Source organism: Momordica charantia (genome assembly GCF_013281855.1).
Source record: "Momordica charantia cultivar OHB3-1 chromosome 11 unlocalized genomic scaffold, Mcharantia_2.0 BLBB01000011.1, whole genome shotgun sequence".
Taxonomy (NCBI): Eukaryota; Viridiplantae; Streptophyta; class Magnoliopsida; order Cucurbitales; family Cucurbitaceae; genus Momordica; species Momordica charantia.
In genome coordinates, this window is record NW_028275159.1 from 14,705,755 (window position 1) to 14,774,622 (window position 68,868).

Here is a 68,868-nt window from a genome sequence, read left to right on the forward strand (position 1 = left end):
AGAGTCATACTGCATACTTTCTAGGTCATGACCCATGCAGCACTCAACTCACAATAAAACCAGCGTGCTTCCAGAACAAAAAACCAGTAAGCTAAAAATGAAATGACATGTTCAACATGCATGTGCAACACAACAGATTTCTCCCACATTATTTCAGTATGCTTTTATAAACACAACCATACAACAATAAAACCATTCATAATCTATAATGCTTTCAGAAATACCACTAAGCATCCATTCCAACAACGCAAAGCAAATCAGTTATAAACAACCAGAACCAACATGATTTCATTCAAACTACTAATAATCATGAGCCAATATTCACAAAGACACAATCAACTTAGATATTAATAAATAATAAACACACCGAAAGCACTAACCAATTCATACATATTCAAACAACAAACATCCCCGAAGTAAGAACTACTTACCACACGGGTCCTAACATGCTGCCTAAATCTTGCCGACGGATTCCCTACTACCTCACAGTAAAATCTCTTGGGTTTGGAGTGGGTCGACGTCGAGGGGGTTCGGGCTACCAAATCTGTGTTCCAAGGGCCTTAAGCTTGTTGTTCCGTTGTCAACAAGCAATGGGTAATGCCGATTTGGGTCCCAATAAGAGTGGGTCAACGTTGAATCAATGCCGAATGGGGTGGGTAACTCAAATCAAGCTTCGTTTTGGTGTGGGCAAGCGTCGAAACTTGCCAAAATCCTACTGAAATGCTTCTGTCCGCTTCGGGAGGGGCGTTATTGTGAATCAAAGTGCCGGGGTCACTGAACTGCTGCGTTGTGGTTGTGGGTTGTCGCTGGTCGTCGAGCTTCTGCAGATCTGACCTTCGCGTGTTCGGATCGCCGGCGAAGGTCATGAAACGACGAGGGAGATGCACCTCCACAGTGGACCGTCGCGGCTGTCGGGATATCTGTCGCGTGGGTGTTGCCGACGATGGTGGAGAAGCGTCGACCGCTGCTGCTGCTGCTGACCGCTATTGTCTGAGGCGTCGTCGGAATACCCACGATTGTGGGTCGTCGAAGAAGCAGAAACGCCGAAACCGAACCACCAAAACCACCGCAATCTGTCGCTGCTGGTTCTGAGTCGTACAGCCGTCGGGTCGCCACTGGAATGAATAGCCACTACTACTCGGTTGAGAACCACCACTGGAAACACTACTGTCGTCGCCGCTACTTGAGTTGAGAAACACCACCGGAGATACGGTGGCCGATGACATAAATCGAGGGGGGGGGATCGACAGCTGGAACAAGAAGTGGGGAGAGGGGGAGAAAGAGATGGCTAGGATTTCACTTGTTTTTTTTATTATTATTATTATTTTATTTAATTCAAATTCTTCAATTTGCTTTAAAACTAAAGCCAACATTCCAATTTTAAAGAAAGTTCTTAATTTGTTTAGAAACTAAAAAGCCCAACTCCCAATTATTTTTTAATAGAAGGCTCATGGGTTACAAGAAACTAAAATTCTAATTTCAAACAAATCTAACGGCCAAAAATCCAAACTAAGGAAATGTCAATGAAAGAGGGAAAAATCTTAATCATTTTCAATAGAAGAAAACTCATTTTAACAAAAGTTGGAAAATTTATTATAAAGATTAACTAAAATTTATAACCGAAGGATAGAATTAAAAAAAAAAGGGAAAAAATCAAATTTCCAAAACTTTAAATTAAGATTTAAGTAAAATCTGTTTCAAAAGTTATAAAACTTAATTTATCCAAATCCAACAAAATAAACTTGATTCCGATTTACAAAAATTAAAACTCAAAAATGAGAATTTCCAAGAATTTCACGACGAAAATAAAGGAGGAATTCAAAGGCACAAATTAAATCTTAAAATAAAACTAACCCGAGAATGCGGGGCGTTACAGACTACCCACCTTAAAAAACTTCCGTCCTCGAAAGTTGACTTGTCGTAATACTCTAAACGCTGGGGCATTACATTCGAAAGTTGACTTGTCGTAATACTCTAAACACTGGGGCATTACACTAAGAGTCCGAATGTTCAAGCCTGGAGACCTCGTCTTTAAGAAGGTGATGCAACATGTTGGAGTTCTGGAACCGAATTGGGAACGCCCGTACAAGGTCCTAAGCCTGGAGCTTACCTACTGCGACCTCAACGGGAGACAGCTCCCCCATCCGTGGAACACTGAGTACTTACGGGTTTATAATCAATAGTAAAATAAATAAACAAATAAATAAATTTCTACTATGTAATCTGAGGTGTAAATTTCCATTTATTAATGAAAGCCGAACTCCGATAACTTGTAAAAAATTTGACGACTCTACTCGTTAATATCGTCTACTACTACCGAGCTACGTCAAATGGGGGCCAAGGAAGACTACTTGGTATGACCTAGGCTAATCCATAACGAGAAGGATCGTTGCATCTTTCAAACCTTAGAAGCACTAGTCAGCTTGTAAGAACCTAGCCATCCATTATGGTATGAGTCCACTGCTGAGCCGAGTTACCTCGGCTCGTAAGTCGTTGGGCGAAGAAGAGATTGTTTAGACTTGAGAACTTAAATAATGAAATTGAAATTCTCTAAGTATAAGACTTCGGAAAGAGTAACTGACGTCTAGACAATTCCGACACGTTGAAATTAAAGGTAACACGCGAAACCAAGTTCTCATCCCATTAAAGATAAATTTGTGTGCGAAAATAGAGCCAAGGTATATATGCCTCGGCTCGGTACAATGTTTCTTTTCTATCTCTCAAGAACAACAGAAGAAAGAAGGGAACGGACTACTCCTCGGGAGCATCATCTCCATTGGGCTTGTTGGCTCCTACGTCAGCATTCGTTGTCTCGGCTCCCTCACCAGCGTCAGCAGGACGATCAACCTAGATGGCCTTATACTCCTACTCAGCAGCGGCGATGGCTTCTTCCAAGCAAGTGGTCTCGAGTTTCCCAATGGCATAGTAGAAGCCCTTGTCTGCAAGGTCGCGCGCGAGGCCGTCAAGTTAGGGGAATTATTTCACCCTTTTCTCTATATAAGCCCAACTCGTCATGTTCTGCTCAGCTTCCCTCTAGCCTTTCTTCGTAGTCTCGGCTCGCCCCTTGGCATTCTGCAGGTCGGCACGGGCCTGAATGATCAAGGCTTGAGACCTATCGACCTCAGCTTCCTTCTCGGCTCATACTTGCCCCACCTCTGCTTCGAGCTCGGCAATCCGCCGTTTGTATGAGGCCCGAATCTCCTCTTCTTTAAGGTCTCGACCTTCGAGCTCGGAGCTCACCATGGAAGCATATAAGCAAGCGTGGTAGTGCAGCTACAAAGGTCTAATGTTAAAACAAAAAAAAAACACAAAACAAGAGAAGAGAAAAGCAAAGAAAAGAATAGACGAAGCTACCTCTGCAGCAAGAGCCACCGTCTTCCTCAACGCGTCCCCAGGATTTCCAGGCGTCTGGACGGCGCGCTCCACACAGCGAGAATTAGAAGATCTCACCTTCATCGCGACATCGCGGATGCTCGGATGAGAGAAAATGAGCTTGAATGGGAATCGAAACCCATCGCAGGATTGCCGCTCTAGGGTGGATCCTTCCTCTAAGTCGACCACGATGGTGGGTGGCTGAGATTTGGAGGTAAACTCCTCTGATCAGAGCGCATCCCTTTCTTGTTTCTTCCGCGACAAAGGGACTACCGACCCCTCACCTCCCGCGACCGTCTGCAGAGGCTGAGCTTGTAGGGCTGAACCTTGGCCAAGTTAGCAAGCCCGGGGGTCAAGACGTTGGCACTGCTCGTGCGCTAGCGAGCTTGGGGGGCCGCAGGTTGAGCAGCTGAGTTTGAAACACGTTGTTGTTTGCCGCTACTGAGGGCGAGGAACTTTGAAGCCATCCCTGGAAAGAAGTAAGAATTAGCGAGGTGAACTAAGGATTCAAGCAAACATTCAAAGTAGAGGTTACCTTCTGGAGCCTTGCGTTTCTCTGACCTACGTTGCCAAGGTTTGGGTAGCTTCTTGTGCTCGTCCGGCTAGTTGTACGAACTTAGACCGCTGGAAAAGAGGTGGGAGTTCGAAACAAGAGCCTCTCCCCACAAAGTGATAAGAAATCAATAGCCAATTGGATCTAAGAACCCTTATGGTTATGCAAACCCCTAGATCACAAATGCTAAAACTCCCAAATCGAGATGATGTCAACCCAAGGAAGAAGTTAGAACGGATTTACCTTGATGATCAATATCAAAAGTAGAGAAAACTTGTTTCTAAACTCATGATTCGAACCACTCCACAAGATAGCTTGATCAAGGCTACTTGAATGACTCTAGTATGCAAATCTAACACTCAAGAATTGCAAAGAAAAACAAGCTCTAGGCTTTTGAAGCAAAATAGCAACTTTCATTCAACATCCAAAATCTGTATTTCAAAGGAAACAAACTAGGCTATTTATAGCCTCCAAACAACACTAAAAGTAACCTAAAGGCATTTGAAAGGTTGTAACTCCCAATTACATGATTGCCATAACATCCACTAGCTAAAATGTAACTTAAAACACATAAATGAAATGTTTAAAACTGAAAATATAATAAAAAGAGGTTTAAATCCGAGAATTGAAGTCTTGGTCACCCTTCAAAGTCTTTGTAACCTCCCAATTATAAATGAAGCTTCACTTGAAGTAGTTTGAAATGTAGTTCCATTAATTGATGGATGACTTGCAATAAATGAAGCTTGAGATGCACTTAAATTCATTTAATGCAACTTGAGTTCCTTGAATTGAATTTGGCTTTATTGAATGCAACTTGAGTTAAACTCCACTTCAACTTCAGCTCCTTTAAATGAACTTAGAGTTCATTTAATGCAACGTCTCCCTTAAGCTCTACTTGGAAGATATTGACTTGAAAAGTTCCATCTCTCTCTTGATCATCCCTAGCCGAGCTCACCAAGTATTGAACATGAGAAAGTAAAGCTTGTTGTAGCTGCTTGGCTCTTGATCTCGTTAGGGGTCCTTGAGGCATGACAATGGTGCTTCCTTGGTTCACATCATCCTCCCTCTCTTGAGAAGGATTTGTCCTCGAATCATAGCCATCACCTACATCAAAAGGACTCAAATCAGCAACATTAAAGGTTGCACTAACACCATACTCACCTGGTAAATCAATTTTATAAGCATTGTCGTTGATGCGCTCGAGAACTTGAAATGGACCATCTCCTCTAGGATTGAGCTTAGAATGTCGTTGGACTGGAAATCTCTCCTTTCGAAAGTGCACCCACACCCAATCTCCCGGGTTGAATATGAGATGCCTTCGTCCCTTATTAATTCATGAAGCAATATTGGCATTTTGCTTCTCAATCCTCTCCTTGACCTCCTTGTGTAGCTTATGAACGTGTTCAACCTTAGCATTAGCATCAAAATTCACAAATTCAGTAGGTGGCATAGGTAGCAAATCAAGAGGTGTTATAGGATTAAAGCCATAAACAATTTCAAAAGGAGTGCACTTAGTAGTATACTATGGACAGCCCTATTGTAAGCAAATTCAACAAATGGCAAACAATCCTCCCAAGATTTGATATTTTTATCAATAACAGCCCTAAGCATAGTAATCAATGTCCTATTTACTACCTCAGTTTGACCATCCGTTTGAGGGTGACATGTAGTAGAATAGACTAGCTTAGTACCTAACTTTCCCCATAAGACACGCCAAAAATGACTCAAGAATTTTACATCCCGATCCCTAACAATGCTGTAAGGAATGCCATGCAATCGAACAATCTCTCTAAAGAACAAATCCGCAATGTATTTAGCATCATCAGTTTTGTGACATGGAATAAAATGAGTCATTTTACTAAATCTATCAACAACCACAAATATATTATCTCTACCTTTCCTAGTCCTTGGTAAACCTAAGACAAAGTCGATATATCCAACCAAGGAGCAATTGGAACGGGCAAAGGAGAATATAAGCCATGCGGTTTAAGTCTAGATTTAGCTTGCCTACATGAAATGCAATGCTCACAAACTTTATGAACGTCATGTCTCATCCTAGGCCAATAAAAATGTTCAGAAAGCATGTCACATGTTTTTGCTACTCCAAAATGCCCCATTAATCCTCCTCCATGAGCTTCTTTAACAAACAATTCACGAATAGAGCAATTTGGAATGCACAACTTACCTTTCCTAAAAAGAAATCCATCAAACAAGTTGTACACATCCAAAACAGTACCATTTTCAAGAGAATAAAAAATAGAACCAAAAGAAGGATCATCATGGTACAAGGTTTTAATATGCTCAAATCCAAGTAGTTTAGCATTCAATGTGTTAAAAAGAGCATACCTTCGAGACAAAGCATCAGCAACTACATTCTATTTACCTTGTTTATACTTAATGACATAAGGAAATGTCTAGATGAACTCCACCCACTTAGCATGGCGACGATTGAGCTTATCTTGACCTCTCAAGTGTTTTAAACTTTCATGATCAGTATGGATAACAAACTCTTTAGGCCAAAGATAATGTTGTCATGTTTGTAATGCACGAACCAAAGCATAAAGTTCTTTGTCATAAGTGGGATACTTCAAAGAAGCACCATTCAACTTCTTACTAAAGAACATTAAAGGTCTTTGATTTTGCATTAAAACAGCACCTATACCTACCCCACTAGCATCACATTCAATTTCAAAAGTTAAGTCAAAATTAGGCAATGCAAGTAGTGGAGCGGAACTCAATTTTTCTTTCAAAGTGGTAAAAGCACGTTCTTGGTCCTCTCCCCACACAAAAGTAACATGTTTCTTAACAAGTTCATTCAAAGGTGAAGCAATTGTACTAAAGTCTTTTATGAACCTACGATAGAAACCCGCAAGTCCATAAAACTTCTTACCTCACTTACACTTTTAGGTGTAGGCCAATCCCTTATAGCCTTTACCTTGTCCTCATCAACCTCAACACCTTTGGATGAAACTACAAAACCAAGAAAGTTAACTTTTTCCATACAAAAGCTACATTTCTTTAAGTTTGCATACAAACACTCTTTTTTTAAAGTATTCAAAACAGAACGTACATGCTCAACATGCTCATTTAATGACTTAGAGTAAACAAGAATATCATCAAAATATACAACCACAAACTTCCCTAAGTATTCACGCAAGACATGATTCATTAACCTCATGAATGTACTAGGTGCATTAGTCAGTCCAAAAGGCATAACTAACCATTCATAAAGACCATACTTAGTTTTGAAAGCAGTTTTCCATCCATCCCTAATATGCATGCGAATTTGATGATAACCCGATTTCAAATCAATCTTTGTAAAGAGACTACATCCATGCAACTCATCAAGAATATCATCTAATCTAGGAATTGGATGCCTATACTTAATAGTTATCTTGTTTATAGCCCTACAATCAACACACATACGCCATGACCCATCTTTCTTAGGTACAAGAATAACCGGAACAGAACATGGACTCAAACTCACGCATACATATCCTTTGGCAAGGAGGTCATTCACTTGCCTTTGTATCTCTTCGGCCTTGCTAGGATTAGTCCTATAAGCCGGACGGTTTGGAATGGTTGCTCCCGGAATGAAGTCAATCTTGTGCTCGATCCCCCTAAGTGGTGGCAATCCACTTGGCATCTCCTCGGGAAATAATTCCCCAAATTCCTGCAAAAGGGCAACAAAAACACTAGGCAAAGAAGGGTTAAGCTCGTTAGTAAGGAAACAAGATCCTTTGTACAGAAGTACAAGGATATTTCGTTTTGCAATCAAAGCATTCCTAACCTCACCCATTCTAGCACACAAGCTCACACATTTGGCTTTTCTCTCATTTTTCTCACTAGGTCGATTGCTACTCTCTTGCTTTTCACTCAAACTCTTTTCTTCTCTCAATTCTTTTTCTTTCATTTCTTTTGCTTTTGCATCAACCTCTTGCCTTTTTGTTTCAAGTTTACATTGGTCAACATATACATCTTTTGGAGACAAAGGTACAAGAGTAGTTTTCCTACCATTATGAGTAAAATGATAACGATTAGCATGTCCATCATACATTACCCGACAATCAAATTGCCATGGTCTCCCTAACAAAATATCTCCGGCATGCATTGAGACAACATCACACAAAACAAAGTCAGCATACTTTCCAATGGTAAAAGAAACAAGAACTTGCTTATTCACCCTTACCTCCCCACAATCACTCAACCATTGAAGCTTATACGGTCTAGGATGTGGTTCAATCTCTAAATTAAGTCTCTTGACCAGAATTGAACTCACAACATTGGTGCAACTACCGCTGTCGATCACCATACTACAAGGTACAGATTGAACAAGGCACCTAGTGTGAAATAAATTCTCTCTTTGGTCTAAGCTATCCTCCTTAACTTGGGTGCTTAAAGCTCTCCTAGTGACTAAGGACATATGTGTAGGGTCCTCTTCACTATACTCCTCACTATCACAATCATCATTTTCTTTCTCTATTACCTCATCTTCCTCCTCACCGTCCGTCACCAACTCTCCCTCCCTAAGGACCATAGTTCTCCTATTAGGGCAATCTCTACTATAGTGACCAACCCCTTGACATTTCCAACACTTAATGTCTCTATTTCTTTCCTTAGTCTCATCAACCTTTTCTTTCCCCTTATAAGAAGTTTCTCCCTTATCCTTAGGTTTCTCACTTAACTCTCGGGTCTTAGACTTATATTCAGCATGCTTACTAACCATTTTCCATGTAGAAGTACTTGAAGAAGGTTTAGTAGAATACCTTTGGGACTTTCGTTGGAGTTGCTTCTCGATCTTTATGGCAATATGCAACATCTCCTCTATGTTAAAGTAAGGTTGTAGATCAACCTTATCAGCAATCTCCTTGTTTAAGCCATTCAGAAATCGTGCCATGAGATTCTTCATATCCTCTTCAAGATCAAGTCGATCCATCAACAAATCCATCTCCTTGTAATAGTCCTCCACCGACTTGCTACCTTGTCTCAACACTTGTAGCTTTTGCGCCGTGTCCCGGGAAATGTCTAGGAACAAACCGCCTTCTCATTAACTCCTTGAATTCATACCATGAATCGATTGGCGCCTCAAGATTTCGTCTCCTACTTGACATCAATTTGTCCCACCATGTTATTGCATAATCTTTAAATTGAGCAATACATAGTTTTACCTTCTTTTCTTCGCTAAAATTGTGGCAGTCAAATACGTACTCCACTTGCTTCTCCTATTGAATGTAAGCCTCCGGATCAGTCTTACCATAGAACTTTGGAAGCTTCAATTTGATATTTCCCAAGTTTCGGTCAACTTGAGCATCCTCCCGTGGAGCTCTCCGTTGGAGATTATGGTAGCCTCTTCCTCGGCCTCGCCCTCGATCTAAGCCACGACCAATATGTCTCTTTCCCCGTCTTGGAGCCGCCAAGACTGTAACTTGATCGTCCTCTCAATGATCAGATCCATCACCTTCATAAATCATCCTCATCTACAACACGTGGTGGTGGAATTCTCTCCGGAGCTTGGTTTTGAGCCTCCAACCATCCTATCCGTTTTGTCAAAGCCTCCATGCCACGAATCAATCGTTCCATAGTTCCTTCTAGTGCCTCTCTCCTTCAGGCATCGGGAATGGTATTATCTTTAGGATTGGACATGCTGCAAAACAAGTTAAAGTAACAAGAAATGGACCTCACAAGCACTCCCTCACGTGTTTCCACTCGTTAATGAATTTCACTCGTGTTTAACACTCAAACAATGAATCACTCCCTCACAAACGCTCAATCTCACCCTCTCAGCAAAGTACACTCCAATATTGAAAAGTAAGCCGATGAGCAAGACTGCAACTCAAGTGATTAGATAAGACACACAAAGAAATCACTCAAATAACTTGATATAGGAGTAAATTCAAAACTCATATCAGAAACAAGCTTAAGAAAGAAAATGACCAGAATAATTAAGATGGAACAAGATGAAAATGTAACTCTTGAACAATTAAGGCTACTTTGTGATCTTATGGAGTTTAATTCAGCCTTTTATAACAGATATGAGTTACACAAGAAAAACATCATGAGCATTTGAACAACAAATTGCTGGAAATTAATTGAGACAATTGTAACCGCCAAGAATTTAATGAGTAACGGTTAGTTGTGGAAATAAATCAAAATATAACTGATATGATTTAATACCAACAGCCAGATTAACACAAATAGGCTATTTCAACAACACAAATCAGATCTAGCATGCTTTGCAAGTGAAAAAAATATAAAGAACAAAGAAGATCACATGCTCTCGGGTATAGCAGTTTTCCATAACAGAATGCCAATTTTCGAACTTTTCACCCAGAACAAAATTGAATCAGAAGATATGAAAGAAGACAAAGTTGTAGATAAGACAGAGATCTACAAACTCATAGAAGACAACAAGACGAAACAAATAATGGAAATGACACTTTTTTTGTATTTTAGATACGTGGACAGAATGTAACAAGATGAACAATAAGAACAAAAACTTCAAAACAAAGAACAAGAGCAATACGAAAACGGAAACATATATCCGATCTAGAGCCTAGTGCTATGATACCAAATGATAAGAAAACAATAGCCAATTGGATCTAAGAACCCTTATGGTTATGCAAACCCCTAGATCACAAATGCTAAAACCCCCAAATCGAGATGATGTCAACCCAAGGAAGAAGTTAGAACGGATTTACCTTGATGATCACTATCAAGAGTAGAGAAAACTTGTTTCTAAACTCAAGATTCGAACCACTCCACAAGATAGCTTGATCAAGGCTACTTGAATGACTCTAGCATGCAAATCTAACACTCAAGAATTGCAAAGAAAAACAAGCTCTAGGCTTTTGAAGCAAAATAGCAACTTTCATTCAACATCCAAAATCTGTATTTCAAAGGAAACAAACTAGGCTATTTATAGCCTCCAAACAACCCTAAAAGTAACCTAAAGGCATTTGAAAGGTTGTAACTCCCAATTACATGATTGCCATAACATCCACTAGCTAAAATGTAACTTAAAACACATAAATGAAATGTTTAAAACTGAAAATATAATAAAAAGAGGTTTAAATCCGAGAATTGAAGTCTTGGTCACCCTTCAAAGTCTTTGTAACCTCCCAATTATAAATGAAGCTTCACTTGAAGTAGTTTGAAGTGTAGTAACTTAAAACACATAAATGAAATGTTTAAAACTGAAAATATAATAAAAAGAGGTTTAAATCCGAGAATTGAAGTCTTGGTCACCCTTCAAAGTCTTTGTAACCTCCCAATTATAAATGAAGCTTCACTTGAAGTAGTTTGAAGTGTAGTTCCATTAATTGATGGATGACTTGCAATAAATGAAGCTTGAGATGCACTTAAGTTCATTTAATGCAACTTGAGTTCCTTGAATTGAGCTTGGCTTTATTGAATGCAACTTGAGTTAAACTCCACTTCAACTTCAGCTCATTTAAATGAACTTAGAGTTCATTTAATGCAACGCCTCCCTTAAGCTCTACTTGGAAGATATTGACTTGAAAATTTCAATCTCTCTCTTGATCATCCCTAGCCGAGCTCACCAAGTATTGAACATGAGAAAGTAAAGCTTGTTATAGCTTCTTGGCTCTTGATCTCGTTATGGGTCCTTGAGGCATGACAATGGTGCTTCGTTGATTCACATCACAAAGCGTATCCCAGGTTCCAACCTTAGGCACGTTTGACGATCTCCCACAATTTGTTGCTTATCCTCGGGATGGAAGACAACAGAGCTGCATCACAAAGTATCGTCAGAAAATGAAGCGCGAAAGCCTGAAAGGACCTAACTTGCCTAGGACACTTATCTACGTCCGAACTGTACTAGGACGTGGCAGATCGGCTCACCTCTTCATTTCTACGAGCCAATCACCGGAGGCAAGGAACCAACACTCCTTCCAGTTCTTATTAGAATAGGGTTTCCTAATGAGCTGACCTACATTCATACGAGCAGAGAGGTAATACCTACCATCTCCATTGTTGGAGGCTTTGATTGTGTGGGTGGCTAAGAGCTGATCTACGGTAAGTCGATCCTTCTTCTTGTCTCGGGTGACCCACCACAGCACGTAAGCCCCAAGCACGGTAGACCATCCGTTAGGAGAGAGTTGAGCTGGGGCGAGGTTGACCGCGCTAAGGAACCTTTGAATAAATGGATGAAGAGGAAGTCTAACCCCCCTATTGAACATCTGAGAGTAAAAACTGACGCAGCCAGGAAGGGGATCCTAGAGGTATTCTGATACGAATCAATTTGTGACCAATTACAAGAAGCAAAGCAAAGAAGATTCAAGAGTTTTTCATAATACATCTTCAAAGGCTAGCTAATGCACACAAGGAGACAGATTTCTGAGGCCAAAATTCTTTACAATGTTAATTTAATGAGTCAAGAAGAGAATGGAGCAAAGATGGCACGGGAAAAGTTGTCTATTTTGAGAGATGGCATGGAGGACAAAAAAAGTGTGCAGATTTGTGAACAGGTGCCTTTGCAGATTGCACCTCTTGGGAGTTTGTGATGTCAAAGCTTGTCAAATCTCATCCAAATGTGAAGCGCCTCCTACATGTGATTTCCAAGACAATTTAAAGCAATTCTACGTTTTTGGATTCACATTTAGTGATAAGAAAACAATAGCCAATTGGATCTAAGAACCCTTATGGTTATGCAAACCCCTAGATCACAAGTGCTAAAACCCCCAAATCAAGATGATGTCAACCCAAGGAAGAAGTTAGAACGGATTTACCTTGATGATCAATATCAAGAGTAGAGAAAACTTGTTTCTAAACTCAAGATTCGAACCACTCCACAAGATAGCTTGATCAAGGCTACATGAATGATTCTAGCATGCAATTCTAAAACCAAGAAATGCAAAGGAAAAGCTCATGGCTCAATAAGCTTAAATTTCATTATCTCAAAACTCAAATCTCAAATCTGTTTTTTTTTCCAAGGTTGAGCTAGGCTATTTATAGCCTCCAAAACAACCCTTCAAGTAACCTAAAAGAATTGTAAAGGTTGTAACTCCCTACTACATCAATACCATAACCACCACTAACACAAATAAAACTTAAAACACATAAATGCAAAGGTTTAAAACTGAAAATACAATTAAACATGCTTTAAATCCAAGAATGAAACTCCTCCACCATAAAACCAAGAGTTTGTAACCCTTCAAGAGTGAATGAATTGGAGTTTGAACTACTTTCAAGTACTTTGAAGTCTTGTTCATTTAATGCATCTTGAGTTCAACTTAGACTTCCATTAATGCAACTTGAGTTTGTAGTAAATGAAGTTGGACTTGTTCTTGACTTAATTCAATGCAACTTGAGGTTGCCATAAATGACACTAGAGTGCATTTAATGCAACTCCAATTTGTTGTCAACTTGGACATAGGATTCTCCAACAACTTGCTTTAACTCTTGAAGACTAAGACACTTTGGTTCATATCATTTAGTTGTCTTGTTTGATGTGCAATCATGTTTTAATTTGCATGTCTTATTTTCTACAATTTGCATTAAAAAGGATTTGAAAGACTTTTGGTGTTCCTCATGTTGAACGACCCTTTGGCCTATTTAAAGGCTTGTAATCACCTTGTTTTGGCAGATTAAAAACATATTGAAATTCAAGAACTTTTGTTCCTTAACACTTTTGGTGTTGCTTCTTTCAAATCTTGCTTTAGGTTTGATGTTAAACCGATTCATTGGATTAGTCTCGATCAAGCTAATTCTGGAGTGAGTCGTCTTAGGATCTAGGAGTGACCATCGTAGATTCTAAGTCCGATCTAAGAGTGATTCATCTTCTGACCTTACTCTTGGTTAGAATCAGTCGGTAAGTTAGTCGTTTTGGTGAATGTTTGCAAGAATCCTAGAAGGACCTCTAGCTTTGTAAACCCGAGCAACCTTGGCACTTATCATATTCGCCGACCTTAGGAACCCTAAGCTCTATGGAATCAGGGATGAGGTACGTTTTATGAAGCTCGGCCAGTTTACCTACCGAGTAGCTTGAGGGAGGAAGCTCAACTACCAGGTTAGCCATAGGATTTCCTGAGGTGGAAGCTAGGTTAAGGTTTCCTAAGGTGGAAGCTAAGTTTGGATTTCCCGAGGTGGAGGCCAGGTTCTGATCTCCTAAGACACTCTTTGTGCTCGAAGAGCTAGTCGATTTGGACGACGAATCACGCGACGAGCTACTCATGGTTAGAACAACCGAGACGCATAAAAGTTATGTAATGGAAGAGGGAGAGTGCCTGACTTAGACGACGGCCGAGGTATTCAAGAAACTTCGAAGTGAAAAGTGAGGCAAAAGAACTCCACTTTTTATAAAGTAGTCTGGAGGCACGAGGATCGTACGATCAAGAAGGAATCGATGACAAGATTTGTCCACGATGGGCACTCCTCGTGGCGACGTTTGAGTTCTCGAGACAGAAATTAGGGCCGACGACATTCGTGACATCACACATTGACACGTGGGTTTTACTTAGCTCCAGCTACCTCGGAGTACTTCGCTGCCGACCTTCGTCTCGCCGAAGTGGGGGCCAATGTTGGATGTAGATTTTCACCTGCCACGTGTCCACATCGTAAAGGCACCTGAACCGGAATCCATTTAAAGTATAACAAGTTGCTCGAGTCCACTGAGGTCGGGATTGATGGCATGACCTAAGTGAGACGAGTCGACCTAAATTTGCATACGTAACAGTGTTTCTTAAACCCGACAACACGCCATGTTTTTAGGCTATGTCAGAATTCCTGTCGGGTCCAGTTTCTATAAATAGTAACACTTGCCTTTAATGCAAGGTACGAAAATTCAGCTTTACTCGGCAAGTTAGATCGGATAAAAACTAACTTGCTCGTCGGAGTGCTAATCTTGTCTTGCAGGTACTCTCGGGGCAAGAGGAGGTTCTTCAAGACATAGAAGTCGTCTCATTCACTCCGACCTACGCGCCTTCCAAGCTTGTCCATTTCAGGACCAAACAATGGGCTTGGATTTTCAAAATTGAGATTACTTTTTCTTTTTATATATATAAATTGAGACTTAGAACCCCCAAACATAGCTTTTTGCTTGTCCTCAAGCAAACAAAACTAGTTATTGACAACTAAAACCCAAGCAGACAACCGACACCTATAACACGCTCATCTCGGAACATCTCGTAACTCAACATACTGACTCCCTTTCCTAAACCCTTTCAACCTTTTATGCTCCAAAAAAATATCGGTAAGTCAATCACACATTCTACGAGATCATTCCAGATGACAATTAAGAGATTAAGTGTAGTGAACAAAATATTTTGAAAAATAAAAAACTCAAGCATCTCATCAACTTCTTGAAATTAAAAGCAAAGACTCAACACTCTCACAGGATTTCACTCAAATCTCTCAACAAATTTTCAAGGTGTTTTAACTCTCAGAATTAGAACAAAGCACATTATTACCATAAGCTTGCAAGTGAATCAAATCTCCCCTCTCAAATATGAATTGAATGCACAAAATCAAAGGGACTTTGATAAAGGTTGTAACGAGGCTTAGCTAAAGGTGAGGTAATAGGAATTTAAGAGGCTCAAAATTAAGACAAAGGAGAAATTAGGTTGCATGCTAACTACATAATGTACTGAAGCCAATGAACAATGATTATAATGCACCATTGAACACTAACACTCTAGAGAAACACAATAATTTATTTCTCCTTGGAAGATAATTCTCCAAATGCTTTCTTTACATTACTAGCAAAGAAGAGAGAATACGCTTATATAACTCTTTTTTCTTTTTTTTTTTTCCTTTTCCAACCAAACTTCTTTTCTTTTGTGTTTTTTTTCATTTTCTTTTCAACCATACTTTTTTTGTGTAGCTTACAAAGTTGGCTTGAACCGAAGCAAACTAGATCATGCAACTTTTCCTCCCTTGTCTTGACACTGGTAAAGAAAGAAATAGGGAGGATAATATCCGAAACAGACCTCATGGCTAATAAACGTGTTCAATCCAAGAAAAAGAATGGAAAATTAGGCTCAAATATGGCTCTCTAAAGGGAAATATAACGAGGTAGGCTCTTTAGAAGTCTCAAATTGTGGGTAAACCTACATTTCCCTTATCATCTTAAGACACCAATTCAAACAAGTGGTCACAAAATGCATTCACCAGCAAGTTCTAGAAAAATATGTCAAATTTGATCAGACACAAGAATGAAAATCGAGCAAGATGTACTGGATTGCTCTAAGGCTCAAAAGTTCATTGGGTGTGTAAATAGTGTCAAGTCAATGGCAATTTTCATTCAATAATCCAATGAGAAACCATCATAAAATTTTCAAGAAGGAAAACAAAAACAGTCACACTTAACTCTTTCATGCATACAAAAGCCACTCAAAGATGCATTCATAACCCACCAAATATTCAAGGATATTTATCAGAATTCAAGGTTTCAAAAAGGAAATCAGCATATATGAATCACAGTAAACCTATCATCCAAAAATAATTATTATAGACGAGATTCCACTACCCACCAAATATTCAAGGATATTAATCAAAATTCAAGGTTTCAAAAAGGAAATCAGCATATATGAATCAGAGTAAACCTATCATCCAAAAATAATTATTACAGACCAGATTCCACTATCCCCAAACTTAGATGTTACATTGTTCCAATGTAAAGAAAAACAATGCAATCAAATTAAGAATTACAGTCAGAACAAAATATGAGAGAGTAGAAGGAAACTACCCTTAATGATGACGTAGAATCACTAGTCCTCGTCCTCAATGGATGAATCAAGAAATTGTGGAAGTGGAGAAAGAGACTGTGTTGATTGTTGAGCCTGAAAGCATTAAACAAGATAGTCAAATTGCAGCCTCTGGTTCACCTGAAAACGATGGAACTGGCGTGACAGATGGCGAACTTCCTCCTCAAGTGGTCAGGGAGTGGGACTGCTGTGGAGGTGGATCGACATGGACTTCCGGTTGTTCTTCCGCAGGGTCTTCAATCTCCATAAGGTGCTTCCACCCACGGATAGACAAAATGTAATTCTTGTCCATCACACTTTTGGGACCCATCAATGTCTTCGTGGGGTCGCAAACAACACCAACCTTCTTACAGAGGCCGATTATCAGCATGGGATGGGGAAGGCCATCGGTTGTGGTACCGCGTCTTGCATGCCTAATGCTCTGCTTGATAATTTGCCCAACATCGATAGACTTACCGATAACAATGGCGTATAGCAATATGACTCGTTCTTTGGTGACGTTGCTCATCTGGGTCATTGGAAGTTACTTTGAACAAATAAAATTATGCCATACCTTATTGTGAACACTCAGATTTGCAGATTTGAAGGTAATGGCTTCACCGTGCCACATTTTCCATTCAGCATTTGGGCGGCATAAACTACGGATGATCTGATCCATGTCAAGCTCCTCACTAGCATACCGATTATAGTCGTCCCGATCAAACATGGGGAGTTCATAAATTTTTTTGATAAAGATATTATCGAAAGCCACGCTTCTTCCCCGGACAAAAGAAATATATGACCCTTCCTGGATATTAGCATAAAATTCATGAACAAGGGGGACCACGGCGACATGAGGCTGCTGAACAAAACTAACCCACCTTCTAGAAACAATATTCTCATACATGCTCTGTTGGTGGACCTCATCAGGTAGTAGGCCCCGTTCCTGAATAAGACACTTATAGGCCGCTACAATAGAGAACCAAGTGGATGCCTCCTCATTAACAAATTTATTTCTATCATATGAACTAGAGGAGGAGGAGGCACCACGTGCTCATTTTGGAGCCATAACAGTACAAACACAACAAAACGACAAAAAATGCTCTAGAAAAGTACCGACACTTCAAAACGTTTCAAACCAAATGGGAGAATCTCAATACAGACAACAACAGCCAAATATCAGCGTATATATCGACCCAAAACAGCAAAATCTTACTTGGTTGTGAAGAATTTGTGAATTTGACAAAAACCTACAACTTGAAAGCCCAAAATCGCTCCAAAAGAACACGCAATCCTGAAATAGAGGGTAGAAACCGTGTATCGACGATGAAATCGGCCTAAGACGGAGGAAAATCGAAGAAAAATCGAGCAAAAATGGAGGGAGAGCAGCGAAGGAGCGCTGTGGCGCTTAGGGTTCGAAACATGTTGGAAACTGTCGGACGAAATCTGGGTTTAAAAACCTAGAAATCGCGAAAGTGCCATGGCACTATAAGTTAGTGCCATGGCGCTCTACTCTTGGGAAACTCTGTTGGGCCAAGCGCTACAGAGCGTTGTAGCGCCCTTGCATGCGCCACGGTGCTTCCACGCGTCCAGCATGTGCGAATTTTTTCTTTTTTTTTTTCCTACACAAAGAAAGAAGCAAAAAGAAAAATAAAATAAGTTAGTAAGAACCCAACAATAGAAAAAAAATAATAAACAAAATTAACAAAATTAAACTCAAAGGAAAGAAATATATGAGTTGCCTCCCAAAAAGCGCTTTATTTAACGTCTGTAGCTAGACGGGGTAACTGTCGATCAATTTGGCTCCTCCAAAAGAATTTTATCAAATCTTCTCTCTTCCCTGCAAAAGTAATGTTTGAGGCGTTGCCCATTGACTTTGAAAGATCTTCCATCTTGTAGTTCAATGGCGCCATGTGATAAGCGCCAAGGTTGCTCGTGTTTACAAAGCTAGAGGTCCTTCTAGGATCCTTGCAAACATTCACAAAAACGACTAACTTACCGAATGATTCCAACCAAGAGTACGGTTAGAAGATGAATCACTCTTAGATCGGACTTAGAATCTACGATGGTCACTCCTAGATCCTAAGACGACTCACTCCAGAATTAGCTTGATCGAGACTAATCCAATGAATCGGTTTAACATCAAACCTAAAGCAAGATTTGAAAGAAGCAACATCAAAAGTGTTAAGGAACAAAAGTTCTTGAATTTCAATATGTTTTAATCTTAAGTTATCCATAACAAGAGCATTACAAGCCTTTAAATAGGCCAAATGGTCGTTCAACATAAGAACACCAAAAGTTTTTCAAAATACTACTTAATGCAAATTGTAGAAAATAAGACATGCAAATTAAAACTTGATAGCACATCATTCTAGACACTTAAATGCGGATCAGAAAACGTAGTCATGCTTCAAATGGTCTTATCTATGTGCTGTAGGAGGCGCTTCACATTTGGATATGGTTTGACAACTTTTGACTTCACAAACTCCAAAGAGGTGCAATCTGCAAAGGCACCTGTTCACGAATCTGCACACTTTTTTCGTCCTCCGTGTCATCTCTCAAAATAGACAACTTTTCTCGTGCCATCTTTGCTCCATTCTCTTCTTGACTCATTGAAGTAACATTATGAATAAATTCGGGCTCAAAACTCTTTGTTGGTTCTTGTGCATTAACAAGCTTCTGAAGGTGCAGTGTGAAAGCCTCTTGAATCTTCCTTGCCTTTCTTGTAATAATTGCTCCTTTGATATATGTAATTGGTCACAAATGGATTCGTATCATCCCCCCTTTCTTTAAAAGGATTTGTCCTCAAATCAAGGTTTTCATTTCCTTCATCAAAACGAATCAAGTTAGTCCAATGATAAACCTTAACAACTTGTTCCTTACCTTGTGAGTTGTATATTGGAGCTTGAAGATTTATGATTTTCTTCGTTGGACATGTCACTTCTTTCTTCTTGAAAATTTCTATGGCCCTTTCTTGTTTGCCTTCTTTGAGTTAACACCACTTTTTGACTTCCTTGAAGTGCAATCTTGAAGTCTTCATGTAATATCATCCTTCTTAGTCTTCTTATGTTTGGACTTGGACAAATTCTTCGTTCCTTCCAAAAGTGCTTCCAAACCCAATCACTTGGTTTGTTGAAATTGTGCTCGGATTTATTTTTCCTCCACTTGGTACTTTGCATTTGCATTCTCCAACATAACATTCTGCTTTCTCGACCATGGAATTCTTTATACAAATTCTTGGATAAGTAGTTTTCCACAATGCCTTTCACCTTAGGTTTCTTATGTCCATGGTTACCTACACAATAAGGAAGCAAGTTAGTATCTTTAAAATCAAGATATATTTTATACTTACCTTGTAAGACAATCTCAAGATCATGAGAAGATGATAGGATAACTCTTCTTGGCTCCTTTATAGCTTCCTTTGTTTCTTGTATTCGATCATGCTTGAATTGAAAAGTTGGAACTTCCTGCAAAAATCTTAGAAAAGTAGAAAGACTAGGATAAAATATGTGAGCTTGATAGTAAGGGTCCTTATGCAACAATGCTATAAGATTTGACTTATATTGACAAATGGATTGGATCTTGCTATTTTCCTCTTCTTTCTCCTTTGAATTCCTTTCTCTTAACTCTTCTCTTTCTCTCTTTTCTTTGAACTCACTTTTATCAAAATCAGAATCTTTGCGATCTTGTTCAATAAATTCATCAACATGTGCTTTAGAATCTTCCTCAAATTTTGCATCATATTTCTCACAAGCATCATTTGAATCAACAACACCATTTCTTATCACCATGACTTCTTTATTGACACATTCTTTGCTCATGTGTCCAAACCCTTTGCACTTCCAACATGTAAGAGAATTAGTCTTCTCCCTTACCTCCTTTGGAACTTCATTGTTTTTGGCATTGGAGCTCTCGGCCTTCACTCTTTTGACAGCACCAAACTTCCCTTTTTGTTGCATGAATTCATTCCATTTGGAATGCTCCTCTTCTTTCCTCAATTGATCTTCAATTTTGATAGCATGGTGATACATATCTTCCAAGTAAGGTGGTGGATTTCTATCAATATGATGAACAATTTCCAGATTCAAACCTCGAAGGAATCTAGACATGGTTTCTTCCTCTTCTTCTCGAATGTGTGCTTTTTCCATTAAAATCACCATCTCTTGATAATACTCATCAACACTTTTTGTTCCCTGCCTCAAAGCTTGCAGTTTAGTTTTCAAATCATTTTTATAATGTTTGGGAGCATACCTCATTCTCATGGCTTCTTTGAGTTTTTCCCAAGTTTCTATTTGATCCTCATCTTTCCTTCTTTTCTCGGATTTGAGATGTTGATACCATTCATTAGCATGATTAATGAATTCGGCAATGACAAGTCTCATCTTCTTATTTTCACTATATGTAGAGCAATGAAATACACGTTCTATCTTCCTTTCCCATCGCAAGTAAGCATCGGGGTCCGCCGTTCCACTAAATGGTGGAATTTTGAGTTTAGCTCCACCATCTCTCTTTTCATTTACTCTTTCCCATCTCCTCGGTTGCATAATGTTGGCAAAGTTATTCCTTCCTCTACTCCCAACTTGTTCTTTTTGTACATCGAAGTCAAAAATACCTTCATCTTCCTGTAAGACTCGTTCTTCTCTTCGTTGTTGCACCCTTCTTTCCTGCCTATCTTCCCTCATCATTTCCACCATACCTTGAATTGATTGAAGAATGGCCATAGTAGGATCTTGCGGTACTCCCTGTGACATTTTGTTAGAAAAATAAAATAACAAAATAAGGACCTTTCCACTCCTCTCACTAGGATTTCACTCAAGGACACTCGTGTTTATCACTCGAGGGTAGGCTTTTGGTACTAGGTCAAAGATGTAAGGGTTGGCTTAAATTTTGGTGCAATCTTGCTTAAAGCTTGATATAACTAATTCAATGATCAACTCTCACAAACTAAGACTACAGCAACTCAATCTTAGGATAAAAAACTTGATAATTTAAACAAAACACAACATAATGAAAAGAACTTTTCATGTGCCTCGGATCTTCGAATGCTTTTTTTCTTGTGCTACTGTTTTCTTTCTTTTGCTACTGATTTTTGTTTCTTTTGCTTCTGTTTTTTTTTCTCTTTTGCTTCTATTTTTTTTTCTTTGCTAATAATCCGAGAGCAAAAATACAAGAATTTCAAGGCAAGTTGTAGTATGTCTTGTTACACTTTGTAAGAACTACTTTCGAAAAAAGAAAAAATGACAGAATATAAAATTAGACAAAGTAAAGATATTTCACCTCTAGAGCCGACCAAAGGATGTCGACCAATGCTCTGATACCAAATGATAAGCGCCAAGGTTGCTCGTGTTTACAAAGCTAGAGGTCCTTCTAGGATCCTTGCAAACATTCACAAAAACGACTAACTTACCGAATGATTCCAACCAAGAGTACGGTTAGAAGATGAATCACTCTTAGATCGGACTTAGAATCTACGATGGTCACTCCTAGATCCTAAGACGACTCACTCCAGAATTAGCTTGATCGAGACTAATCCAATGAATCGGTTTAACATCAAACCTAAAGCAAGATTTGAAAGAAGCAACACCAAAAGTGTTAAGGAACAAAAGTTCTTGAATTTCAATATGTTTTAATCTTAAGTTATCCATAACAAGAGCATTACAAGCCTTTAAATAGGCCAAATGGTCGTTCAACATAAGAACACCAAAAGTTTTTCAAAATATATAATGCAAATTGTAGAAAATAAGACATGCAAATTAAAACTTGATTGCACATCATTCTAGACACTTAAATGCGGATCAGAAAACGTAGTCATGCTTCAAATGGTCTTATCTATGTGCTGTAGGAGGCGCTTCACATTTGGATATGGTTTGACAACTTTTGACTTCACAAACTCCAAAGAGGTGCAATCTGCAAAGGCACCTGTTCACGAATCTGCACACTTTTTTTGTCCTCCGTGCCATCTCTCAAAATAGACAACTTTTCCCGTGCCATCTTTGCTCCATTCTCTTCTTGACTCATTGAAGTAACATTATGAATAAATTCGGGCTCAAAACTATTTGTTGGTTCTTGTGCATTAACAAGCTTCTGAAGGTGCAGTGTGAAAGCCTCTTGAATCTTCCTTGCCTTTCTTGTAATAATTGCTCCTTTGATATATGTAATTGGTCACAAATGGATTCGTATCACCATGTGGAAAAACAGACTTTATGGTAAAAGGACCTGACCATCGAGATTTTAGTTTGCTAGGAAATAAACGTAATCGAGAATTAAATAAAAGAACCGGTTGCCCGAGCTCAAAAGATCGATGTCGAATCATCTTATCATGCCACTTTGTTGTTCTTTCTTTGTAAAGCTTGGCATTTTCATAAGCCTGACAACGAAATTCTTCCATCTCATTATGTTGCGAAAGGCGTTGCTCCCCAGCTTTTTGAAGATCAAAATTTAATTTCTTGATGGCCCAATAAGCTTTGTGTTCCAATTCAACCGGAAGGTAACAAGCTTTCCCAAACACCAATCTATATGGCGACATACTAATCGGAGTTTTGAAAGCTGTTCTGTAGGCCCATAGTGCATCTTCCAACTTCAAAGCTCAATCCTTTCGGTTTGTTTTGACTGTTTTCTCTAAGTTCTACTTGATTTCCCTGTTAGACGTTTCAGCTTGACCATTAGTTTGAGGGTGATAAGCTAAAGAAATTTTATGTTTAACTTCATACCTGGTGAGCATCAAATTAAACAATTTATTACAGAAATGCGAGCCTTCATCACTAATAAAAGCGCGTGGAGTGTCAAATCTAGTAAACATATTCTTATGCACAAATTGTAACACTACACGTTCATCATTCTTTTTCGTGGCTACGGCTTCAACCCATTTAGAAACATATTCAATAGCCAATAAAATATAAAGATACCCATGAAATCAATACCCCAAACATCAAATAATTCTACCTCTAAAATAGCAGTTAAGGGCATTTCGTGACATCGAGAAATATTACCTGTTCTTTGGCACCTGTCACAAGTCTTTGCAAAAGTATAACAATCCTTAAAGATGGTGGGCCAATAAAAACCAGATTACAATACCTTAGCAGCAGTACGAGTAGGTCCAAAATGACCGCCATAAGGTGAGGAGTGACATTCATGCAAAATATTGTTGATTTCCTCAGTTGGTACACACCTTCGAATGATTTGGTCAGAACAAATTTTGAAAAGTAGAGTTCGTCCCACAGGTAATGTTTTACATCATGCAAGAATTTTTTTTCTTTGATGAGAGTTGAGATCTGATTGTAATACTCCTCCTGCAAGAAAATTAACAAAGTCAGCAAACCAAGGAATACTAGATTCTACCTGATACAATTTTTCATCAGGAAAATCTTATGTGATGGGGAATGTTTTGGGATTGTCCTGTTCAATCCTCGACAGGTGATCAGCTACCACATTTTCACAACCTCTCCTATCCTTAATCTCAAAATCAAGCTCCTGCAAAAGAAGAATCCATAGAACCAGGCGAGGTTTTGCATCCTTCTTATTAAATAAATATCGAAGAGCTGCATGGTCAGTTGCACAGTCACTTGAGTGCCTAACAAATATGGCCTAAATTTATCAAAAGCAAAAAACTATAGCAAGCATCTCCTTTTTTGTGGTAGTGTAATTTTGTTGTGCATTGTCAAGAGTCCTGCTTGCATAATAAATTGCTCTGAAAAATTTATCTCGTCTCTAGCCTAAAACTGCTCTTACTGCAAAGTCACTAGCATCACACATAATCTCAAAAGGTTGACTCCAATCAGGAACTACAATAATAGGTGCAGAAGTCAGTTTCTCTTTTAACATATTAAATGCTAGCAAAAAATCACCAGTAAAGAGAAAAAGAGCATCTTTTTCAAGAAGATTACATAAAGGTTTTACAACTTTTGAAAAATCTTTAATAAAGCGCCTGTAAAATCCTGCATGTCCTAAAAAACTCCTAACTCCTTTTACATTCATCGGGGGATGAAGTTGTTCAATCACTGAGATTTTAGCCCGGTCAACTTCCAATCCTTTTTCAAAAACCTTATGCCCAAAACTATCCCTTCTGTGACCATAAAATGACATTTTTCCCAATTCAGAACAAGGTTAGTTTCTTGACAACGGTGCAAAACACGAGAAAGATTATGGAGGCAAGTGTCAAATGAAGAACCAAAAACAGAAAAATCATCCATAAAACCTCCATGATGTCCTCAATCATATCAGCAAAAATAGCCATCATGCATCGCTAAAATGTAGCAAGGGCGTTACACAACCTAAATGGCATTCGCCTAAAGGCAAAGGTACCATAAGGACGTTTGAATGTCGTCTTCTCTTGGTCCTCAGGAGCAATTACGATCTGATTATAACCTGAATAACCATCAAGAAAACAATAGTAAGGATAACCTGCTAATCTATCAAGCGATGATCAATAAAAGGGAGAGGGAAGTGATATTTTCTGGTTGCCTTATTTAATTTTCTGTAGTCAATGCATACTCGCCACCCAGTTACCGTCCTTGTAGAGATGAATTCATTTTTGTCATTTTTTATTACCGTCATCCCTCCTTTCTTCGACACAACCTACACAAGACTCACCCAAGAACTATTAGATATAGCATAAATAATCCCTGCCTTAAGCAGTTTTAGAACTTCGGCTTTTACCACATCCTTCATAGCTGGGTTTAGTCTCCTCTGATGCTCAACTGATGGTTGAAAAGTATCCTCCATTAAAATTTTATGCATAACTATCGAAGGACTAATACCCTTTATATCAGAAATAGACCATCCTAAAGCAGATTTATGAGTGTGCAAAATTCTCAACAATTTTTCCTCTTCTACTTGGCTCAAAGAAGCAGATATAATAACATGAAGGCTCACTAAGAAAAGCATATCGAAGATGAGCAGGTAATTGTTTCAATTCAAGCGCAGAAGCTTTCACAGGTTCATCAATTTTTTTATTAAGCTCCATCAGATCAACTTTAACATTTTTATCATGAATAATTGGTAATTGATTAAGAGCATCATGATAAAAAGAAACCTCCTGATCTAATTCCCCTAATTCCTCAATATCAGAACCAAGCATGCATTTTTCAAGGGAATCAACAAATGAAACAAAAGATCTTATTTCAGCCACAGTGGCATCAACAACATCTATCCTATGACATGTACTTACCTCCTTGAGATATTTCATGGCACGAGATATGTCAAACACAACGGCCTGTTCATTAACTCTCAAAGTCAACTTACCCAATTGCACGTCTATCAGAGCACGTCCAGTAGCCAGGAAAGGTCGTCCCAAAATTATAGGAATCTCTGAATCTTCTTCCATGTCCAAGACCATAAAATCTGCAGGAAAAATTAATTTGTCAACTTTGACTAGAACATCTTCAATAACACCTCTGGGATAAGTGATAGATCAATCAGCTAGCTGCAAGGATATTGTGGTTGGTTGCACCTCTCCAAGACTAAGTTTCCTGAAAACAGACAAAGGCATCAAACTAATACTGGCACCAAGATCACATAAAGCCTTATTAAACGATGAACTACCAATAGTACAAGGATTAATGAAACTCCCTAGATCTTTTAATTTCTGTGGTAGTTTTCGCTGAATGATCGCACTGCACTCCTAAGTGAGATTCACCATTTCATAAGCTTCCAATTTTCTTTTCCCAGTCATAATGTCCTTCATAAACCTCACATAATTTGGCATTTATTCCAGTGCATCTACAAAATGAATATTAATGTCAAGTTTCTTAAAAATTTCAAAAAATTTAGCAAATTGAGCATTAATCTTTTTCTTTTGGAAACACTGAGGATAAGGTAAAGAGTTAGGAGGACTAGAAGTAATAGAATTAGTAGGCTTGTCAGCCTATAGAGCAGGAGTGGCCTCCTTTACAACTTCTTCCTTATTTTCCGGTTCCTCAGTTGTGATGATTGGTTCTTCCATTTTTTTTCTTGTCAGACTCCTGGAGTTCCTTTCCGCTTCTCAAAGTGATGACTTTGCAATGTTCTCGTGGGTTAACTTCAGTGTCACTTGGAAACTTCCCTTTCTACATAGTGTTCAAGGTGGATGCTATTTGCTCTATTTGAACCTCCATGTTCTTGATGGCAGTTGTATTTCCTTACAATTTAACTTCCATGCCTTCTACCTGATTTTCAATCCGACTAGCTCAACTTCTGGACTCATTGATGAAAGCCCCAAGTAGATCCTCAAGGGAAGATTTCTTTTCAGCTGGCTGAGATGTAAAACCTGGTGGAGGTTGCAAAACATTCCTGTTGTTAGCATAAGAAAAATTTTCATGATTCCTCAATGATAAGCGCCAAGGTTGCTCGGGTTTACAAAGCTAGAGGTCCTTCTAGGATCCTTGCAAACATTCACAAAAACGACTAACTTACCGAATGATTCCAACCAAGAGTAAGGTTAGAAGATGGATCAAAGGTTAGAAGATGGATCACTCTTAGATCGGACTTAGAATCTACGATGGTCACTCCTAGATCCTAAGACGACTTACTCCAGAATTAGCTTGATCGAGACTAATCCAATGAATCGGTTTAACATCAAACCTAAAGCAAGATTTGAAAGAAGCAACACCAAAAGTGTTAAGGAACAAAAGTTCTTGAATTTCAATATGTTTTTTTTTAATCCTCCAAAACAAGGTGATTACAAGCCTTTAAATAGGCCAAATGGTCGTTCAACATGAGGAACACCAAAAGTCTTTCAAATCCTATTTAATGCAAATTGTGGAAAATAAGACATGCAAATTAAAACATGATTGCACATCAAACTAGACAACTAAATGTGAGTCAAAAAATGTAAAATTGCTTTAAATTGTCTTGGAAATCACATGTAGGAGGCGCTTTACGTTTGGATGAGATTTGACAAGCTTTGACATCACAAACTCCCAAGAGGTGCAATCTGCAAAGGCACCTGTTCACCAATCTGCACACTTTTTTTGTCCTCCGTGCCATCTCTCAAAATAGACAACTTTTCCAGTGCCATCTTTGCTCCATTCTCTTCTTGACTCATTAAATTAACATTGTAAAGAATTTTTGCCTCAGAAATCTTTGTCTCCTCGTGTGCATTAGCTAGCCTTTGAAGATGTATTATGAAAACCTCTTGAATCTTCTTTGCTTTGCTTCTTGTAATTGGTCCCCCGGGTACAGTCAATGGATCCGTGGTTGGATTTGCATCATCCCCCCTTTCTTTAAAAGGATTTGTCCCCAAATCAAGGTCTTCATTTCCTACATCAAAAGGAGTCAAATCAGCCACATTAAAAGTAGAACTTACATTATACTCACCTCGAAGATCCAATTTGTACGCATTGTCATTGATCCGTTCAAGCACTTGAAAAGGACCATCTCCTCTTGGTTGAAGTTTTGACTTCCTCTGATCTGGAAACCGTTCCTTTCGTAGATGAACCCAAACCCAATCACCTGGGTTAAAAATAACTTTCTTTCTCCCTTGGTTCTTGCGACTTACTAGCTTTCGATTCTTGTTCTCAATCCGTTCCTTGATCTCTTTGTGTAATGTTTTGATGTATTCAGCTTTAGACAAAGCTGCATCACTTGTAAACATATTAGGTGGCAAAGGTGTTAAATCTAAAGGAGTTAGAGGATTAAAGCCATAAACAACCTCAAATGGTGAACAATGGGTGGTGCTATGTACAGCTCTATTATATGCAAACTCCACAAAAGGTAGAGTCTCTTCCCAAGACTTAAGATTTTTAGAAATGAGTGACCTAAGCAAGGCCCCTAATGTTCTATTAACCACCTCAGTTTGACCATCGGTTTGTGGGTGACAAGTTGTAGAAAACAAAAGCTTGGTACCCAATTTGCCCCATAAAACTTTCCAAAAATGACTTAAAAACTTAGCATCTCGATCACTAACAATGGTTTTAGGAACGCCATGTAGTCTAACCACTTCCCTAAAGAAAAGATTAGCTATATTAGTAGCATCATCTGTTTTGTTACATGGAATGAAATGTGCCATTTTACTAAACCTATCAACCACCACAAAAAATGCTATCATGATGTCTTCTAGTTTTTGGTAACCCCAAAACGAAATCCATACTAATGTCAACCCACGGTTCACTAGAAACTTCTAAAGGTGTGTAAAGACCATGTGGTTGAGTCTTAGACTTAGCCTCCTTACATTTGAAACATTGCTTGCACACTTTGTTCACATCTTTCCTCATTTGTAACCAATAAAAGTGTTCACACAACATGCTATATGTTTTAAATTCTCCAAAATGTCCCATAAGTCTTCCCCCATGAGCCTCCTTTACAAGCAACTCCCGAATGGAACACTTAGGAATACAAAGCTTACCTTTCCTAAAAAGCATACCGTCAAACACAAGATAATCATGTATATTTTTCCCTTCCAAACATTGCTCATACACATCATAAAATTCCGATTTCTCAACTTTTTACAACTCAATCATATGCTTAAAACCAAGAATTTTTGCACTAAGTGAAGAAAATAGAGCATACCTCCTTGATAATGCATCGGCCACTACATTGTCCTTACCTTTTTTGTAATGAATGACATAAGGAAATGTCTCGATGAACTCCACCCATTTAGCATGCCTCCGATTTAACTTTGTTTGGCTTTTGAGGTGCTTCAAACTTTCATGATCGGTATGGATAACAAACTCTTTTGGCCATAAGTAGTGTTGCCAAACTTGTAAAGCCCTCACAAGTGCATGGAGTTCCTTGTCATAAGTTGGGTAGTTAAGCTGTGCTCTATTTAGCTTTTCACTAAAGAACATGATCGGCCTTTTTTCTTGCATCAAAACAGCTCCTATACCTATCCCACTTGCATCACATTCAATCTCAAAAGATTTGTCAAAGTCAGGCAAAACAAGACAAGGTGCATTGCTCAATTTATCTTTCAATTCATTGAACGCATTTTCTTGCTTTTCTTTCCACTCAAATTTAGCATGCTTCTTAACAAGTTCATTTAATGGTGAGGCTATGCTACTGAAATCTTTAATAAACCTCCTATAAAAACTAGCCAACCCATGAAAAGACCTTACCTCGGTTGCATTGGTGGGTGTTGGCCACTCTCGAATAGCCTTTACCTTTTCCTCATCAACTTTCACCCCATCCTTTCCAACAATGAACCCTAAGAAGTTGACTTGGTCTTGACAAAAACTACACTTTTTGAAGTTGGCATAAAGCTTTTCTTCTCTAAGTTTTAGTAAAATTGTCTTGACATGCAAAATATGATCATTCAAGCTTTTTGAGTAAACAAGAATATCATCAAAGTATACAACAACAAATTTTCCAATGTATTCTCTCAAAACATGATTCATTAGCCTCATAAAAGTACTTGGTGCATTAGTAAGGCCAAATGGCATAACAATCCATTCATACAACCCAAACTTTGTTTTGAAAGCTGTTTTCCACTCATCTCCCACATGCATTCGAATTTGATGGTAACCACTTTTAAGATCTATTTTTGAAAACAGATTAGCACCATGTAATTCATCTAACATGTCATCCAATCTAGGAATAGGATGTCGATACTTTACCGTGATTTTGTTGATGGCTCGACAATCAACACACATCCTCCATGTGCCATCTTTCTTGGGTACCAAAATTACCGGAACCGAGCAAGGACTCATACTTTCTCTAACATAACCTTTCTCCATGAGTTCTTCCACTTGCCTTTGAATCTCCTTGGTTTCGGTGGGATTGGTCCTATAGGCAGCCATGTTTGGGAAAGTTGCACCTGGTATAAAGTCAATTTGATGTTCAATCCCTCTAAGAGGAGGTAAACCCGTAGGTGCATCTTCATGGGGAAACATGTCATTAAATTCCTGCAAAAGAGACTTAAATGCACTTGGCAAAACATCATGAGATTTTGTTTCAATTGCTAAACACATACCTTTGCACATAAGCACAAAATGTGGCTCTTGGGTTAACAACACATTTCTCAATTCACTCTTTCTTACAATCAAACTCACATTCTTTCTTTTCAACTCATCTTTTTTTTCTTCTTGATTTTTACTCTCATTTTGCCTTTCACTCTTCTCTTTTTTTTCACTAGTCTCACTTTTGCTCTCTTCTCTCCTCTCTTTTTCTTCAAATTCTTTTCTTTTCTTCTCTAATTTCAAGTGGTCACAATGTACTTCAAATGGAGACAACGGAAGTAAAGTAAATTTCTTTCCTTTCAAAGTAAAACTATACTTGTTCAACAGCCCATCATATGTGACCTCTCTATCATATTGCCATGGTCGGCCCAATAGTATATCCCCCGCATTCATAGGGACAACATCACAAAGGACTTCATCTTTGTATCTTCCCAATGTAAAAGGAATAAGAGCTTGGGAGTTTACCTTTAGTTCTCCTTTGTTTGTCAACCATTGAAGTTTGTATGGTTTTGGATGTGGACGTGTAGCAAGTTGAAGTCTCTTAACAAGAAAACTACTTACCACATTTGTGCAACTTCCACTATCAATCACCAAGCTACACGGATTTCCTTCAATTAAGCATCTTGTGTGAAACAAGTTTTCCCTTTGATCTTCAACTTTCTCTTCCTTGATTTGTACACTAAGTACCCTTCTTGTTATCAAGGATATGAAGTTACCTTCTTCAATATACTCTTCATCACGTTCTTCAAATTCTTCATCATGTTCCTCACAATCATCATCCGAGTCAACTACACCATTTCTTATCACCATAACTCTTTTATTGACACAATCTTTACTCATGTGTCCAAACCCTTTGCACTTCCAACATTGAATAGAACTAGTCTTTTCCCTTACCTCCTTTGGAGCTTCATTCTTTTTAGTATTGGAACTTTCTCCCTCCATTCTTTTGGCAGCTACGAACTTTCCTTTTGGTTGCAATGATTCATTCCTATTCACAAAACCAGCCTTGTTCCAAGCATTAGAATTGGAATATGTATTAGCTTTAGATGTGTACCTTTTTGAATACTCCTTTTCTTCCTTCAATTGATCTTCAATTTTGACAGCATAATGGTACATATCTTCTAGGTAAGGCGGTGGATTTCTATCAACAGCATGAGCAATTTCTCGATTCAAACCTCCAAGGAATCTAGACATGGTGTCTTCCTCTTCTTCTCGGATTTGGGTTTTTAGCATTAAGGTCTCCATCTCTTGATAATACTCAGCAACACTTTTCGTTCCCTGCCTCAAAGCTTGCAGTTTAGTTTTCAAATCTCTTTCATAGTGTTTTGGAACGTACCTCCTTCTCATGGCTTCTTTGAGTTCTTCCCAAGTGTCTAATGGATCCTCCTCCTTCCTTCTTCTTTCTAATTTGAGATTTTGATACCATTCACCGGCATGATTGGTGAATTCAGCAATGGCGAGTCTCATCTTCGTATTCTCACTATATGTATAGCAATCAAACACATGTTCTATCTTCCTTTCCCATTGCAAGTAAGCATCGGGGTCCGCCGTTCCACTAAAGGGTGGAATCTTGAGTTTAACTCCGCCATCCCTATTTTCATTTAATCTTTCCAATCTTCTAGGTTGCATGACGTTGGCAAAGTTATTTCGTCGTCTTCCTCTCCCATTTCTTCTTCCTCCAACTTGTCTTTCTTGTTCAGCAAGGTCAAACGCATCATCTTCTTGTAAGGCTCGTTCTTCTCTTTGTTGTTGCGCTCTCCTTTCTTGTCTATCTTCCATCATCATTTCCATCATTCCTTGAATTGCTTGAAGAATCACCATGTTAGGATCTTGCGGTACTTGTGGTACTCCATCCTGTGCCATTTTGTTAGAAACAATAATAATGATAATAAGGACCTTACCACTCTTCTCACCAAGATTTCACTCAAGGACACTCGTGTTTATCACTCAAGGGTAGGCTTTTGGTACTAGGTCAAAGATGTAAGGGTTGGCTTAAATTTTGGTGCAATCTTGCTTAAAGCTTGATATAACTAATTCAATGATCAACTCTCACAAACTAAGACTACAGAAACTCAATCTTAGGATAAACAACTTGATAATTTAAACAAAACACAACATAATGAAAAGAACCTTTCGTGTGCCTCGGATCTTCGAATGCTTTTTTTTTTCTACGGTTTTCTTTCTTTTTGCTACTGTTTTTGTTTCTTTTTGCTAATGTTTTTTCTTTCTTTTGCTTCTGTTTTTTTTTTCCTTTTTTTTTCTTTTGCTTCTAATTTTTTTTTCTTTGCTAATGATCCGAGAGCAAAATACAAGAATTTCAAGACAAGTTATGTCTTGTTACACTTTGTAAGAAACTACTTTCGAAAAAGGAAAATAACAGAAAAATAAAATTAAATAAAGTAAAGATATTTCACCTCTAGAACCGGCCAAAGGATGTCGACCAATGCTCTGATACCAAATGATAAGCGCCAAGGTTGCTCGGGTTTACAAAGCTAGAGGTCCTTCTAGGATCCTTGCAAACATTCACAAAAACGACTAACTTACCGAATGATTCCAACCAAGAGTAAGGTTAGAAGATGAATCACTCTTAGATCGGACTTAGAATCTACGATGGTCACTCCTAGATCCTAAGACGACTCACTCCAGAATTAGCTTGATCGAGACTAATCCAATGAATCGGTTTAACATCAAACCTAAAGCAAGATTTGAAAGAAGCAACACCAAAAGTGTTAAGGAACAAAAGTTCTTGAATTTCAATATGTTTTTTTTTAATCCTCCAAAACAAGGTGATTACAAGCCTTTAAATAGGCCAAATGGTCGTTCAACATGAGGAACACCAAAAGTCTTTCAAATCCTATTTAATGCAAATTGTGGAAAATAAGACATGCAAATTAAAACATGATTGCACATCAAACTAGACAACTAAATGTGAGTCCAAAAATGTAAAATTGCTTTAAATTGTCTTGGAAATCACATGTAGGAGGCGCTTTACGTTTGGATGAGATTTGACAAGCTTTGACATCACAAACTCCCAAGAGGTGCAATCTGCAAAGGCACCTGTTCACCAATCTGCACACTTTTTTTGTCCTCCGTGCCATCTCTCAAAATAGACAACTTTTCCAGTGCCATCTTTGCTCCATTCTCTTCTTGACTCATTAAATTAACATTGTAAAGAATTTTTGCCTCAGAAATCTTTGTCTCCTCGTGTGCATTGGCTAGCCTTTGAAGATGTATTATGAAAACCTCTTGAATCTTCTTTGCTTTGCTTCTTGTAATTGGTCCCCCGGGTACAGTCAATGGATCCGTGGTTAGATTTGCATCACTCAACCTTGGATGATAGTGTGTTAGCAGCGAGCTCTGTTGCTGATTTCCCTTGTAGCCAAAATTTCTATTATTGACATACTGAGCTTGCTCGATGGTTGGCTCATAGTAAGAATATGTATCTGCTGCTGCCACCAACTCATTTGAATGAGAAGTTCCTGGTCCTGAAAGTTTAGAAACAACATTAGTCAAAGCTTGAACTTGAGCTTTTAGGGAACTTACCTCATCGATTTCATACATTTCAGCAACTCTTTTGGCATTCGATCTCTCACTAGGCCATTGGAAACTATTGGCTGCCATGTCCTCCAATAAGATGTAAGCATTCTTAGGTGTTTTGGATAATAAAGTGCCTCCAGTTGCAGCATCCAGTATAGTCCTTGTTTGTCCATTCAGTCCATTGTAAAACATCTGAATCTGCAGCCACTCTGGATAACCATGCGGTGGACATTTCCTTAAAAGCTCCTTGTATCTCTCCCAAGCCTCAAACAATTGCTCATAATCATATTGCCCGAATGATCCGATCTCTATTCTAAGTTGAGTTATCTTGGCAGGTCGGAAAAATTTTGTGAGAAACGCCTGAACCATCTCTTGCCAAGAATTAACACTGCCTGGTTGCAAAGATTTCAACCAATCTCTTGCCTTATCCTGTAAAGAAAAAGGAAAAATGAGTAAGCGAATCGCATCATTAGTTACTCTGTTCATCTTCACATAACCACAAACATCTAAAAGCATTGTCAAATGATTATTTGGATCCTTTGTGGCATTGCCCCTAAATGTCTTTTCTCGAACCATCTGGATGAGGTCAGGTTTCAGCTCAAAATTGTTGGCATTAATAGGCAAATTGGTTATGCCAACATGATCAGGAAAGTTCGGTTGACAGTAATCTCTAATGGTCCTTTGGTTATTTTGTTCTAATTGGAGTCGTTCCACAGGTTGAACAATCGGTACAAGTGGTGGTGGATCCATCTCTGCATTCGTCTTCTTTTTCTCCTTTCGATTTCTTTTACAAGTTTTCTCAATTTCAAAATCAAAAGGGACTAAAATTGCGTCTTTCTCCTTGCGCATACAAATCAACTCCCTACAAAAAACAAGTAAAGACACAAAAATTAAAAACAACTCTATAGTAAGATCAAACAAATTCTCCACAGTATCAAGTGAAACTAAATAATTGTCAATCCCCACCAATGGCGCCAAAAACTTGTAGCAGAAATTGCTTACCGCAAGTATACGGGTCAAGTTTTAATAAAAGTGGTAAGTAATTACCGATATCATCCACTGGATTGAGCTTCTAGTCACTAAAGTACTACAGATATCATTGTTCAATTTTATCTAGAGAAACAATCAAGAATTTCTCTTGACACACAAAAATCAAATAACAAAGCGAATAAAAAAAATTCTAAAGAAAACTCTTATGGAGAACGGGTCATAGGGAAGTGATTTCACCAACTGAACCTACAAGCGGACAAATTAAACATGCCAAGATTGAATATGCAGTTAATCTATAAGTCAAGAAATCAAGAATCATAACTGTCTCTCCCGTGCATAATTAATTCTCAGACTTATTAAGAAACCAATATCCCTATCTGATTTCATTAACAAGTAGGGCTTTAAGGATTAGTCTTTTAACAACCTCTAAGATAATTCTAAATCTCCCGATCTTAGAACTACCCCAGTCATGCATTCAAGTTCCAATCTAAACCACCTCTCTCGAGCGTAAGATTCAGATTTAGCAACAATTAATCCGTGATCAAAAGATTAAAAGAATTAAGCGGATAAATGCACAAATAGATTAAAAACAAATTAATCAAGATAATTGTTAATAAATCCAACTCATAAATCCAGCGGCTACGTCAATCCATGGAACAAGAAGATTAGCTACTCATGTTTACGAAAATACAATAAAATGCCGCAAATAATTTCATAATAAATCTAGAAAAGATAAGGGAAAGGAGAGAAACTAAAGTCGTAGTGTCGATTGACCGTCCCCGACTCAATCTCCACGATCACGAGCCTTCGAAAATCGTCTCATCGCCCTTCTTGCTTCAAATCTCGAGCCAATCCTCTCCAAATTACAATTCTCCAATGTGAGAATCCCCAAAAGTCCCCAAAAATGGCGCACTCACACTTTACTTATGTGAGGCATCGCTACAGCGCCATAGCACCATTAGTGAGCACCATGGCGCTGTCCCAAAATTGTGATGGACGAACAAGTTCGTAGCGCCATGGCGCTACAAGACAGCACTGTGGCGCTGTCATCATGGAAAGAGGCCTAAGCTGTGTCTGCAGGCGCCATGGTGCTGTGGCACTGCTTCTTCGGGAATTTGCTCCCAATTCTGACCTGCAGGTGCCATGGCGCTACATGATGGCGCTGCGGCGCTGATGTGGCTGAATTAACCTCCTCTTTTCCGCTCTAGCTTTCCTCTAAATTGATCGCTTAAGCTCTAATTCTATCTAATGGCTTGATCCTATAAAAACATCAGTTATGCATGTAAATAAGCCATAAATGACTGAAAATTGTTAAATAATTTCCACCTGAATATCATGAAATGTGGTGTATAAAGTACACTATCAGTACATTAGATGTATATCGGAAGTATATCAGTATGTACATCAGATATAGATTTGACGTATATCAACGGATGTATATCATTTATAGATTGGATGTATATCAGATACATATATACATCAGATGTATATAAAATACAAGTATACATCATATACAAATTGCATTTATATAAGATATTATAAGGGTAAAATTGGAATAATAAAAATTTCGAAAATAAAAATTCAAATATTTTGCTATATTTGAAAATTTGAAAAACTGGTGACATTTTGTTAAATACATAAAATATTTTTGCTACCCACCTAGCTTTTTTCACGATGAAAATAAAATTGAGTTGGTGCAATAAAATATAAGACTATTTTTAGAAAACAAAATGAATTCAAAATGAATTCTTTTATTAAAGTACAAAAGAAAACAACTAAAGCATAAACAAATAAAACAAAAACGTAATTGGTAACTATATACGAAGAGATTAAAACAAAGCATTAACAAAACAAATAAACTAAACTATCCCCGGCTAAAATTCCATAAATTAAAGAAGAAATCTGTAGTAATGGCTCCAAATCTGTAATAATGGCACCGAAGAAGAAGAGAGAGAAACTAGTTGGACGAAGATGGAGGGAAGAAAATGGCATCAGCAGTCCTCTTGGAAGAGAAACGCTGTTGTAAATCAACGTCTACATTGAAAGCCGCCTGAATAATCTCCGGTGAGAGAGCCTTCCAGACGCCAATACTTCCGGCCAAATGCGTGAACACGGGATTGGGAGTGGTGATGATGGAGAACCACTCCATTCCCTCTGGATCTGCAATCTTCGACACCACGAAGAACCCGGGAACAATGAACAGATTCCCTCCCTTCACCGTCGTCTCCAAGACACCCGCCGCCCGTCCACGCCCACCACCTGAACCCGCCCGCTGCCTCTGACGATGTATGTGACTTGCAAAGCGGAGTCGCAAGAGAATCCCGGCGAGCACATCGCGCCTCCGTCCAGCCGAACCAGATCCGCCCCGAGCCCGACCTCCCCGACGAGCGGCAGATTTTTGGTGTTCAGGACCACCACTCGCCCGCCATTCTTGATGTCCACGTCCAGCGGTGCCTCCTCACAGTTCAGCGCCATCCCCTCTCTATGCTCCTTCTTCGGCTCCGGCACTTTCGTGCCCTCCTTCAGCTTCACGATTCCGATTCCTTTTTGGTTCGTGACCAGAGTTTTCATGGATGGCTCATCTAGATCCCAGGTTTGGCCGACGAACTCCGTGGAGAAGTCAGTGAAGATTCCGTTGGTGCCGGTTAGGAAGAAGTCGGTGAACTCACCGGATTTCTGAGCCATCGAAGTGTCGCCTAAAAACAGAACCACCAAATCGATGGCTTCTTTGTTGTACCACCATGTGACCACGTCGAATGGAAGAGCGATTGCATCGCCTTTCTTGATTGCGATCACCTTCTCCTCCGATTCTGGCAGGATAACTCCGGCAACTCCATTGCCTGTGGAAAAAACAGAACAAAGAAGGGAAAATTAGAACAACCCATACATACTGCAGCACATCTAATCTCTTTTTCATATGTAACAAGAATCGATCTGATTGGATGAAATTTAATTTACCTTGGAGAACGTAACCGACTTTGGAGGAATCGGAGTAGCGAGGGAGGGCAAAGCCATTGCTGTGTAGGGCCAGCTTGGAGGCGCCGATGTTTCCTTCGCGCAGAGCATTGGAAGCTCGGCCGGAGACCAACAATAATAGGCTCCTCCATCACTTCCATAAGCCTTGTTGGACATGTTTGGGGAATAGAATACCCTGGACACGTGGAGAATCCCTATTGGTGCTCAAAGATGACTCATGAGTCATCTTCAGCTCGGACGGCCGGGATCGCCACTACTAGCGTTGATACATGCTAAGTATGAGGGCCGAGGTGAACCTGGCCGAGGTCCGACATACCGGGAAGCTCGGTGGGGGCCGATGCGAATTACTGTCAGCGGCGTGATTATCGGGCATAATCGTCGGTCCCGAGATTACCGGGCGTAACCGACGATCCCGAGATTACCGAGTGTAACCGTTGCGAGATTAGCGGGACTACCACCCATAAGTAGAGGACTTCACTCCATGATCAGGTACGATGATTTCTGGCCTCGAACTAAACTGGGAATCTGAGTTATACTGACTTGATCGTCGGAGTGCTCACCTTTTTGTGCAGGTCCGCCCAAGTGTTCAGATCGGTCCGGAGGCCGAGTTCGAGCTGCAATCTGAAATACACTGTTGTGCATATGATAAGCGCCAAGGTTGCTCGTGTTTACAAAGCTAGAGGTCCTTCTAGGATCCTTGCAAACATTTACAAAAACGACTAACTTACCGAATGATTCCAACCAAGAGTAAGGTTAGAAGATGAATCACTCTTAGATCGGACTTAGAATCTACGATGGTCACTCCTAGATCCTAAGACGACTCACTCCAGAATTAGCTTGATCGAGACTAATCCAATGAATCGGTTTAACATCAAACCTAAAGCAAGATTTGAAAGAAGCAACACCAAAAGTGTTAAGGAACAAAAGTTCTTGAATTTCAATATGTTTTAATCTTCAGTTCTCCATAACAAGAGTATTACAAGCCTTTAAATAGGCCAAATGGTCGTTCAACATAAGAACACCAAAAGTTTTTCAAAATACTACTTAATGCAAATTGTAGAAAATAAGACATGCAAATTAAAACTTGATAGCACATCATTCTAGACACTTAAATGCGGATCAGAAAACGTAGTCATGCTTCAAATGGTCTTATCTATGTGCTGTAGGAGGCGCTTCACATTTGGATATGGTTTGACAACTTTTGACTTCACAAACTCCAAAGAGGTGCAATCTGCAAAGGCACCTGTTCACGAATCTGCACACTTTTTTCGTCCTCCGTGTCATCTCTCAAAATAGACAACTTTTCTCGTGCCATCTCTGCTCCATTCTCTTCTTGACTCATTGAAGTAACATTATGAATAAATTCGGGCTCAAAACTCTTTGTTGGTTCTTGTGCATTAACAAGCTTCTGAAGGTGCAGTGTGAAAGCCTCTTGAATCTTCCTTGCCTTTCTTGTAATAATTGCTCCTTTGATATATGTAATTGGTCACAAATGGATTCGTATCAGCATATCCTTGCATAAACATTTGGCGCCGTCTGTGGGAACTGACAATCTAAGTCATCTCAATCTTTTTAAACCATTACGCGAACGAAGATGGTTCAACCCGCAAACTCGACCAATACGGCGGATCGAAGGACCCTAGCTGCTAGCGATGCCCACCAGAGGGAGGTCGGAGCAGCAGCGGTAGAGGGGCAAGGTCACGACGGCCTAGCAACAGAACCCCTCCGCAGGTCGGCACGGATCACCGCGCCTGCCCTACCGCCTGCGCACTCGAGGACGTCCAAGGCCACCCGTGGCCGAGGTGGGACCTCTAAGAAGGGCGCCCAGGGTCCAGCCCCGGCTCCAACAAGCGAGAACTTTGATGCAGTCCAGAGAGAGATGGAGGCAATGCGCACACAAATGCGGTCCATGGAGGAAATGTATAACGAAATGATGCTAACTGCAGGCGCAGGGTCCCGATCTGAAAATCGAGTGACGCACATGGACGTATGCGAGCAAAGGGGTTCCCACCATTGCCCAGCCGAGGAGGAACGTCCCGAAGACAACGAGAGCGAGGGGTACACTCGCCAGAGGGGAGACCTCCGTGAGCATCTCAACAGAAAGAGAGGCTCGTCTCTCCGAAAAGGGCAGTCACCATCCCGCTCACACAGGAGCTCCAACCAGCAGGCTGAATCCTCTCACAATCCCGCAGGGATGATCACAAGGGAGGAGTTCGTCCAGCTGAGGGGCAAGCTCGATGCTCAGGTGGAGGCCTTAAAGGCCAAATGTGAGCAGAAAGAAGATTCACTGAACGATGGCGACTTGGGAGAATCGCCCTTCACCTCGGACGTTTTGGAAGCACCAATCCCTCCGAAGTTCAAAGCTCCTACCGTGAAGCCTTATGATGGGACGAAGGACCCGAAGGACTATGTTGAGGTCTTTGAAGGCCTCATGGACTTCCAAGCGGCATCAGACGCAGTCAAATGTCGCGCCTTTCAGATCGCGCTTACTGGCAGCGCGCGATTGTGGTATCGGAGACTGCCAGCCAGGTCGATCTCGACCTACTCTCAGCTGAGAAGGGAGTTCCTCGCCCAGTTCTCTTCTCGGCACTATGACAAAAAGACAGCGACCCATCTCGCCACCATCAGGCAGAAGGAGGGTGAGACGCTGCGGGAATATGTTACCAGATTCCAGGAGGAGCAGTTGAAGGTCGCACACTGCTCCGATGACTCGGCCATGTGCTATTTCCTCACCGGTCTAGCCGACGAAGCCCTCACGGTGAAACTTGGAGAGGAGGCCCCGGCCACCTTCGCCGAGGTGCTTCAGAAGGCGAAGAAAGTCATCGATGGACAGGAGCTCCTCCGAACCAAAACCGGCCGACCGAAACGAAAGATCGGCCGAGGCAGAAGTGGAAAAGATGTAGAAAGGGCAGATCCCAAGTCCAAGGACAAGGGATCCTTTTCCAGCGGCCGAGCTGAGTATCGAAGGGCGGAGAGCGGACCTACCAGAAGCCGACCTTACGAACGCTTCACCTCGACCACGATTCCAATTTCCGAGATCCTAACAAACATCGAGGAATCTGAAATGGAAAAACTACTCAAGCGTCCTGAGAAGCTTTGGAGAGCCCCGGAGAGGCGCAACAAGGACAAGTATTGCCGCTTCCATCGGGAGCACGGCCATAACACGTCAGACTGCTGGGAGTTGAAGCGCCAAATTGAGGATCTAATTCAAGATGGCTACTTCAAGAAATTTGTGGGAAAGCCCAGGACCAGCTCAGCAGAGGAAAAGGAAGAGCGAAAGCGTTCAAGGACGCCGCCCCGGCGCACTGACCGACATGCGGTCATCAATACCATTTTTGGAGGGCCAAGCGGGGGTCAGTCCGGACATAAAAGAAAGGAGTTAGCCCGTGCAGCCAGACGCGAGGTGTGCATCATCAGGGAGCAGGGGCCGACCTACCCAATCACCTTCGACGGTGCAGACTTGGAGGAGGTCCACCTGCCCCACAATGATGCACTTGTGATTGCTCCCTTGATTGATCATGTGGTGGTCAGGAGAGTGCTGGTAGACGGGGGCGCATCCGCTAACATCCTGTCCTTACCGACGACCTCGCCCTGGGATGGACGAGGTCGCAATTGAAGAAAAGCCCGACACCGCTGGTTGGGTTCTCTGGAGAATCGGTCATCCCAGAGGGTTGCATCGACTTGCCGGTCACGCTGGGGCAGGACCAAACTCGGGTCACTCAAATGGCCGAGTTCGTGGTAATTGACGGTAGATCGGCCTATAACGCCATCTTTGGGAGACCCATCATCCACTCATTTCGGGCCATTCCCTCAACACTTCATCAAGTTTTGAAGTATCCCACCCCCAATGGCGTGGGCACGGTCCGAGGAGAACAGACCGCTTCGAGGGAGTGTTATGCTTCCGCACTCAAAGGCTCATCGATCTGCGCCCTCGAAACTCTCGCCGGAAGGGACGGGACGCTCGAGTTCGAGGCCGACCTGCCGAGGAAGGAGTTTGCCGCACCCACTGAGGAGCTCAAGCTTGTTCCTCTGCTTAGTCCCGAGCAGCAGGTAAGCATAGGAACCAAGCTGGGGGCCACCGACAGAGAGGAGCTAATCCACTTCCTCAGATCCAACTCGGACGTCTTTGCGTGGTCCCATGAGGACATGCCTGGCATTGACCCGCGAATTATGACGCATCGCCTCAGCATAGATCCATCATTCCAACCTGTGAAACAAAAGAGAAGACCTATAAACAAGGAGAGGAGTGATGTAATTGTTGAGGAAGTTAGCAAACTTTTGAAAGCTGAATACATAAGAGAAATTTCGTATCCCGAGTGGCTCTCCAATGTTGTATTAGTTAAAAAATCTAACGGCAAGTGGAGAATGAGCGTAGATTTTACGAACTTAAATAAGGCATGCCCGAAAGATTGCTTCCCACTGCCGAGGATTGATCAGCTTGTGGACGCCACAGCCGGGCACGAACTGCTCACCTTCATGGACGCCTACTCTGGGTACAACCAAATCAAGATGCATGTCCCAGATGAAGGTCATACCGCTTTCATAACAGACCAAGGTCTGTACTGCTACAAGGTCATGCCCTTCGGGTTAAAGAACGCAGGAGCGACCTACCAGAGAATGGTGAACAAAATGTTCGCCAAGCAGATCGGCCGGAATATGGAGGTGTATGTGGACGACATGCTTGTCAAGAGCAAGCAGTCTAAGTCGCATCTCTCCGATCTGACCGAAGCCTTCGAGGTTCTGAGGGCATATCAAATGAAGCTCAACCCCGCTAAGTGTGCCTTTCGAGTCTCTTCGGGAAAATTCCTTGGCTTCATGTGAACAACCGGGGAATCAAGGCCAACCCCGAAAAGGTTAAAGCCGTGATCGAGATGGAGGCACCTAAGACGCTGAAGCAGCTTCAGTTTCTCAATGGCAGGATTGCGGCCCTGAACCGGTTTGTTTCAGGATCGACAGATAAGTGCCTTCCTTTCTTCAAAATCCTACGAAAGAAAGGGCCGTTTGAATGGACAGCGGAGTGCGAGCAAGCATTTCAGCAATTGAAGAGCTACCTCTGTTTGGCACCTTTGCTCGCCAAGCCCATGCCGGGGGACAAGCTCCAATTGTACCTAGCAGTGTCTGACAGTACCGTCAGCTCGGCCCTAATCAGGCAAGAGGAAGCGCGGAAAACCCGGTCTACTACACAAGCAAGGCTATGACCGAAGCCGAGACTAGATACCCTCAAATGGAGAAGTTGGCTCTCGCTTTGGTCACCTCGACCCGATGGCTTAGACCATACTTCCAAGCCCATACGGTGGTGGTGCTCACTAACTTGCGCCTAAAAAGCATCTTCCATAAGCCAGAAGCTTCTGGACGCCTAATGAAGTGGGCAATAGAGCTAAGTGAGTACGACATCCAGTTCGAACCCAGAACTGCGTTGAAAGGACAAGCAGCGGCAGATTTCATAGCCGAGTTCACACCACCTTCCGAGCTGAGCGAGTCCGACCTACCTTGGACAGTCTATGTTGACGGATCCTCCAATGAGAAGGGGTGCGGAGCCGGGGTCCTCTTGCTCGGACCAGGGGGCGAGCGATTTGAGTATGCCTTGCGGTTCGGCTTCTGGACTTCTAACAACGAGGCTAAGTATGAAGCATTTATTGCCGGCCTGCGAATCGCTAGAGCATTGGGAGCCTCTTGTGTTAAGGTCTTCAGTGACTCCCAGCTGGTTGTGAGCCAGATCAAGGACGAGTACCAAGCCAAAGACACCCGAATGGAGAAGTATTTGGGCAAGGTCAGATCGTACCTCGCCCAGTTTCGAACTTACGAAGTAAGCCGGGTTCCGCGAGCAGAAAATTCTAATGCTGACGCTTTGGCCAAGTTAGCATTGGCGTACGAGACCGACCTGGCCAGGTCGGTCCCCGTCGAGATCTTAGATAATCCCTCGATCTCAGAGCCAGATCTGATGGAGATCGGCGCTCCAGAATCCTCATGGATGGACCCGATCGCGGACTTCATTAGGGGCAACTCACCACAAGACCCCAAGGAGCGCAGAAAGTTGGCAAGGCGGGCAGCTCGGTTCGTGGTCCGAGGTGGAGCATTGTACCAACGTGGCTTTTCCCTGCCTCTATTGAGATGCCTAACCCCCGAAGAGGGCCTGTACGTCCTCAGAGAGATCCACGAAGGAGTGTGCGGCAATCACTCAGGCGCCCGGTCGCTGTCAGCCAAAGTGATCCGACAAGGATACTATTGGCCGACCCTCAGCCAGGACGCCAAGAAGTTCGTTAGAACTTGCGACAATTGCAACGCTACGGAACCATAATCCACCAACCTCCCGAGCTGCTCACCCCCATCTCGGCCCCGTGGCCATTCGCGCAGTGGGGGGTAGATATCATTGGTCCTTTCCCTTTGGGCAAGGGCCAGACCAAGTTCGCTGTGGTTGCTGAGGATTACTTCACCAAGTGGGCCGAGGCCGAGGCGCTCTCCCACATAACGGAATCCAGAGTCACGTCCTTCGTATGGACGAATATCATATGTCGCTTTGGTATACCGCAGGCCATTGTGACAGACAATGGGAAGCAGTTTGACAACGCCAAGTTCAAAGACTTTTGCAGCAAACTTGGCATAAGTCACCTTAGCTCGTCCCCCGCACATCCGCAAGCAAATGGGCAGGTGGAGGCAGTCAACAAGATCATCAAGCGAGGCATCAAACTTAGACTGGACTCCAAGAAAGGCAGGTGGGCCGAGGAGCTACCAGAGGTTCTATGATCGTACCGGACCACCCAAAGAGAATCGACAGGTGAGATCCCGTTCTCCCTGGCCTTCGGCTCCGAAGCTGTAGTCCCGGTTGAGATCGGCATGTCATCTGACAGAGTAGAGCATTACGAGCCTACGACAAATGAGGAAGAGCTGCTCCTCAACCTCGACTTGTTGGAAGAAAGAAGAGCAATGGCCCAGCTACGCCTGGCGGAATATCAGGGCAGAATGGCCAGACATTACAATGCCCGCGTTCGACCTCGGGCCTTTCAGGTCGGACATCTGGTCTTAAGGAGGGTCTAAACGCATGTGGGTGCCCTTGATCCGGCCTGGGAGGGCCCGTTTGAGGTCAAGGGCATAGTCCGACCTGGGACGTACGTATTGGCCGATCTGCAAGGAGACGTCCTCGCGCACCCGTGGAACGCAGAGCACCTGAAGCGTTATTATCCTTGAAATGCCGGAAGGGTTTTCAATGGATCTGTAAACACTGTTTCAACAGAATTATGATCAGAATAAATGTGGTGATTTAATTTCATGATTCCGGGTTCGACCCGAAATTAAATGGGGGCCACGGAATCCCACACGGTCGCATTCCAGCAGTTGGTTCAAATTCAATCCTCCGAAGCCCAAGGGTACGAGGTGCGATGCCAAAACCGCTGATGAACTTACAATTCAAACCTACCTTCAAGGTAAAGGGACGATGTAAAAAGTTCAAAATGGTCAAGCCTCCAAACTTGGGGGTACGAGGAGCGATGTGAAGAATAGCTACGGACTTAGGATTTTAGCCTTTTAACGTTTTTAAGTTAAGGGTGCGATGTTAAAAAAATCCAGAGTTGGTGCAATGCATTGAAAGCTAGACAGAGATTCAAATTCAAACTTTCAAGTTATTTTAATTAAAGGCGCGACCTCAAAAGTAAGGGGTGCGAGGTGACAGTTCAAAGAAAAAGCAAAAAGATGTTGCCGATAACAAAGTAGAAACAAATGGGAGCCTCTTTATTGAATGGAGAGCAGAGCCAAGGCTTATAGACCTTGCAGCTCTGCCTTGACACTTACAAACAAAAAAGAAAGAGAAGAGAGACAGAGAAAAGCCTCATGAAGGATGATCGGCTAAGAGTCCGCCTGAAGAGCGCCCTCCTGTGCGGTGCCGACCTGGTCCTCTTCGAGATCGGAGTAGTCAGAGTCCAGATCTCTGACATACTGATCCACCAACGCTTGGGGGCCAGGGGTGCCGCCAGGCCCAGACGCCCACTTCTCGGCATACCTCCCTTTTCAGACCGTTGAGATCGATCTGAAGGTCAGGCATGTCGGAAGCAATGCCCTTCATGAGGAACTTGAAGCCCGCGTCAGAGAAGTCCTTGGCAAATCCATCGAAGTCAGGATGCTGCCTAAACGATTCCTCCAGTAGGACTCCATTGCTGAGGCGCTCATTCGCCGTCTCCAGCTCGGCAGTCGCATGCTCCAGCTCCTTATCCTTCGCTTCAAGCGCCTGGAGCATGTCGTCCTTCTCCTTCAGGAGTTGGAACTTCTCCTTCTCCAAGCCCCTGGTGATAGCGTGGGCAGCTCGGAGTTGGGCCTTGCGCCTGTCCTCTTCCTTCTTCAGCAGCTCGGCTTGGGTCTCCACCTCAGCCTTCAAAGTCTCCACCTCAGAGTGAACCTTCAGCAGCTCATCCTTCATGGTGGAGGAAGCAGCCTCCAAGGCAGCAGAGAACTCCTCTTTCTCCCTCGCTGCCAGAACTTCCCTCCCATCCAGCTCGGCCTTTACAGCCAGAGCCGATTGAATGGAAGCAACAAACGCCTGAGAACGGACCCTGGGTCGCTCACAAATTTGGACATCAGTCTTACCTCAGCGGCGTAGTCGATGGTCCTCTGCAGAACGGACCCTGGGTCGCTCACAAATTTGGACGCCCTCCTTAAGCAGCGGTCCAAACTTGCAGCCGAAATGCGGGACACCTGGTCCCTCACCCCGGCACTTGACGGCTGAACTCTGAACCGTGCCGTCACGTCGGACGTCCCGCCCATCCTGGCCGCAGGATCGTCCACCCGATCTGCGAAACTTGCAGGCAAGACCCCGCAAGCTCCGACCTCCGAGGGGGAGATCGCCTTCTTTTTATTCCTTCTTCGCTTCAGAGGGGCTTCCTCCCTCACCTCCTCGCCCAAAGGCAGGGCGTCCACCGCCTCGGTCTGATCCCTGGGGCGCTTCTCCCTCGAGGGACCCCCAGAAGACTCCAGCTCGATCACTGGGGCTGGATCTTCCGAGGCAGGCCCTGCCACGGCAGGGGTGGCAGGTTTCGAACTCTGGGCGGCCTCAAGAGCATGGGCTCGGCCCTTGGACTTGCGCTTCACGCTGCTTGCAAATCTGCAAACCATGACTGCATGATAAAAACAGGAGTCAACACAAGGTTAGAGGAAAAAGGGGGGAGGCAAGTTCGGCATACCAAGTTCGGAGTTTGGCCTTGAGGATTCGATGGGACGAACTGCAGGGTTGTAATCTAGCAGCCCGGACTGAAGCAGCAGCTCGTCGGTCACCAGGGTTCCGACCTTTCTACCCCTCGGAAAATGCTCCTTGTAATATTTCAACGTGTCAAAGGAGGCTTGCGTAAGCTCGGGGACTGGTCGGATTGAAACTGCACGAAGACAAAATCCGAGTTAGACCTGAATAACATAAAAGAAAATTACAGAAAGCAAGAACTACTCCGTACCTAGGTTCCCAAACCTAGTGGGGACGTCGAAGAAGGAACGACCTGACTCGTCCTTTGCGAGCCATTCCCCAGAAGCGTAGAGCCACTTCCTCACCCATCCCTTGATGGAGGTCGGCCCTTTAACTATACCGCCTGCGCCTTTCCTTGCACACATATAGAACCGACCAGGCTTCTTAGCTATCCTTTTCGCTTCAAAGCACGCGAGGAGCTGGTCTACGTCCAACAGCTCAGCCTCCTCATTATCCCGAGCTTGTAGCCAAAAAAGGATGGCCAAAGCGAAAATGACACCCCACCCATTGGGGGCCACTTCAGCCGGAGCCAACCCAGTCCGGAAGAGAAATTCTTGGACAAAAGGGTGAAGGGGAAGTCTGAGGCCGTACTCAAACATTTTGAAGTATAGAGTGACTCATCCCTCTGGAGGATTGTCAGCTCTCTCCCCCTCCTCCGGAAGCCTGAGGAGGATGTTCTCAGGGATAGCGAACCCCCTACGAAGGGATCCGAGGTAGTGCTCAGGTATCCTAGAAGGGTATTCCAAACCCTGACCTGAAGTGGAGGCGTCACTATCCTCCCCGTCATCGGAGAATCTAAAGTTTTCTATCTCCTCGAGCTCGGACTCTAACCTACGAGCTAAGTCCTCATCGGATCCTAAGTTGCTGCTAAAAGAGGACGCATGGCAACTACGTTCGAAAGAGAAAGTGAGGGAAGAGACCGACCTACCAAGGGTTCGAGCTGCCTTCAGATCGAACTCCAAGAATTCAGGGAACGTAAGGTATGACCTGAAGGATTGGGGGCATTTATAGCCCGTCGGAAGAATTTCCCAACCGTACACGTGTAATCAACGAGCGGCTAGGATCCTCCCTAAGATCCGAAGCATCGGAATATTTGAATATTCCGACGATAAATCTTCTGCGACGGTTATATTTTCCCACGAATAGGAAGTCGCCACGCGTCCAAAGCAAATCGAATGAACTTCTCTGCCAGGTCGAGATCGGACCAGACAGAGAGGGGGCCAATGTTTGGGGAAGAGAATACCCTGGACACGTGGAGGATCCCTATTGGTGCTCCAAGATGACTCATGAGTCATCTTCAGCTCGGACGGCCGGGATCGCCACTACTAGCGTTGATAGATGCTAAGTATGAGGGCCGAGGTGAACCTGGCCGAGGTCCGACCTACCGGGAAGCTCGGTGGGGGCCAATGCGAATTACTGTCAGCGGCGTGATTATCGGGCATAATCGTCGGTCCCGAGATTACCGGGCGTAACCGACGATCCCGAGATTACCGAGTGTAACCGTTGCAAGATTAGCGGGACTACCACCCATAAGTAGAGGACTTCACTCCACGATCAGGTACGATGATTTCTGGTCTCGAACTAAACTGGGAATCTGACCTATACTGACTTGATCGTCGGAGTGCTCACCTTTTTGTGCAGGTCCGCCCAAGTGTTCAGATCGGTCCGGAGGCCGAGTTCGAGCTGCAATCTGAAATACACTGTTGTGCATATCCTTGCATAAACAGGACAATTTGGGAGAAATCGATATCCATAGAGATTCACAAGCAAGCAACAAATCTCTCTATACAATAAACCCTCCAAATCTCTCAACTGATCTCACTACTTTGAACTGAGTTATGAAATCCCAAACGGTCAACTATTTGTGGAGAAAAAATTTGGAAACAATTTGGATAAACCCAATTCCATTAGGATTAGGAAATTTGTTGCGGGAAGGGAAAGCTTTTAAATTATTTTACTTAATTTTTCTTTTTTAAATAGTTTCTTTCATATTAACGGAAAGGGAAAGTTCTTAATTTATTTTGCTTAATCATAATTATATATCTTTCTTATTATTATAATTTCTTTCATATTAGCGTACAGTTACGAGAAGTGGAAAGTTTTTAATTTATTTTACTTAACCATAATTTTATTGTTTTAATAATTTCTTTCATATATGCATACAGTTAAAGAAATGGAAAGTTTGTAATTTATTTTACTTTATCATATATATATATATATATATTTTTTTTTTTTCAATAAACTTCACATTAGCAAAAAAAAATAATAATAATAATAATTAAAATAGAATTAAAGGAACTAAAAACATTAACATAATTTTTTATTTATAATAAGAACAAATATTTATATAAATTATAATTAAAATTTATTGTTTTTATATTAACTAATAAATAATAACAAACTAATTAATCTCAATTAATGATAATTAAGTAAAGCTAGATAATTGATAAATTAAACAAAAGTTGGTCATCTTTTACGATAAGCATAGCTGATATGAACCAAAGTGTCTTAGTCTTCAAAGAGTTAAAGGAAGTTGTTGGAGAATCCTATGTCCAAGTTGACAACAAATTGGAGTTGCATTAAATGCACTCTAGTGTCATTTATGGCAACCTCAAGTGGAATTGAATGAAGTCAAGAACAAGTCCAACTTCATTTACTACAAACTCAAGTTGCATTAATGGAAGTCTAAGTTGAACTCAAGATGCATTAAATGAACAAGACTTCAAAGTACTTGAAAGTAGTTCAAACTCCAGTTCATTCACTCTTGAAGGGTTACAAACTCTTGGTTTTATGGTGGAGGAGTTTCATTCTCGGATTTAAAACATGTTTAATTGTATTTTCAGTTTTAAACATTTCATTTATGTGTTTTAAGTTTTATTTGTGTCAGTGGTGGTTATGGTATTGATCTAGTAGGGAGTTACAAACTTTACAATTATTTTAGGTTACTTGAAGGGTTGTTTTGGAGGCTATAAATAGCCTAGCTTGTTCCCTTGGAAAAACAGATTTTGATGATTGAATGAAGTTGCTATTTTGCTTCAAAAAGCCTAGAGCTTGTTTTTCTTTGCAATTCTTGAGTGTTAGATTTGCATGCTAGAATCATTCAAGTAGTCTTGATCAAGCTATTTGTGGAGTGGTTCGAATCTTGAGTTTAGAAACAAGTTTTCTCTACTCTTGATATTGATCATCAAGGTAAATCCGTTCTAACTTCTTCCTTGGGTTGACATCATCTCGATTTGGGGGTTTTAGCATTTGTGATCTAGGGGTTTGCATAACCATAAGGGTTCTTAGATCCAATTGGCTATTGTTTTCTTATCAATAGCGATCGACTCGTCATCCCCTAAAGGTTCTTGTTATGAGAAGAAAAATATAGAACGAACAAAGCGACAGAAGAGGAGTGGTCAAGACCGTTGGCTCAGGCCAACCCGAATCGACCAATGATTGGTGCCGAGGCCTCCTCGACGCTGAGGTGTTCTCGGCTAAAATCCGAGAACCCTAATTCGATTTCCCTCGATCCTTGTGCAGTCCAATTCGAAATCCTTCCTAATTTCGACCTTTGGTCCAACATTAGGTCCGCGACGAAACACATGTGCCCAGAATTCCAAATCTCCTAAAGATACTAGGGTTCGACTTCTGTAAACCCTAGGGAGATTATGACTCAACTTCTATAAATAGGGAAGTAAGCAAAACCCTAAAGATATGCTCACAACACACTACACTTTATACTCAACTATTCTGATTCTAACTTAAGCATCGGAGCCCGTGTGAGCCACACCGATCTTTGTGCAACTGTTTTGCAGGTCTCGTCGATCTCTTTATTCTAGAAGATTGGTGTGAATTTGACAGAATCTCAAGAGGCCAAATTTATGCATCAACAATTGGCGCCATCTGTGGGGACGATTAAGATCAAGCCAAGGCGATCAAATTAGCCGAGCACTGCTCAGATCCGATGAGGTCTAAGGGAAAGGCAAAACAACAGGGCGTGAGACAGAATCCAAAGGAGAAACAAATCAACATGAATTCTAGAGATAAACCATAACATTCCAAAGACGAATTCCATATGGCTCGGAGGCTGTCTTTGCACGAGATGGCCGAGGGTGAGACATATTGACAACTTCCTGAGCAGGTCATAAGCGACACAAGACTACATATTCTAGGACAGGAAAAGCGACTGACAGAAATTCTTGAACAGAAGAGATTGGTTACTTTAGTAGAGAAAGTCGCAAGGATGGACCAGAGCATATCCCTCATCCTCAAAAGGCTTCAGCAACTAGGAAATAAATCACCTACACTTATCCGAGATTCATGGAAAGGATCTGGAAACTACACGACCGCATAAGTTAACATGACGAAAAATCCGACCAGGCTTCGGGAACACCATGATTGACAGAGAAGAACCACTTAACCAACATGCAGGAGAATCACAGAAGCATAATGGAAAATGGAAAAATAGGAAATGCGGTCTCGAAGAAACTATAAATCAGATAGATTCGCCATTCGGGGAAGAGATAAAAAGAGGAAAGATCCCTCCAAAATTCAGACTCCCTACTATAAAGCAATTCGACGGCTCAACAGATCTTGTCGACCATCTGTGCACATATAGGGAATAGATGGACCTCTACGGAATAGCAGAGGCAATCAGGTGCAAAATATTCTCTTTCACGTTAACCGGCACAGCTCGTATATGGTTCCAACAATTGAGAAGGAAATCAATCTTCTCCTTCAAAGAGCTGGCTAGGGCATTTAAGACGCAATTCATTGGAGGGCAGGATAGGAGTTGACCTGTGACTTACCTCCTTACCATAAAACAAAGATCGATAGAGAGCCTTGGAGAATATGTGGCTTGCTTCGATGAGGAAAGATTACTAGCCAGAGATCTTACCGACGGAATATCACTACTTGCTTTCATATCTGGGGTAAGATAAAAAGAGTTATTATTCTCTTTTATAAAAATGGTCCCAACAACTGATAAAGGAACTATCTCAATTATGTATGAGAACTCCCCTATTCGAGGTGAACCCCCCACAACAATAGTAAAAATAACCCCAATAGCAAGACAATGAACCAACCCCAAGAAAGTTAAACAGATTTATGCTTGGTAAGATGATCAAAGATCAAGAAGAAAAGATAACTTGTTCCTATCTTCAGGATTTCGAACTCTCCACAACCTAATTGATCAAACTAGATTGAAAGTTCTAAACATGCATTCTAAACACAAGAATACAAAGAAAGATTAAAGCTTGAGAGAGACTAAACTCAATTTGAAATTTCATTCACCAAATGTTGTGTTTGAAAAGCAAATGTACATCCCTATTTATAGTAATTGAAAAGACACAATGAAAAGACACAACCCTTGGCCTAAATAGCCTAAATACAGCCACCACCCTTTCAAATCCATTCATGAACCCTTTTAAATGCAAATATATGGATTTGAAAATTACAAAATAAATTAAATATGTGGATGAATTTGGATTTTTAGATTCATGAAGTTTCTTGGATGACAAGATGTCTTTTCAAGCTTGAAGGGATGCAAATCTTCACCAAATGTGACACCTTAGCTTGGAAGTGACAATTCAATTCTTCTTGTAGTCTTTTAGCTCTAGCTTTTGTGATTGGACCTTGTGACATAATGATTGGCTCATGATTGGGTTGACTTTGAGCATAAGCTTTATTTGAGCTGAGTTGAGCTTGCTCCTCTTGTAGGTTTTCCCCGTGCACTGCGTGATCACTCATTTCTATATCATTCTCCCCTTCTTTGGAAGATTTTGTCCTCGAATCCAAATCACCTACATCAAAAAGGGATAAATCAGCAACATTAAAGGTAGCACTCACATTCTACTTACTGGGAAGATCAATTTTGTATGCATTGTCATTGATCTTTTCCAAAACTTGAAATGGCCCAGCTCCCCTAGGATGTAACTCAGACTTTCTTTGGTTTGGAAAATGTTCCTTTTGGAAATGAATCCAAACCCAATCTCCACGTTTTAAAATTAGAGGCTTCCTTCCCCGATTCACTCTCTTTGCAATTTTTTCATTATGATTCTCAATTCTTTCTTGTACCTGCGTATGGAGTTTCCTGACAAACTCAACTTTTGAATGAGCATCAAGGTGAACAAATTTGGTAGGTGGCAAAGGCAATAAATCAAGAGGGGTCATACGATTGAAACCATAAACAATGTCAAAAGGTGAACACTTTGTTGTACTGTGGACAACCCTATTGTAAGCAAACTCAACAAAATGCAACATTTCTTCCCACATTGGAAGACTTTTATCAAGAATTGCCCTAAGTAAAGTGATTAATGTCCAATTAACAACCTCTGTGTGACCATCAGTTTGTGGGTGACATGTGGTAGAAAACAACAACTTAGTTCCCAACTTTCCCATAAAACCTTCCAAAAATGACTTAAAAACTTGACATCTCTATCACTAACAATGGATCTAGGAATGCCATGTAATCTTACCACTTCCTTAAAAAATCAATCATTAATGTTTTTAGCATCGTCAGTCTTACGGCACCCAATGAAATGTGACATTTTGCTAAACCTATCAACAACCACAAAGATGCTATCATATCCACTTCTTCATCTAGGCAATCTAAGAATAAAATTCATAGACAAATCAATCCAAGGTGTATTAAGAATGGGTAGAGGAGTGTACAATCCATGTGGTTTCGATTTTGATTTAGTCTTTCTACATGTAATGCAAGTACTGCAAACTTTATGAACATCATGATGCATGTGTGGCCAATAAAAATTATATTTAAGGGAAACATAAGTCTTGTTTTCAGCAAAATGTCCCATAAGTCCTCATATGAACCAAGGATCTACCGTTGTTATGCCTCATGGACCGATTACAAGATCGAGAGCTAGGAAACTTCAACAAGCTTTGCTACTTCGTGTCCAAGCGTTCTTGAACTCGACAAGAGAAATAAAGGAAGATGTGCAAGAAGTTAGAACTATGCACTTCAATTTGGTGCAAGTTATGCATTTTTAAGTGTTTTTATGGCAAGTTAAAGTCCACTTGGTCAAGGTCAAAGTCAACTCCATCAAGACAAGTCAAAGTCAACTCATTCAATTCAAAAACCAAGTCAAACACTCACATCCCTCATTATGGACGGGATTGCAATTATTTTGGTTGGCTTTCCATGTTCTTAACCTTTTCATTTGCTTGTCTTTTCATTTCTCGTAAGCTATGTCTTTTCATTTACAAGTCTTTTCATTTCTTGTAAGTTACAAGTCTTTTCATTTGCTTAAGACTTTTCATATGGCTTGCTAGGATGGCTATATATAGCCTTGAGATGTCTTGTTGTAACACAATTTGAAGTTGAATGAAAAGTGAGTTTTCTCATTAGCTTGGTTGAGAGATTTATCTCCCATTTCTTGTGCAATTTCTTGTGTCTTTAGAATTGGCATGTTAGGATCATTCAAGCGGTGTTGATCATACCTCTTGTGGAGTGATTCGAATCACGAGTTTAGAAACAAGTTTTCTCTACTCTTGATATTGATCATCAAGGTAATCCGTTCTAAAACTTTTCCTTGGGTTGATTCCATACTTGTTTTCGGGGTTTTTGGGATTGAGTTCTATCGGTCTTGTTCGTTAGCAAGGTTCTTAGATCCAACTCTCAAGGGTTTCTTAACAAGTCCACCTCCATGTGCTTCCTTAACAAGTAATTCTCTATAAGAACCCTTAAGAATGCAAAGCTTATCTTTCCGAAACATGAAACCATCAAAGATATAGAAGTGATTGACTCTAATTCCCTTCACACATTGAGAAAATATTTCACCAAAATCATCATTTTTGTACATTTCTTTCAAAAACTCAAATCCCAGCAATTTAGAAGATAAAGTTGAAAACAAGGTATATCTCCTAGACAATGCATCAACAACCACATTTTCCTTACCACTTTTGTACCTTACAACATATGGAAAGGATTCAATGAATTCAACCCACTTCGCATGACATCGATTCAACATGTCTTGTCCCTTGAGATGCTTTAAGCTTTCATGGTGAGTACTGATGTGAACCAAGGAAGCACCATTGTCATGCCTCAAGGACCCATAACGAGATCAAGAGCCAAGAAGCTACAACAAGCTTTACTTTCTCATGTTCAATACTTGGTGAGCTCGGCTAGGGATGATCAAGAGAGAGATGGAACTTTTCAAGTCAATATCTTCCAAGTAGAGCTTAAGGGAGGCGTTGTATTAAATGAACTTAGAAATCATTTAAAGGAGCTGAAGTTGAAGTGAAGTTTAACTCAAGTTGCATTCAATAAAGCCAAGTTCAATTCAAGGAACTCAAGTTGCATTAAATGAACTTAAGTGCATCTCAAGCTTCATTTATTGCAAGTTATCCATCAATTAATGAAACTACACTTCAAACTACTTCAAGTGAAGCTTTATTTATAATTGGGAGGTTACAAAGACTTTGAAGGGTGACCAAGACTTCAATTCTCGGATTTAAACATCTTTTTATTATATTTTCAGTTTTAAACATTTCATTTATGTGTTTTAAGTTACATTTTAGCTAGTGGATGTTATGGCCATCATGTAATTGGGAGTTACAACCTTTCAAATGCCTTTAGGTTACTTTTAGGGTTGTTTTGGAGGCTATAAATAGCCTAGCTTGTTTCCTTTGAAAGACAGATTTTGATGATTGAATGAAGTTGCTATTTTGCTTCAAAAAGCCTAGAGCTTGTTTTTCTTTGCAATTCTTGAGTGTTAGATTTGCATGCTAGAATCATTCAAGTAGTCTTGATCAAGCTATTTGTGGAGTGGTTCGAATCTTGAGTTTAGAAACAAGTTTTCTCTACTCTTGATATTGATCGTCAAGGTAAATCCGTTCTAACTTCTTCCTTGGGTTGACATCATCTCGATTTGGGGGTTTTAGCATTTGTGATCTAGGGGTTTGCATAACCATAAGGGTTCTTAGATCCAATTGGCTACTGTTTTCTTATCATTATGGATCACAAACTCCTTTGGTCATAGGTAATGCTGCCAAGTTTGTAATGCTCTTACCAAAGCATACAACTCTTTATCATATGTTGGATAATTCAAAGCAGCCCCATTCAACTTCTCACTTAAGTACATAATGGGCTTTTGTTCTTGCATTAAAACTGCTCCAATTCCTATTCCACTAGCATCACACTCAATTTCAAATGTATTTTCAAAATTTGGCAAAGACAACAAAGGTGCAGAACTTAATTTTTCTTTTAAAACAGCAAATGCCTTTTCTTGAGATTCTCCCCATTTAAAAATAACGTTGTCTTTAACCATTTCATTAAGTGATGCAACAATGGTACTAAAATCTTTAATGAACCTCCTATAAAAACTAGCCAAGCCATGAAATGATCTCACTTCACTAGCATTTTTAGGTTGTGGCCATTCCTTAATAGCTTTAACCTGGTCAATATCAATTTCAACGCCATTTGCAGAAACAACGAATCCAAGAAAATTAATCCTATCCAGACAAAATGAACACTTTTTCAAATTGGTAAACAATTGAGCTTCCCTCAACGGAAGCAAAACCTTTCTAACATGCTTGACATGCTCTTCTAATGACTTGGAATAAACAAGAAAATCATCAAAGTAAACTACCACAAATTTTCCTATAAATTCACGCAAAGCATGATTCATGAGACACATAAATGTACTAGGTGCATTGGTAAGACCAAAAGGCATAACTAACCACTAATACAATCCATGTTTGGTCTTAAAGGTAGTTTTCACTCATCGTCAACTTTCATCCTAATTTGATGATATCCAGATTTGAGATCAATTGTAGTAAATAAAATAGATCCATGTAATTCATCTAACATATCATCAAGTCTTGGTATAGGATAACGATATTTTACCATAATCTTGTTGATGGCTCTACAATCCATGCACATTCTCCGAGAACCATCCTTCTTCGGAACTAAAATGATCGGTACTGAACATGGACTAAGACTTTCCCTCACATATCCTTTGGCAAGCAACTCATCAACTTGCTATTGAATCTCCTTTGACTCAGTAGGATTATCTCGATAAGCTGGCCTATTTCGAATGGCTACTTCAGGGATGAAATCAATTTGGTGATCAATTCCCCTAAGTGGTGGCAATCCACTTGGTAGTTGATATGAACCAAGGAGCTACCTTTGTTATGCCTCATGGACCGATTACAAGATCGAGAGCTAGGAAACTTCAACAAGCTTTGCTACTTCGTGTCCAAGTGTTCTTGAACTCGACAAGAGAAAAAAAGGAAGATGTGCAAGAAGTTGGAACTATGCACTTCAATTTGGTGCAAGTTATGCATTTTTAAGTGTTTTTAAGGCAAGTCAAAGTCCACTTGGTCAAGGTCAAAGTCAACTCCATCAAGACAAGTCAAAGTCAACTCATTCAATTCAAAAACCAAGTCAAACACTCACATCCCTCATTATGGACGAGATTGCACTTATTTTGGTTGGCTTTCCATGTTCTTAACCTTTTCATTTGCTTGTCTTTTCATTTCTTGTAAGTTATGTCTTTTCATTTACAAGTCTTTTCATTTCTTGTAAGTTACAAGTCTTTTCATTTGCTTAAGATTTTTCATATGGCTTGCTAGGATGGCTATATATAGCCTTGAGATGTCTTGTTGTAAACACAATTTTAAGTTTAATGAAAAGTGAGTTTTCTCATTAGCTTGGTTGAGAGCTATATCTCCCATTTCTTGTGCAATTTCTTGAGTCTTTAGAATTTGCATGTTAGGATCATTCAAGCGGTGTTGATCATACCTCCTGTGGAGTGATTCGAATCACGAGTTTAGAAACGAGTTTTCTCTACTCTTGATATTGATCATCAAGGTAATCCGTTCTTAAACTTTTCCTTGGGTTGATTCCATACTTGTTTTCGGGGTTTTTGGGATTGAGTTCTATGGGTCTTGTTCGTTAGCAAGGTCCTTAGATCCAACCCTCAAGGGTTTCTTAACAGTAGTTCTTCAGGAAAGATGTCCTTGAATTCCTGCAACAAACTCAGAAAAATACTAGGCAAAGAAGTTTCTAAGTGATAAGGCAATCCTAATTCTCAGCCCAATGATCCAAGCTTTTGTTGAGCAAGAACCCTTGAATCAAAGAAATTAACACCTCCTTAAACAAGTTAGAATCAACCAAGAGAAAGGCTAGAAATTGATTACCTCTATGATCAAAGATCTAGAAGCAAGAATGGAAATCTTGTTCTAGAATCAGTCATTCCACAATCAAACTTGATCAAGGCAGGATTGAATGGCTCAAAATGCAATCTATCACAAGAATTGCAAGAAACCTTAGAAATGGCAATGGGATTTCTAAAGAAAATGTCTCTCGATAGATCAAATTTCATTCAGCTAAAATCTGCCTTTTACATAGCTTGGATGGGGTGTTTTATAGCCATTATATGAGTGAAATCCCCAACCCTTCACTTTCCAAAATAAAACCCATAAGTAGTAATGACCACAATTGGTGTACTTAATAACTTCCCAGAATGAACTCTAAAGTTGAAACCACAATTTGGAAGACCAAAAACTCAAAAATTACAAGCAAAATTTGATGACTTAGAAATAACAAATGAATCTTTAAAATGTTGGCACAACGTCAATCTTGCAAACGTTGACCTTCACAACATCGTCCTCTCTTGGATTATTTTGCAGCATCTGAAATAAAGGTTGAACTGAGCATATCCAATTTTGTACGTGAATAAGGAATGCTTGTTGAAGCTTCTTAGCCTTGGCTCGTGTAATAGGTCCAGTGGAGACGTGCGGAACACCATGATTCTTATCATCTTCCCCCTCTTCAACAGGATTCGTCCTCAAATCAGATAAGTCATCACCTACATCAAAAGGACTCAAATCAGCAACATTGTAAGTAGAACTTATTGAAAAGTCTCCCGGAAGATCAATCTTGTATGCATTATTGTTAATTCTTTCAAGAACTTGATAAGGACCACCCCCTCGTGGATGTAACTTTGTCTTCTGTTTCGAGGGAAAGCGCTCCGTGCGAAAATGTATCCAAACCCAGTCACCCGATTGAAAAATCAGTTCTTTCCGTCCTTTGTTAATACGTGAAGCAACTTTCGAATTCTGTTTTTCAATCCTCTCCTTGACCTCTTTGTGTAAGGTTTTGATCAAATCGGCCTTACTTGTGGCTGCATCACTCACAAATTCATTAGATGGAAGAGGAAGCAAATTAAGGCGTGTAACTAGATTGAATCCATAAACAACCTCAAAAGGAGAATAATGTGTGGTACTATGAATTGCCCTGTTATATGCAAACTCTACAAATGGCAAACTTTCTTCCCAAGAGTTAATATTCTGAGAAATAATAGTCCTAAGTAATGCTCCCAATGTTCTATTAACCACCTTGGTTTGCCCATCAGTTTGAGGATGACATGTAGTTGAAAACGATAATTTAGTACCCAACTTACCCCACAACACCTTCCAAAAGTGGCTTAAAAATTTAACATCACTATCACTAACAATAGTTCTAGGAATGCCATGCAACCTTACCACCTCCCTAAAGAATAAGTCAGCCACATGCTTTGCATCATCTGTCTTGTTACATGCTATGAAGTGAGCCATTTTACTAAATCTATCCACCACAACAAAAATACTATCTCTACCCTTTTTAGTTCGAGGCAAACCAAGAACAAAATCCATAGATATATTAGTCCAAGGTTCATTAGGTACTTTCAAGGGAGTATACAAACTATTTGGTTGTGATCTAGACTTAGCCGATTTACATTTAAAACATTGGCTACAAACCTTATGCACATCATGTTTCATCTTAGGCCAAAAGAAGTGTTCATGCAACATATCATAAGTTTTATGAATCCCAAAATGTCTCATCAATCCACCCCCATGGGCTTCTTTCACAAGCAAATCTCTTATAGAATATTTAGGAACATAAAGCTTACTTTTTTTAAACAAAAAGTCATGAAACACATAATAATCATCCACAGCTTTCCCACCAAGACAAGATGCATAAATAGTTCCAAAATCATGGTCATCTCTATATAACTCCTTAATATGCTCAAATCCAAGAATTTTTGCACTAAGAGAAGTAAAGAGATTGTACCTTCTTGATAATGCATCAGCAACCACATTGTCCTTACCTTACTTATATTTGATAACATAGGGGAATGTTTCAATAAATTCTACCCACTTTGCATGCCTACGATTTAGCTTGCTTTGACCTTTAAGATGCTTCAAGCTTTCATGATCGGTGTGGATCACAAACTCTCTCGGCCACAGGTAGTGTTGTCATACCTGCAATGTAAGAACTAAAGCAAACAATTCTTTATCATAGGTAGGATAGTTCAACGAAGCCCCATTTAGTTTTTCACTAAAATACATTAAGGGCTTTCCATCTTGCATCAAAACAGCACCTATGCCCAAACCACTTGCATCACACTCGATTTCAAAAGTTTTATCAAAGTTAGGCAAGACAGGTAATGGTGCATTGGTTAATTTTCCCTTAAGTTCATTGAAAGCTCTCTCTTGTATATCCCCCCATTCAAAAACAACATTCTTTTTCACTAAGTCATTCAATGGTGCAGCTATGGTACTAAAGTCCTTTATAAACCTTCTGTAGAAGCTAGCTAGACCATGAAAACTCTGAACCTCACTGACATTTTTTGGTGTTGGCCAATCCCTAATTGCCTTAACTTTCTCTTCATCAACTTCAACTCCATTTTTACCAACTATGAAGCCAAGAAAGTTAACCTTTTCCATGCAAAAGCTAAACTCATTAAAATTAGCATAAAGCCTCTCTTTTCTAAGTGTAATCAAAATGGATCTAACATGCTCTACATGCTCAAGCAAATTCTTTGAATAAATCAAAATATCATCAAAATACACAACAACATACTTCCCCAAGTATTCTCTCAAAACATGATTCATTAAGCGCATAAATGTACTAGGAGCATTAGTTAACCCAAAAGGCATAACAAGCCATTCGTACAATCCAAATTTAGCTTTTTAGTTTTGAAAGCTGTTTTCCATTCATCTCCTACATGCATCTTAATTTGATGATATCCAGATTTCAAATCAATCTTTGTAAATAGACAAGAACCATGCAATTCATCAAGCATATCATCTAGCCTAGGAATAGGATGACGATACTTTACAGTGATTTTATTGATGGCTCTGCAGTCCACACACATGTGCCAAGTTCTATCCTTCTTTGGCACCAATATGACCGGTACAGAACATGGACTCAAACTTTCGCGAACATAGCCTTTCTCCATGAGCTCCTCCACTTGCCTTTGAATTTCCTTTGTCTCAGTTGGATTTGCTCTATAAGCTGGCCTATTTGGAATGGTAGCCCCCGGTATGAAGTCTATTTGATGTTCAATACCTCTAGTTGGAGGTAATCCTTTAGGTATATCTTCTTGGAACACGTCCTCAAATTCCTGCAAAAGAGGTTGAAACAAACTCGGCAAAGGCAAAAGGTTATCGTTAGAAGCCAAATTCCCTTCTTTGTACATAAGTACAAATATGGGGTTTTGGGAAAACATTGCTCTTCTCACCTCTCCCACTCTAGCCAAACAACTGACTTTCTTTTCTTTTCTATCAATTTCATCTCTTTTTTCACTCTTTTCTCCACTTTTTCTCTCTCTCTCATTTTCCTCTATTTTTTCACCCATCTCCTTCTTTTCTTTCAATTCTTTTTCTTCAAACTCTTTTCTTTTCTTCTCCAACTTTAATTGATCAGCAAATACATCTTCCGAACGCAAAGGTACAAGAGTTGTTTTTTTACCATCTTTTGTAAAAGAGTACCTATTCAAATAACCATCATAGATGACCTTCCTATCAAATTGCCAAGGTCGGCCAAGCAAGATGTCACCGGCATGCATAGGTAATACATCACATAAAATATCATTTTTATACTTTCCTAAGGTAAAAGAAATTAAAGCTTGAGAAACAACCTTCATTATTCCACTATCGTTGAGTCACTGAAGCTTGTAAGGTTTAGGATGGTGTTGAGTTGGAATTTGCAGCCTTTTGATCAAGAATGTACTTACTACATTGGTGCAACTTCCACTCTCGATAACAAGACTGCAAGGAGTCCCATTAACTAAACACCGTGTGTGGAATAGGTTGTCTCTTTGGTCATTAACATCATCCCCCTTAACTTGAGTGTTAAGAAGTCTCCTTGTAACAAGTGCCAAATGACTCCCATCTTCCAATTCCTCCTCATCCTCCTGGAACTTTTCTTCAATTAGCTCATCTTGGTCACTTTCCTCACCATCCGTAACAACTTCTCCATTCTTAATGATCATGACTCTCTTGTTTGGACAATCACGACTAATATGACCAATCCCTTGACATTTCCAACATTGATGTCCCTGTTTCTCTCTCGAACCTCTTTAGATCCCTCCACTTTTTCCTTGCCCTTGGAGCTCTCAGGCTTGTCCTTTTTTATCAAGCTCATACTTTCCTCTAGGTTCGAAATCTGCATTCTTTTTCCAAGTATTAGTAGAAAAAGAAGTTGACTTAGAAGAAGTATACCTCTTGGAGTTCTCCTTCTCCCATGCAAATTGGCCTTCAATTTTGACAGCAAGGTGTAACAACTCTTTCATATCAAAATAAGTTTGTCTATCCACTTGATGAGCCAACGGTCGATTCAACCCGCCAAGGAACCTAGCCATTGTATCCTCAGTGTCTTCATCAATTCCAGCTCTATTCATAAGGGCCTCCATTTCTTTGTAATAGTCTTCCACACTTTTGGATCCTTGTTGCAACGCATAGAGTTTTTGCTTGAGTTCTCGAGAATAATGCTTAGGAATGTACATCTTCCTCATTAAGGCCTTTAATTCCTCCCAAGTTTCAATTGGTTCTTCATAGTTTCTCCTCCATTCTGATTTCAAAGATGTCCACCAAATATTGGCATAATCACAAAATTCAGCCACTGCAAGTTTCAACTTTCTTTCCTCACTAAAATTGTTGCAATCAAATACATGCTCGATTTTGCTTTCATATTGCAAATACTCCTCCGGATCCGATCTCCCATGAAAGGATGGAATTTTAAGCTCACTCCCCCGGCCCCTCTCTCTTCCCTTTCATATTGGTACTCCCTATCAACCCTTCTTAGTGGTAACATTTCTCTTCCCACTCTTCTTCCCCTTCCTCTCCCCCGGCCTGCACCTCTTACTCCCTTTGGATTGTGCCTGGCTAAAAGGGTTACATTGTCATCTTCTTCTTCATTTTCAACTCCTTCATTAACTTCCCTTCCTTGAGGATTTCCTAAAGCTAATTCAATTCGCTCCATCTGGTCTGCCAAGGTACTAATTACTTGGTTTAAACGAGTAATGGCCCCGGTTTGTGCTTCTCTCCACCTAGCTTCACTAATATCCGCTCCATTTCCCCCATCTGGATTCATGACGTTACAAACAGTAGTTAAATATGTTTAGGACCTCACACACTCAACTCACTGATTTTCACTCGGAACACTCGTGTCTATCACAGGCAAAGGTAGGCTATTTGGGAAAGTGACTAAATGTTGATAATGGTAGGCTAACTCGTGGTCCAAGCAATTCTTGTAATAGTGAACATTACAAAACAGCCAAGACAAGATAATTATGAAATCTCAACTAGAACAAAGAAAACAACGATAGGATGCCGTCTACGAAATTCAGAGATATCTGCCACACAAATAAAGAGACAGCCATAAATATGATGGAATTAGTCTTTATGAAGCAAAGAGAATAAATTTGAATGACAAATTCCTTCAAATCTGAAAAGAATAAAGTATAGAAGCAAAGCAGGATTTTTCCGTTAAAATTGCACACAGAGACGGAATTCCAAAAACGAATATATTACTTTACGAATTTGACTAAATGGTCTTCTTAACTTTGAAAGGTAACATTCAGATCTAACGTTCACTTCAGAAGAAACAATTAAATTCGAACGTTATCAAGGAGTTTCAATAGGCATTATATTATTAAATGCTGCAGTTACGAATTTGGACAGTCACAACAAGATTTGATTATAACTATCAATGAACAACAAAGTTTGGTGCAATTTGAAACTGATTGGAGAGAAATATGATTGAACAACTCAACAACACTACTTGAACAACTTTTGGATAATTTTTTTATTTTATTTTTTTTCAAGAAATCAACACTAAACAATTGAAATGAAAGATAGTATCAATTCTAGAGTAGGCAACAAAGATGCAACCTAGTCTCTGATACCAAATGATAAGGCAATCCTAATTCTCAGCCCAATGATCCAAGCTTTTGTTGAGCAAGAACCCTTGAATCAAAGAAATTAACACCTCCTTAAAAAAGTTAGAATCAACCAAGAGAAAGGCTAGAAATTGATTACCTCTATGATCAAAGATCTAGAAGAAAGAATGGAAATCTTGTTCTATAATGAGTCATTCCACAATCAAACTTGATCAAGGCTGGATTGAATGGTTCAAAATGCAATCTATCACAAGAATTGCAAGAAACCTTAGAAATGGCAATGGGATTTCTAAAGAAAATGTCTCTTGAGAGATCAAATTTCATTCAGCTAAAATCTGCCTTTTACATAGCCATTATATGAGTGAAACCCCCAACCCTTCACTTTCCAAAATAAAACCCATAAGTAGTAATGACCTCAATTGGTCTACTTAATAACTTCCCAGAATTGAACTCTAAAGTTGAAACCATAATTTGAAAGACCAAAAACTCAAAAATTACAAGCAAAATTTGATGACTTAGAAATAACAAATGAATCTTTAAAATGTTGGCACAGTGTCAATCTTGCAAACGTGACCTTCACAACATCGTCCTCTCTTGGATTATTTTGCAGCATCTGAAATAAAGGTTGAACTGAGCCTATCCAATTTTGTACGTGAATAAGGAATGCTTGTTGAAGCTTCTTAGCCTTGGCTCGTGTAATAGGTCCAGTGGAGACGTGCGGAACACCATGATTCTTATCACTAAGTCACCAGTTAGAAAACAAGGTCCTTTGCACAAAAATACAAAGATCGGTTTTGTTGAAAACAAAGCTTTCCTAACCTCACTATTTCGAGCTATCAGACTCTCATTTCTTACTTTTCTCTCTTTGAGCACTTTCTCACTCTCTCCGCTTCTTTCTTTTATTCCATAATTGTTTTTCTCACTTTCACTATTTTTTTCTTTGAAATTATTTTCTCTTTTGCTCTTTTCACCCAAAATATTTTACTCTCTTGCTCTATTTTCTCGGCCTCCACTCTCATTTTCTCTAACTTACATTACTCTTCAAATACATCCTTGGTTGACAAAGGAAGAAGAATTACCTTTCTCTCGTCCTTGGTGAATTTGTAGCGATTAAGATAACCATCAAGACGAAATTTGTAGCGATTAAGAATTACCTTGGTGAATTTGTAGTGGTTCGAAGGTCCCATTAACACGAAATTGACTTAGCTTAGGAGTGGGTAGCTTAGATCTAGTTCGAATAGGTGTGGATAGCGGGAATCGGGCCTCGAATGGAAGTGAGTAATCACCTAATATCAAGAACTATGCTTTTTTTATGTTTTTACAGCAGCAAAACACAAGGAAAACGCCTCGACAGTCGCGGTTGTTGCCACAAGTGTGTGGGTCTCCCAAATTAAGTTGCTAGGGGTCGTTGGTTGTCACCAAAAAATCGAGAGAGCACCAAAACACTACCGCCAGCTGTACTCCGCCATAAACCTCTGCAAAAACTGGAGTAGAAACACGTCGGTCGCCCTGCTACACTGATATGAACCAAAGTATCTTAGTGCTCAAGGATTTAAAGGAAGATGTTGGAGAATCCTATGTCCAAGTTGACAACAAATCGGAGTTGCATTAAATGTACTCTAGTTTCATTTATGGCCAACTCAAGTTGCATTCATGGAAGTCAAAGTTGAACTCAAGATGCATTCATGGAAGTCAAAGTGAACTCAAGATGCATTCATGGAAGTCAAAGTTGAACTCAAGTTGCATTCAATGAACTTAAGTACATCTCAAGCTTCATTTATTGCAAGTCATATATCAATTAATGGAACTACACTTCAAACTACTTCAAGTGAAGCTTCATTTACAATTGGGAGGTTACAAAGACTTTGAAGGGTGACCAAGACTTCAATTCTCGGATTTCAACCTATTTTTATTATATTTTCAGTTTTAAACATTTCATTTATGTGTTTTAAGTTACATTTTAGCTAGTGGATGTTATGGCCTTTAGGAGTTACAACCTTTCAAATGCCTTTATGTTACTTTTAGGGTTGTTTTGGAGGCTATAAATAGCCTAGTTTGTTTCCTTTGAAATACAGATTTTGATGATTGAATGAAAGTTACTATTTTGCTTCAAAAAGCCTAGAGCTTGTTTTTCTTTGCAATTCTCGAGTGTTAGATTTGCATTCTAGAATCATTCAAGTAACCTTGATAAAGCTATTTTGTGGAGTGATTCGAATCTTGAGTTTTGAAACAAGTTTTCTCTACTCTTGATCTTGATCATCAAGGTAAATCCGTTCTAACTTCTTCCTTGGGTTGACATCATCTCGATTTGGGGGTTTTAGCATTTGTGATCTAGGGGTTTGCATAACCATAAGGGTTCTTAGATCCAATTGGCTATTGTTTTCTTATCATACACCGTTGTCTGCCCTACTACACTACTGTCCACCTTGCTACACCGCCGTGGGGAGAAGAGAAACCGTCGCTGAACGCCCGAGAAGGGCTGTAACGCCCTGCATTCTCTGGCTATTTTATTTTAAGATTTAGATTGTGCCTTTAGACTTCTCCCTTTTGGATAAATTAAATTATTGGATTCTTATAGTTTCAGAGTTCTAATTTTAGGATAAATTCAGTTTTCAAATTTTGAAAAGAGATTCCTAATTAAATATGAATTCAAAGTTTTGGAAATTTAATTTTTCCTTTTAAATTTTATTATTGGATTTTAAAAATTAAGTTAATATTTCCCAATCCTTTTATGAGTGGGTTTCCATTTACAAAAAAAAAAGAACTAGGATTTCATCCATTATGTTAATAAGGTAACAAACCTTATTTTCTTTGTTATATTCTTTTATTTTGGAAAATAAAATTGAAAATGAAATAAATAAAAAAGAAAACAAAGAAACCCTAGTATTTTCCCCTCCCCCTTTTCCTCCCTTAGCAGTCCCCCCCAACTTAATTTTTAAAACCCAATAATAAAATTCGAAAGGAAAAATTCATCCATTTTTTTAATATGGAATGAACCTTATTTTTTTTGTTAAATTCTTTTGTTTTGGAAAATAAAATTGAAAATGAAATAAATAAAAAAGAAAACAAAGAAACTCTTTTGTTTTGGAAAATAAGATTGAAAATGAAATAAATAAAAAAGAAAACAAAGAAACTCTTTTGTTTTGGAAAATAAGATTAAAAATGAATTAAATAAAAAAGAAAACTAAGAAACCTAGCCTTTTCCCCTCTCCCTTTTCCTCCCTTAGCAGCCCCCCCCCCTTGGGTTTTCTTCTCCGGCGGTAGTATCCCTCTGACGATACGACGGCAGCAGCGAGGTGTCCTCCAACAGGCTGAAACGGCGACGGCGATGCTGCTCCTCGGCAAACACCCATAATGATGGCTCACGAGCAGATCCGGCGACTACGTGCAATTGGCAGTGCGATTGTTCTCCAACGGGCCCGAATATATGGCTGCACAGCCCTTGAATGCCCTAGGCCTAGGATTTGGACTAGGACTCGACACCTCTTTTGCTCCGGTATTCCCCTACGTCCCCTACGACCCGGCCACGCCACCGTCTAGTTCTAAGCGAGCTACTTACAAGAGCGTATAGACTATCCCTACAGACCAACACGAGTCCTTCCAGCATGCTTTGTCCTTACTCACGTGCTTCCTTGTAAAGCAACTAGGAGGTCACCCAGCCGATGATTGCTCCAAGTCAAGCATGCTTAACTTTGGAATTCTTACGATTGAGTTACCGAAAAGGAAGATGCACATTGTTGGTATAGGTAGTGACGATCAATTATTTTAAGCCTTTTCTTAACTATTCTTCTATGGTTTCAAGATCCCTCTCATTCGGATGTGGTATCGGTTCATTCATGTACCCCTCCTCTCTAGTCGGGCGAGTTTAAACAATTAATCTCGTATCGTTAGAGCTTCTGATCTGTAGGTCCATTAGGTCCACTTGCTAGCTCACAATGGGTAAAACGAGGCTCAAGAAATCCCCCATGAAACGAGGTTTAGTTCATGGAGATGGAAAAATGCATAATGGGTAAATGAAAGGAACAACTCATTTTGGTGAAGAATACTAAAACCCACGCAGGGAACGTCAGCTGGCTTAGAAACAAGTAGACAAAGATGTCTCCTCTATCAGCTTCAGCCCCAAAAATGGAAGGTCCCTCTTTGTCTTGATTCGGCTTCTTGGGTTATGCTCCCCCCTTGGGATCTGTCGTTGTGGTGGCTGGGTGATATGCTTCAAGCAACACACATCATGCCATGAGGGCCAACCGATGAAGAAGGGGATCTCCACTTCAACATGTGGATTATCAAGCTTCATGAGGAAGGAGAACAAGTGGAGAAAGAAACATCAAGGGAACATGAAAACACAAAACATGAGATCTCTAACTTTTAGGGGTTTTTGGGGTTTGATCATTAAATTAATGTTTTCGTGTAATTAAAATTGTAACCTTCTTTTGGATTTAATGTAAAATTTATGTAATAGCTCTTAGATCCAACTTTAGGA

At 40.4% G+C, this 68,868-nt stretch overlaps 1 non-coding gene and 3 pseudogenes across 1 annotated transcript; 1 reads left to right on the forward strand and 3 right to left on the reverse strand.

Annotated features, from left to right (window-relative positions):
• Nucleotides 1–3,138: 3,138 nt before the first annotated feature.
• Nucleotides 3,139–14,117, reverse strand: LOC111025463 (uncharacterized; annotated as a pseudogene).
• A 4,303-nt stretch (nucleotides 14,118–18,420) lies between these two features.
• Nucleotides 18,421–24,708, reverse strand: LOC148208173 (uncharacterized; annotated as a pseudogene).
• Nucleotides 24,709–34,245: 9,537 nt separating this feature from the next.
• Nucleotides 34,246–34,352, forward strand: LOC148208174 (small nucleolar RNA R71). Its single transcript, XR_015789100.1, has one exon. It is a non-coding gene; the product is annotated as a small nucleolar RNA R71 (small nucleolar RNA).
• Nucleotides 34,353–36,978: 2,626 nt separating this feature from the next.
• LOC148208175 (uncharacterized) lies at nucleotides 36,979–56,891 on the reverse strand (annotated as a pseudogene).
• Between the last annotated feature and the right edge of the window lie 11,977 nt (nucleotides 56,892–68,868).